Raw genomic sequence first — 52,019 nt, 5'->3', positions numbered from 1 at the left:
ACACAAAAAGTAACATGGAGAGACACAAACTTCTTTTACATTGGTGGGTGCAGCCTAGCTAACATTTACAGCACATGGAGGTGGTGTGTGGGCCACAAGATAACAGTGGGAGGGCTAGGCGCTCAGGTGAGAGGTTGTGCCCTGAGGGATCTGGGAAAGGAGATTAATTACTCAGACATTCCAGAGACCGTTCATCATAGATGCCACAGGGCTTTGGCGCTCTCCAGGAATTGTAACCAGATTGACTTTGTTTGCTATCTGTTTTGATGTATTGATAGTTGTGGCTTTTCACCCTGTATCTTTTGAGGATAGAACCAACCCCCCCCCCCCCCCCAGAGTTATGGGAATCGTCAAGAGAACATATAGGGCTCTTTCCAGCTGGGTTCTTTCTTGAAATTCCTTTTCATAGGCCTGTAATCCTGCCTGGGCTGCAAAGGAATCTAGGACTTAAGTGAGTACTTGATAAGATAGTGACAGACAAGTAAGAACGCTTCCTGGGTTGACATTAGTGGAATACCAGCTAGAAAGTGATGTTGAGGTGGCCTGGATTCTAGCACCTGGTGGATTGTACAACTGCAGCATTCGCTTTCATCCTGATTCTTGGGGAGGCTTCAGGTCACTTAAGCTGGCTTGTTACAAGTTTTATTTGGTTTTGCTTGGCGCACAGTTTTTTATTCTAGCTCACCAGCACTTTGGAGGTTGGAAGGAATGTGTGATTTGTAATATATACACATGTTGAAAAAATTGTTCCATAAAATGAGAACCTTAGTCGGAGTTTAGATATGAGTTTCTCTTTTCCTGGTGAAGAATGCCGTTTGGAGGCGGGTAGAGGAGAAAGGGGTTCTCCTGTAGTAGCATCTGCCTTCCAGTAGGGGTCACTTTAGACTACCCGAAGAATAAACCTTAACAACTTGGACCCAGCGGATAGCTCCTAATGCTTGGATCATCTCTTATTGGGTGCTTCCCGCATTACTAGTGGCAGAAGAAATGCAGAGCATGCAATGAAGAACTAATAAACTGGGGAGCCCAGGGGCATGCCTCGCATTTTTTATTCTATCACGCTCCTTCCTCCAATTGTGTGCTAAGATGCCAGATCTGATGGGCAGAGGAAGCAAGGAGCGACCTGTGCACCGCCGGCTGTCCATCTCGGTGGAAGCTATAAATTCAGAACAGGGTAGCAACCTGCTAGTAAACAGGCAACCTTTTCTATAGAGGGACCCCGTTTTGTTATTGTTCTTACATTGGGAAGTGACAGGGGTCTAGGGATCGGAACAGGAAGGGCACTTCGAAATATTTACACGGTGGACTGCATTATCTCAAGCATTTTCCTTTATGTACTTCAACTGCTTTGACTTTAATAAATGAAGCTTTCCAAGGCAGGAAGTCATGCTTATAAATCCAATGCACAAAAGTTATAAATGTTAGTGTGGACAAAGCAGCGGCCACATAACTACACCTGGCAAGCTCAGGGTAGGTTGGCACGGTGGTCTTACAAACTAAAGAGACTGAAAGACACCCCATTGGATGGTCTGAACATAAAGATAGACCCCACTCAGATTTCACCAGTTTCGTACACACTCACTTCTGTGCATGTGTGTGTTTCGTGTGATATAGTTTTATCACATGTGCACATCTGTGTGACCACCAGGAATACTTCCATCCCCACAGGGTCCTTCATGCCGCTCTTCTTTCATCTCCAGACCCTTCTCTCCTCTCCCCTGCAATCTACTCATCTGTTCTGAAGTTTTATAATTCTGTAATTACAAGAATGTCATATCGTAGAATCTACACCCTTTTGAGGTTTACATACTTTCAAAAATATGTAACCTTTTGAGATTGGCTTTTTTGTTTTTATTTCTTATAATTCCCTTTAGGGCTATCCAAATTGTTGTGTAGATAACAGTTTGTCCTTTTGTACTTGTGTAGTGTTCCATGAAAGGCATGCACCCGTCTTCTCTTACCATTTGCCCACTGGGCCTTTGGGTTATTTTCAGTTCTGGGCTATAATTTTTTTTAACATATTTTCTTTTACATTTTTAAAAACATTATTCTGAGCCCTGGCCAGGTAGCTCATTTAGTTAGAATGTCATCTCAATACACCATGATTGTGGGTTCAATCCCTAGTCAGGGCATATACAAGAATCAACCAATGAATGCATAGATAAGTGCAGCAACAGATCAATGTTTCTCTCTCTCTCTCTTTCCCCTCTTCCACTCTATTTATTTAATAAACTAAAATATTTATTTATTAAAATATTTAATAAATAAAATAAATTTAAAAATCCATTCTGAGAGGGTGTCCAAGTCTTTGCCACTGCCCAAGGAATCCATTGGTACAAAAAATGTCGTTCTAAAGGAGAGAAATCTCTGTCTCCACACTATTCCCTCTGTCCGCTGGACTGGGGGGGGAGGGGCACAGGCCAGGTCTTCTGTGCTGCTGGGTGAGACCTGAAGCTGATGGTCCGTTCTCATGGCCGCGTCACCGGGCTGATCTTCAGTGTAAGGAGGGGAGTTCCTCTGTGGGGTAGAGAGGCAGAGGCAGAGTGAGAGGGGCCCAGCCAGGCCTGTGGCAACCTGAAATGCAGCCATTGCCCCCAGCCTGAGGAGTATCTGCCCCACTCACAGATGAGACATGTGAGTGGTTTTCAGGAGACAAAGCAGCGTCACAGGGCTGAGTCATACCTGGACCTGCAGGGCCAGGCCAACAGCGGTGGGAGGTGAGCTGGCTGGAGAATTCCAAGGAGCAGATTCTAAGAACTAGAAAGGATCGTTATGATACTTTCAGCCCCTGGGAATTGTGCAAGGCAGTTCGTCCCCAGAGGCAAGCCTAGTTCATTCTGTGTCAAAGGACAATGTGCTCTCAGCTGACACTGAGACCGTTTGTAATTTAGCTGCAGGAGTTGCAGTATGATCACTGAGCATCCCAGCCCCTCAAAACAGCCCCCTAACTGGGAAGGCTCAGGTGGAATTTGTGCTGTCTCTTGTTTGTTATACCTGCACGCATCTGGTACTTGGTGGCCTTGACAGGCGTCTGGCAGCCAAGGGCCAAGAGATGCCAGTAGTTCGGCAGCCAGTCAGGAGGAAGATTCTAGAGCAGGGGTCCCCAAACTTTTTACACAGGGGGCCAGTTCACTGTCCCTCAGACCATTGGAGGGCCGGACTATAAAAACAACTATGAACAAATCCCTATGCACACTGCACAGATCTTATTTTAAAGTAAAAAATCAAAACGGGAACAAATACAATATTTAAAATAAAGAACAAGTAAATTTAAATCAACAAACTGACCAGTATTTCAATGGGAACTATGCTCCTCTCACTGACCACCAATGAAAGAGGTACCCCTTCCGGAAGTGCGGCGGGGGCGGATAAATGGCCTCAGGGGGCCGCATGTGGCCCGCGGGGCCGTAGTTTGGGGACCCCTGTTCTAGAGCAAGGGCAGGGGCGCACAAGGGTCGGCAGGAGGAGACCACACGCCGTAGAGAGTAAGCCAGCCACCATTGTACCAACAGTAAAGAACGAATGGGTCTGGGCACTGACTGTCAATGACCGCTCGCCTCCACACACAGGGCGACCCCAGCCGGTCTGTGCCTCCTGATGGATGAGCAGCGTCACCCGAGAAGCATGGAGCTTAAATCAGACCAAACTCCCAACTGCCAGTTTCCGTGAAAGACACAGGACAGAGAAGCGTGTTAAACAACACCAAGGACGCATTGGGCGCAATCCGGGCTATAGGAGAGCTTTTCTTATAGGACGAACAACCAGTTTCTTCAATACGTAAGTTGTGAGGAAAAGAGAAATGATGGAGGTGGAGATGGAATCTATAGATTTTTAAAGATTTAAAAAAACTAAAGGGACCCACTGCCATCTCAGGTCTCTTTGCCTCGCTAGGGCCCACCAGAGAGAGCTGACGCCAGGTCCTATAATCCCTCCGGGGGACCAACCTTGTACTTCCGAGAGATCCACTCTCCCACCTGGAAACACGCGGGAAACCAAGCCTCCAAAAAAGCGTTGCCTCCTAGCTCCGCGGTGGGATTATCTGGAAGAGACCCCACCGACGGAGGCAGTACCTCTCCCCCTCCGCACCTCCTCCTGCGTCATCCGGCCTGAGGTCCCATCCTCCTCCTCCTCCTCCTCCTCCTCCGAAGTAGTAGAATATACTTCTCCACCCACCTGGAAACAGGCTTTTGAGGGATTGCAGTATGTCTCCGTTTTCTTGGTGCATTAGTAAAATAGGATATCCAGTGAAGACAATGAGGATTATTGACAATGATACCCTGCTCTTACTGTTGTCTTGCACTGGGAAGCTGTGATTTTCAAGGTGTACATCATAGTGAATGGTATTTATTCGCATTCTGTAATGATCCCCTTGTATTCTGATAGAATCAGCACAGTTCCATCTCCTGATTTGGATGACTTCTGGGACGTGACCTGGATCATGGTGATCTCCAAAGCAAATGATGCCTGTGAGATGGCCCTGCAGCAGCCAATCAGTGCTTTCTTTTGGTGACACCCTGTCCCTACTGTATAACTTTGAATTTCTATAAAACCATTAAGGTCACAATAAATGTTGTCGCTCAAAAAAAAAAAAAAGATTTAAAAAAACTAAGTCAATCATTCACAGTGTGTGGACCTGACTTGGATCCTGATTTGAATAGACAAACATAACGAAAAATTTTGTGAGGCTGGTGACTAGATACTGGATGATATGAAGGAATTAGTGTTAACTTCTTTCAGTGTGACCATGGTCAAAATCCTTATCTTTTAAAGGCACATACTCAAATATTTACAGATTACACTACACCAGGGGACCCCAAACTACAGCCTGGGGCCACATGCGGCCCCCTGAGGCCATTTATCCGGCCCCCGCCGCACTTCCGGAAGGGGTACCTCTTTCATTGGTGGTCAGTGAGAGACGCAAAGCATGGCATTGCTCACATACAGTACTACTTCCAGTGACGTGGGATGCACGCCTCACGGCTCCGGAAGCACGTCACATCACTTGTTACATCTAGCAGTGACAAATATGGAACCGGACATTGACCATCTCATTAGCCAAAAGCAGGCCCGTAGTTCCCATTGAAATACTGGTCAGTTTATTGATTTAAATTTACTTGTTCTTTACTTTAAATATTGTATTTGTTCCTGTTTTGTTTTTTTACTTTAAAATAAGATATGTGCAGTGTGCATAGGGATTTGTTCATAGTTTTTTTTATAGTCTGGCCCTCCAATGGTCTGAGAGACAGTGAACTGGCCCCCTGTGTAAAAAGTTTGGGGACCCCTGCACTACACGATGCCTGGTATTTGTTTCAAAGTAATACAGGAAGGAGTAAGTGGAGGGAAGGGTAGGTGAGAAAGACTGGTCACTAGTCGGTAATTGTTGGAGCTGACGGATGGACGCAGGGGACTTCATTATACTATTCTGGCATTTTTTTGCGGGGGGTGGGGAGTGTTTGAAAATTGCCATATGAACAACTTAATAAAATGACAAAACTTATCTGGTGGGGATAGGGAAACATCTGGATGCGGAAGGGAAGTGTAGTCAGCCACTGGCCTGGGGTCGAGGGTAGGAGTGGGAGAGTCGGGCCATCTGGGCCCAGGACAGACACTCGGGGAAGGCCCCCTGGAGGGACAGATGGGCGGAAAGGTGAAGGAGTGGCCAGGCGAAGCTGCCAGTGCTACATTGTTGAGTGGCAGTCAGCACTTCAGTTTCCAAGAATTTGAAAGTGTTAAAAACATGAGTTCGGAGAAATGAAATTGGCGACGGAAAGCTGGTGGCTCCGCCTGTCCATACCTCCACCCACTTCCAGGCTTAGCAGCTGTAAATACTGCCAAAGATTCGCAAACAGCCACAGGAAAACCAATGAGCCACTCGAGCAGTAATTAGGAAAAACTTACTGTGCACACACCAGAAAGACAGTTTGCAAACTGGGAGCATGCAAGCCAAAACACGGATGCAGCTCAGCGGTGTGTTGATCTAAAGCCACTTACATGGCGAGAAAGTCGGGACTTCTGTGTTCTTCACAGCGATTGGTTGTAATACTAGAATTAAAAAAAATATTTTTGATTTATTGATTTGAGAGAGAGGGAGGAAGGTGGAGAGAAGAGAGAAACATGGATGTGTTGTTCCACTTAATTGTGCATTCATTGGTTGATTCTTGTATGTGCCCTGATTGGGGACTGAACTCACAACTTGGGCATATCGTGATAACACTGACCAACTGAGCTACCCCAGTCAAGGTGTAGAATTTTCTTAAATGAGAGGGACTTGATCAGTGGTTACCTCATACCAACCTGGGGAAGATGTTCAAGTTTGGCTCATGTTTTTCAAAAGCATTAGCAAGAAATGACTAAGGTCAAGTCAATCTGAGAAAATAAGCTAAATTAAGCATTGTTTTATAATTAAACTGTTGTTGGCTGCTCATGGAGTTTTCAAGGGCTGATCTTCTTTTTTTGTTATTATTATTTTAACACCCCAGTCTCCAAAGCCCTACACAATGTTGACTCCTTTGCTTGGTCGGTGCCTGAAGGCGTGCGCAGCTGCTGCGGTGTGCGTTCCCCGATGTGGCGCTGGCTGGGCGTCTTGGTTTCCGGTCACTTGCTCCCAGAAGCACAGACAGCAGTCCTGCTGGGCTCGGCTCCAGAGCCAACCACAGGGTGTCAGAACTGGTGCGGCGTGGACATCCTCAAGTGGAACCCCCTATCGCCACTCTGCAGACGAGAAACTGAACCCCAGCAAAGGCCCAGGTAGTGGAGTCCTGAGTACAAAAAGCACTGGGACAAGTCTTTGGAAAGAGTAGGTAAGCTGGGAAGTCTCTGCACGTATTATAGAAGTACCTGTTCACTCAATAGACCTGATGGAGTGTCTACTGCTTGTCAAGTGCGGGCTGGGCTATGCTGTCAGGGTTCCTCCGATGAGTAAGAGATAACTTTTTTCCCTAGAAAAGCTAACTAGGTCTGAGATGGAGGGGCTGGTGAGAAGGAAGGAGCAAAGAATTAAACAGAATATTTGCAGACATGGTAGACACTAGGGTGGTAGAGAGCCCAGGAGGCTCTGATCAACCGTGTTTCTGAGCAAGTGACTTCCAGTCTCTGAGCCTGCGCAACCCTGCTGTTGGGCAAATGAGTTTGTAAAATTTGTATTTTCTGAGTTGCTCACTTTCATTGTTAAAAATGGCTGCCCAGATATGTGATCTGTGAAACTGCTAATTACCTTCCTGCTCGGGAAGGGGTTTTGTTATGCTAATGTGTGCTGGAGCTGGGGTTTCCACCCCAAAAAGTTTTAAGAGGAGAAGAAGGAGGAGGAAGGAGGCCAGGTTTTTGCAGAGTGAGAGCAGGGAGGAAGTGTGCTGAAGAGAAGCAGCCAAGATGGCAGGGTGCTGAAGGAGAAGCCAGTTTGTGCAGAGAGGAGGAGGGAGACGGTGTGCAGATGGGGAACCAGAGGTGAGGCAGACAGGTGGGCGCCTTTGATTCTAGAAAACCCAGATGTGTCAGTAGCTTTGTGAGCGCTGAATGAGTGGGTTTTGGAGCCCTGTGTGTTTGTGTTTACTCGCCGGCCAGGTGCGAGGCTAGAATAAAAAGAATGGCCCACCAGTTTTCGGCTCTGCTGTTTCTTTACCGTCTGTCCGAATCTAATGTGAACCAGCATGTGCCTGGCGGCTGTGATGGCCGCAACTACTGGCCATACACCTGCCTACAGAATAAGAGTAATAACTTCAGGAGGCCTGGCCCATCTGAGAAAACATCTGGAGAATGACTGCGTGAACTTTTACATGTGATACACGGTTGAGGATATTTTGACAAATGAATAAATACATTGACTTCAAACAAATACGTTTGTACCAAGGCAGGGGACTGTTAAGTGGTGAGAGGGTTGCACACCCACGCCCCTCACCCCGCCTTAGCGGAAAGCAGCTCCCTCCCAAGGCCCTGAGCACAAGACCCAGGGCAGATAGATGTACAAGAGGAGAGACAACACATGGTGGGTGGCTGAGGGGGAGGATGCGGAAAGAGGAAATGGAAGAGGTGAGATGAGCACCGTTCCCTTCCTGTCGTGCCGTCAATGGAAGAAGTTGGTCTGAGATTCTGGCACCATATCTAATGGAAGTGAGTCAACATGGGCATTAACAGAACTTTTAAATTGGAAGGCAAGTTTGTGGTTTGGAAGTTACAAGAGAGAAGCAGGTGTTTTGAAAATGTGATACCACTTTTCACTGTCATAGATGTGTCCAACGTGTTTTTAAAAAGCTTGCCAGGGGTGTGTCAGAATAGTAAAGCTTTTAAAGCTTTGCTCTGAAGGTGAAGCAACATTGTATCCTGTGCGTCTTGGCTGCCTGGCCTCCAGGGCGGGGTCCATTCATTTGCGAGGCCAAATAATCCTTGTACTTTCTTTTTTAAAATTTAAAAATGTTTTATCAATTACAGTTGACATTCAATATTATATTAGTTTCAGGTAGTGGTTAGATATTTATATAACTTACAAAGTGATTCCTCCAATAAGTCTAGTTCTCCCCTGACACCATATATAGTTATTACAATATTATTGACTGTATTCCCTGTGCTGTACTTTACAACCCTATGACTATTCTGTAACTGCCAACTGGTATTTCTTAACCCCTTCACCTTTTTCACCCAGCCCCCAGACTCCTCCTACCTGGCAACCATCAGTTCTTTGTATGTATGACTTTTTTTCTGGGTTTTTTTTTTTGTTGTTGTTCATTTATTTTGTTTTTTAGATTCTATATATAAATGAAACCATGTGATATTTGTCTTTCTCTTTCTGATTTATTTAACTTAGCATAATACTCTCTAGGTCTATCTATGATGTTGCAAATGGTAAAATTTTATTCTTTATGGCCAATTAATATTCCATTGTGTGTGTGGAGATATATATATATATATATATATATATATATATATATATATATCACATCTTCTTTATCCAATTGTCTATTGGTGGACTCTTGGGTCTTGTTTTCTTATCCATTCAGCCACCCTATGTATTTTATATGGAGTATTTAATATATTTAATATATTTACATTTAAAGTAATTATTGATAGGTATGCAGTTATTGCCATTTTATTATTCATAATTTTATATTATTTTCCCTTTTCCCCTTTTCCCTCCTCTCTCCTCCCGCCCTCCCATTCTTCCCCTCCTCCTTTTCTTCCTAAAGAAGTCCCTTTAACAATTCTTATAATACTGGTTTGGTGATGATAAAAAAAAGTCCCTTTAACATTTCTTGTAATACTGGTTTGGTGGTGATGAACTCCTTGTGTTAGGTCAGCTGAAGGAGGGACACACAGGCCTAATGAGTTTTATAAGAAGTTTATTTATGCATCTGCAAAACAGATGGGCTGAGACCCGAGTGGCATCAGCGGAGAGCTGCCAGAGGGGTGTTTGATATAGGAGTTCCTGCAGACATTTGCTGGCGTGGGGTTGGCTGCACCTGGGCTTGCTCAGATTAGCCTATCTTGGTTTGTGGCCTTGGTTACAGACTGTCTCCCTTTTCTAACCCTCAGGCCCTTCCCTTTGTCCCAAGGACACTTCCCAGAACCTTCTCAGGGTAGGGGGAGTTGCTTAAGGGGAGGGGAAGGACAGGTGAGGGAGATGATTAATGAAGAAGCTGCCCTTTTCTGAAGTGGACGCTTCCTGCTTTTATTCTCTCTCCCACTCTTTCTCCTCTTTCTAAAAAATCAGTTAATAAAAATTAAAAATAATTGAAGGAAAAATAAAGAGCTTCCTGTTAGGTTTGGGTTCAGGCTCCTTTAAATTCCACGCCTTTTAAACTCCAACTCCCCTCACCCAACCTCCCACTGGGGCAGCTTCTTCATTAACCATCTCCCTCCCCTGTCCTCCCCCTCCCCTTAAGCAACGCCCCCTCCCCTGCGAAGGTTCTGGGAAGCGTCAACTCATGGTAGTCACTTCCTGTATGTGTCTTGACCAGACAAGCCCAGCGTTTTGAACCGGCGACTTCAGTATTCCAGATCGACGCTTTATCCACAGCACCACCACAGGTCAGGCTTTTCCTTCAATTTATATGATAGCTTTGCTGGGTAGAGTAATCTTGGTTGCAGGGTCCCTGCTTTTCGTCACTTTTGATAGTTCATGCCAATGAAGTGGTTTGGTTGAGAAATCAGCTGACAGTCTTTTTGTCTTTTCTTTTTTTGTTCAGACAGGAATGGGGGCAGAAAGGGAGAGAGGGGGAGGGGAAGGAGGGGGCAGAGAGTGAGAAGCATCAGCTTCATAGTTACTTACATTTTAGTTGTGCATTGATTGCTTCTTGTACGTGCCTTGACCAGGGATTGGACCTTGGGCTCAAGCTGAGCCAGTGACCCCTTGCTTAAGGGAAACTTTGGGATCATGTTGCCAATCCTGCACTGAGCTGATGAGCTTGTGCTCAAGCTGATGAGCACGCATTCAAACCAGGGACCTCAGGGTTTCAAACCAGCGAGTTCAACGTTCCGGGTCCATGTTCTATCCACTACGCCACTACTGGTCAGGCAACTGACAGTCTTTTGGGAGCTCCCTTGTAAGTAACTAACTGCTTTTCTCTTGCTGCTTTTAAGATTCTCTCTTCGTCTTTAACTTTTGACATTTTACTTATGATGTGTCTTGGGTGTGGTCCTCTTTGGGCTCATTTTATTTGGGACTGTCAGTGCTTCCTGGACTTGTGTGTCTTTTTTTTTTTTTCACCAGGTTAGGAAATTTTCCAGTCATTGTTTTTTCAATTAGGTTTTCTTTTTTCTTTAATTTTTTTTTTAAATTTTTTATTTATTCATTTTAGAGAAGAGAGAGAGAGGGAGAGAGAGAGAGAGGAGAGAGAGACAGGGGGGAGGAGCTGGAAGCATCAACTCCCATATGTGCCTTGACCAGGCAAGCCCAGGGTTTCGAACCAGCGACCTCAGCATTTCCAGGTCGACACTTTATCCACTGCGCCACCACAGGTCAGGCTAATTTTTATTTATTGACTTTTTAGAGAGAGAGGAAGGGGGAGAGAAAGAGAGAGAGAGAAATATCAATTTGTTGTTCCTTTTATTTGTGCATTCATGGGTTGATTTTTGTATGTGCCCTGACTAGGGATTAAACCTGCAACCTTGACGTATTGGTATGACACTCTAACCAACTGAGTTACTCAGCCAGAGCCTCAAATAGGTTTTCAATTTTTTGCTCTTATTCTCTTCCCTCTGGTACCTCTGTGATGTGAATGTTGATATGTTTAATATTGTTCCAGAGGCTCCTTAAGCTATCTTCATATTTTAAAGAGATAGAGAGAGGAAGAGAGAGAGAGAGAGAGAGAGAGAGAGAGAGAAGCATTCATTTGTTGTTCCACTTAGTTGTGTGTTCATCGGTCACTTCTCAACAGAGACGATGCTCTAACCTCCTGAGCTAACTGGCCAGGGCGTCTCCATGTTATTATTATTATTTTTTATCCTTGTTCTTATTTGTGTTCCGATTGGGTATTTTCTACTACTTTATCTTCCAAATCACTTATTCGATCCTCTACTTCATCTACTCTGCTGTTGATTCCCTCTAACATATTCTTATTCTTTGAGTTGTTGTATTCTTCATTTCCGACTGGTTTTTCTTGTGTTTTCTATCTCCATTTTTGTTTTCTGCTCCTTTGAAGTTCTCACTAAGTTCATCTATTCTCCCAAGTTCATTGAGCGTCCTTATAACCTGTGTTTTGAACACTGTATTTGGTAGATCGCTCTTCTCCATTTCATTTAGTATTTTTTTCTGGAGTTTTGTCCTTTTCTTTCATGTGGGACTTGTTTCTTCTTCTCCTTGGTGGATTTTATTTATTTATTTATTTATTTATTTATTTATTTATTTATTTATTTACTTTTAACATTTGTCTCCTTGTTTTGACTGCCTCCCTTTGTTGTTTCTATGTTTTAGGTAGATCTGTTATGTCTCCCAGTTTTGGCAGGGTGGGCTTTTGTAGTAGGTGGGGCCCAGTGACATAGTCTCCCTGGTCACCTGCACCGGGCTGCCCAGGGGTGTTCCTTGTGTGAGTGCCCTCTAGTGGTACTTGAGCCTTGATTGCTGTTGGCATGCCACTGGGTAGGGTTGACAGTCAGGCTGACTGGCTGTAGGGCCTGCCATGACTACAGCAGATAGCTGTTGTGTGTAGGCTGATTCCGTGGAGTGAGATTCACTGGAGCAGGGCTCTGGTGCCGGTTGAGTTCACCTTTTGGGTGTATTGTTTGTGGACCTAACTGGGTGGTGCTCTGGTGTGGTTGTCTGAAGCCAATCACCAGGTGTGTTGGGTCTGGAGCCCCTTGGGAGGGGCTCTGGTGCCGGCCTAGGGGCACAGGTGGAACCGACAAAGTGATCTGTGGTTGGTAGTTTCCAGTGCTGGGCTTGGAGATACCTGGATGAGGCTCTGCTATGAACCAAGGCCAGCTTTCCCTAGTGGCGGATTGGGGGCTGCTTTAACAAGAGGAACAAGGCACAAGGAGGGGTTTGTGGACCTTTCAGGGATTTTAGCGGAGACCATAGTGTGAGCAGAGGCCTGAAAGAGGTTAGGGTGGGGCAGGTTCTCAGAGAATCACTAGGATTGGCTGAGTAAGATGGTGACTCAGAAGTGTCACCTACATGCACCTGTGACTCTGTGGGGGGAGGACTCAGCAAAGGTACAAAATTGCAGAGACAGCTGCCCCTCCCGTGCTAGCCTTGAAGCCAGACAGTTCAGTTCCTCCTCACATGTCCCTGGCACTTTCTGAGCTGCCACCCAGCACTGGAGCTCAGAGCAAGTGCGTTCCTTAGCAAATAAGTCCGAGTGCAGGCCCTTTAAGAGGATGCCTGGGACTCCATCTCACCTGGACAAAATTCCTGCTAGTTTTTACAGCCAGATGTTGGTGGTCCAGGCTGAGGAGCCCTGTGTGGAGCCCTGTGTGGGGCTAGGACCCCTCACTTCTCAGGGGGAACCTCTATAGCCAAGATACCGCCTGATTCTTAACTGCCACACGTGGGTATGGAACCAGCTTGTCCCCTTAACATCTCTGCCCCTCCTCTCAGTCTCTACCTGGCTTCTTCTTTTTTTCTTTTTTTACACTTTTCTGAAGTGAGAAGCAGGGCAGAGGCAGACAGACAGACTCCTGCACATGCATCCAACTGGGATTCACTGGGCATGCCTACCAGGGGTGATGCTCTGCCCATCTGGGACGTTGCTCTACTGCAATCGGAGCCATTCTAGTGTCTGAGGCAGAGGCCATGGAGCCATCCTCAGCGCCTGGGCCATCTTTGCTCCAATGGAGCTTTGGCTGCGGGAGGGGAAGAGAGAGACAGAGAGGAAGGAGAGGGGGAGGAGTGGAGAAGTAGATGGGCACTTCTCCTGTGTGCCCTGGCCGGGAATCAAACTTGGGACTTCCACACACCAGGCCAATGCTCTACCACTGAGCCAACCGGGCAGGGCTCCTGGCTTCTTTCTTATATCCTTAGTTATAAGTTTTCTGTTCAGCCACTCCTCGGGTGGTTCTCAAGGAAGGTTATTCTGTAAGTTGTGATTTTGATGTGGTCATGGGAGGAGGTGAGCCGTTTACCTATTCTGCCATCTTCCTTGCACGCCTTAAAGACAGCAAAGATCCATCTTCTCGTTTCACACAGGAACAGACAGATGTTCCTGTCTCTCTTTCTCTAAAATCAATCAATAAATAAAAAATTTTTGCCTGACCTGTGGATAAGGCGTCGACCTGGAGTGCCGAGGTCGCCAGTTCAAAACCCTGGGGTTGCCTGGTCACGGCACAGATGGGGGTTGATGCTTCCTCCTCCTCCTCTCTCTCTCTCTCTCTCTCTCTCTCTCTCTCCTCTAAAATGAATAAAAATAATTAAAAAAGAAAGAAGACAGCAAAGCAGGGGAGTTCAGAAGCTTCTCCCTCACTCCCCTTCCCCTCGACGAGTTTCCCTGGTTGCTGTGCGCTGCTCTCTCTCTGCCTTCTTACAGCAAAATTCCAGCTAATAAATGTGGAAGAGTGACAGAAATAGATAATCACCATTTGGCAAATGCCACAGTATTGCCAGAAAGTACCAGGAGCAGATGCTGCCCCGGGGCTGGTGGAGAGCACCTGGCACTGTCCCCTGGGTGGGGAGCACTTCCTGTGCGTGGAAGCCCTTGGACCAGTGCTGCCCAGCTGTCTGCCATCTGGGCTTCTCGGCAGTGCTCGCTGCAGCGGGGCCGGAAAGGAGGAGTGAAGAGGGGGAAATTCAGCGTGTGAGGTTGCCTGGCGCTGCCGCGGTGCCGGGTCAGGAGCGGGGGGCAGGGTCTGTGGAGGGCAGGGGGGCTGACTGGAGAGCCGTGGGGTCACCCGGGCCTACCTGGCCAAGCTCAGCCTTTCCTGGAGCTCCCCGCCCCGGGCGCCTGGCCTGACTTCCCTGCCCAGTTCCTGGGAAGGGCCCAGCCCTCAGTGGTTAGAGCCAAGGTGCCGGGTTTGGGCCCTCACCGGGGCGCAGACAAGAAGCAGCCAGTGGCTCTGTCTGGGGAGCGTGCCAGACCTTCCCCGCCCGCCTCCCTCAGAGCGTCTTCCTCGCCTCTCTCCCGCCTGAGCTCCACGGGCCCTCCTTTCGTCTCTGTGACTTGTTCCCTGAGCCCGTTTCTTCTACGGCTCACTCCTACCTCTGTGACTTTCTAAATAAACCTTCTCTTATACTTTGAAAAGAAAAAACAATCAACCAATGAATGCATAAATAAATGGGGCACCACATCAATCTCTCTCTCTAAATCAATCAATCAATCAATCAGTCACTCAATCAGAAAGCCCAGCCCTAGTCAATCAATCAATCAGTCACTCAATCAAAAGCCCAGCCCTTGCTGGGAAGAGGCCTCAGCGAGCTCCGGGGCAAGCTGGCGGCACAGGTTCGAGTCCCACCTCAGCCTGCCCTGCATACCGGGGAGGACGTGTTCGGGGAGCTGGCCAGCAGATTCAGCTTGACAGGAAACAGACGGGTGGAGGATGCAAAAGAGGATGCAAAAGAGGATGAGACGATCTGAACAGCAAAATGAATAATGATGGTAATGAAACAGAATGAATACTCACGAATCCATGCGGATGCAAATGAATAAATAGGAGGAAGAGTCAGCTTTTTCTTACAGTAAAATTCCAATTAATAAATGTAGCAGGAAGAATGATGGAACTAGATAATCACCATTTGGCAAATGCTGCAGTACTAATTACCAGAAAGTATTATCAGCAGATGCTAAAATTAGTGGGCAAAAGTGTGATAAGGAGCAGGATATTTGCATGGTTTCAGGTTATCTCCTCAGAAGAAGCTCAGTAACGACAAATGAATAAGAGTCATTTCATAGTGGGGAAATCTGGCGGACACCACCTTCCCAACCAACCAAAGTGAACGTGGTCACTCGGAGCTGCACTGAGGTTGTGTACCTCTGCTATGACGGGGACGGCGTCCCGAGAAGGACATGGCATTGCTTCTGTGGTGCTCCCGGCCGAATGTATAACCTCAGTCTAGTTGTGAAGATGCATCAGACCAAAATTTAGGGGCATTCCACTGTTCTCGTCAAAGCTAGACTGAGGCACTGTCGCCGAATGGAGAAGTCACGGAGGTTCAGGAACCAAATGCAGTGTGAGATTCTGCTTTGTTCATTGATTGCCTTCTCATACGAGCCTTGACCGCGGGCCTTCAGCAGATGGAGTAACCCCTTGCTCGAGCCAGCGACCTTGGGCTCAAGCTGGTGAGCTTTTGCTCAAACCAGATGAGCCCGCGCTCAAGCTGGCGACCTCGGGGTCTCGAACCTGGGTCCTCCGCGTCCCAGTCCGACGCTCTATCCACTGCGCCACCGCCCGGTCAGGAGATTCTGCTTTGGATCCTGGACCAGAGAAAGGACATAAGTAGGACAGTTGGTGACATTTAAATAAGGTCTACAGATTCGTTAATAGTGCTGTGTCCATGTTAATTTCCTGGCTCGGAGTATTGCCGTGTGGTTTGTAAGGTCTGAACATTAGGGGAAGCTGGCTGACAGGCATGCGGGAATCCTGTGCGCTACTTCTGCATGTCTAAAAATGATCCTGAAATAAAAACGTTTAAAAAGGAGGGGAGGGGCTGAGGAAAGAGCCCAGGTCCTAGAACTCAGCTGTTCCCCAGGATGGAGCCAGGACTTGGTGGCTTTATTTGGTCAGCTCTCTGGGCCTATTCTTCCTGTTGGTAACCAGCACTGGGAGTAGGGACGGGGAGACCCACCCACTTGGAAGGTCCCCTCCTCCCGTTGGAGTGAGAACCTGTCACAGGTGTGGCCTCCACACTAGGTGACCTGCGGATCCCAGGGCAAAGCAGATGTCTGGGTCCTTGTCCTTCTCTGGGAACATGCCACTTTCCTCATGCCTAAGTAGGGCACCATCGCCTCCACCAATATGGTCTGAAAACCGAGGTCCAGAGAGGGGAAGCCACCGTCTCTAGATCACACAGAAGTTGTACACAGAACCAGATTCAAGCCCCACTCTCTGTGAACCCCACGCCCATGCCTGTGACCACCTGACATTATCCGATTACTGTTCAGTTCAGATAGTGGAAACAGGCACTCAACAAGCACCTGCTGTGTGTCAGGCGGGCAGTGAGGCTAGGAAGGTGGCTGAGACATGGGCCTTGGACTACAGGTGCTGTCCAGGTGGAGTGGTGCCCTCAAACAGCCAACCACCCAGCAGGCAGTGTGTCACACACACCTATTCGTCCCCTCAGGCTCTGATCTTACCCAGCCCTGGGCGCAGGCTGGTGGGTCAGATCCCGTCCCTGCCCTGAAAGCCCCTGTCTCAGTAGGAGAGCTAGGCAGCCAGCTCTACAGAGAGGCATGCTGCCTTGGGGTGGCGGGGTGGAGGAGGGAAGAGGGAAGGTGGTTTAGAAAGGCGAGGAGACGGGCAGCTTGCCGACACGCTGCGGGTGAAGCAGACACTGCGCTGCTGGAGGGGAGTTGCCATCAGAGAAGAAGAGTTAGGGAAGGGTGGGGTCGGATCCCGCTGGGGAGGCGTCCGGGGTCAGTGAAGCTGGAGGTCGGGAAGGCTGCCTAGGTAGGACGTCACCGAGCTCAAGGAGTTCACTGCTCAGGATGTGCTATTCAAAATGAGACGTGGGGCCTGACCTGTGGTGGCGCAGTGGATAAAGCGTGGACCTGGAACGCTGAGGTCACCGGTTTGAAACCCTGCGCTTGTCCGGTCAAGGCACATATGGGAGTTGATGCTTCCTGCTCCTCCCCCTCTTCTCTCTCTCTTTCTCACTCTCTGTCCTCTCTAAAATGAATAAATGAACAGAAAAGAAAAAAAAAAAGAGACATGGTTGTTGCAAACTAGTTTTATTTACTTACGGCAAATAAAGAAGACAGGATTTACATCCACAGCTCTGTCCCAGGGAAGGGATGCTTAGACATTGCTTATACACACTATTTGGTCAATAGTGTGTTGATTTCTTCTTTCCCGTTGACTGTCATCAGGTTGAGTTCCTGTCAAGCTCATGTTTAGAGCTGCATCTACAAAAGAATGTGCCACATTTGAACGTTTAGCAAGAACATATTTAGTAAGAACTGCCCAGATTTTTTTTTTTCCTTTATTTTTTCTGAAGCCAGAAACGGGGAGAGACAGTCAGACAGACTCCCGCATGCGCCCAACCGGGATCCACCCGGCACGCCCACCAGGGGGCGACGCTCTGCCCACCAGGGGGCGATGCTCTGCCCCTCCGGGGCGTCGCTCTGTTGCTACCAGAGCCACTCTAGCGCCTGGGGCAGAGGCCGAGGAGCCATCCTCAGCGCCTGGGCCATCTTTGCTCCAATGGAGCCTTGGCTGCGGGAGGGGAAGAGAGAGACAGAGAGGAAGGAGAGGGGGAGGGGTGGAGAAGCAGATGGGCGCTTCTCCTGTGTGCCCTGGCCGGGAATCGAACCCAGGACTTCTGCACGCCAGGCCGACGCTCTACCACTGAGCCAACCGGCCAGGGCCCAAGAACTGCCCAGATTTTGAGACCCTTGTCCTATCTAACAATTCCCCCCAGATTTTCTACTTCTCGTTCTTGAGGGAACAGGGACGAGGGTCATACTCCTGGACCTGCTTCCTGCTGAACATGGACGGAGTACATCTTTAAGTTAGAGTGAAATTCTCTGGCTTCCTGACTTATCCAAGTCGTGGGGTCCCTAGTTTCTGGCCCTCCTTAGAACAGGAGTGTTTAAGGACAGCACAGCTCTAATGGGAGACACGCACCGTGAGAGGCAAGGCAGAAGTTGGAGGGCATAAAGGAGAGGGAGACCCTGCCACTCAAACTAGCACTCTGGCCTGACCAGGCGGTGGCACAGTGGATAGAGTGTCGGACTGGGATGCGGAAAGACCCAGGTTCGAGACCCCGAGGTCGCCAGTTTGAGCATGGGCTCATCTGGTTTGAGCAAAAGCTCGCCAGCTGGCTCGAGCAAGGAGTCACTCAGTCTGCTAAAGGCCCACAGTCAAGGCACGTATGAGAAAGCAATCAATGAACAACTAAGGTGCTGCAACAAAAAACTGATGATTAATGCTTCTCATCTCTCTCCGTTCCTATCTGTCTGTCCCTATCTATCCCTCTCTCTGTCCCTGTGAAAAAAAAAAAATTACAAAAAAATTTTACAAACTCGCACTCTGATGGGGAATCGAATGAGCAAGATGGACCAGAGTGTCAGCTTCCCTAAAGACAGAGATGCCAGCACAGGAAAGAAGGGGGGAGGTGCTGTCATATTTGACTCTCTTCCCACAGGACGCAGAGCGCCGAGCCTTGATTTTTATTCAGGAATCACATACTGAGGGCTAGGCCTCTCCAGGACTTTGAAGGACAGGTCGGATCTGGGCAGAAAGTGACTGTGCAGAAAGGGTGAGCTCCGGGGATGAAATACAGCAGTCCTAGAGAGGCAGGGGACGCCGGATATGACAGTGTCTATACAGCATCCAGCCGGTGTCCGATGACGCCTTAGGCACAGTGATGCTTGTCCTGCCACGAGGCCGAGTGAAGAGCTTGGCCTGGGGAGGGGGGACAGCTCAGGAGGAAATGCTGACCTGACCTGACCCTCTGCATCCATTCTTTTGGGACAGTACACCTCAGAAAAGCCCCGTCATGGCAAGAGGCACCCTGGGGGACACAAACTGTGTGTGTGTGTGTGTGTGTGTGTGTGTGCGCGTGCGTGTGTGTGTGTGTGTGTGTGTGTGTGTGTACACGCGTGCACACGCACACACACAGGAGGAGAGTGAGGCCACGCTGCTCAGGCCCATGCTGCTCAGGCCCACGCAGCACAGGGACAGACATCCTGTGAGACAGCATCCCCTTCGGAACCAGCCGCAGCTCAGAGCCTGAAGCGCTTCCCAGAGGACCACTAACCGCAGCCCCTTTGTCCCCCAAGCCCACTGCCTCGCAGGCGCGGGGACGAGCCTTGAGATGAATGGCTCAGCTGGGATTTGTGCCCCATCCAGGCCCTGCGCAGCCTCCGAGGTCAGGCGAGATAGGGCGCGTTCGGGGTGGGCTGGCCGCAGACCCACCGGGATTTGTATAACCCGCAGACTCCGTCTTCCACAGACTGCGGCTCCTCCTCCCTTGTCACCAGTTTGGAAACTGCTGTGGGACTTCCAGAGAAGTGTGGCTGGAGATTCATGTTTTCCAAAATAATTAGACGCCTTTGGGGGAGTGGATGTTCCTTGTGTGTGTGTGTGGGGGGGGGGGGGGTGAAGGGGTCAAGTCATTTGAGCTTGACTCATTTTCTTCTTTTCTGAAAGTAATAATCCACAAGCGTCCATAGACCGGTCTCTGTTCTAGGGTTCTGCACTGATGAGTGGTGAAGCGATACCGTGAGGGCTCTTCCAGGGCATTGAATGTGGTTGAAACCAGTGAGAGGGTCAGACAAGCTCCCATTTCATAGATTTAATTTTTTCCCCTTAAGTTTCCTTGATGCACAGTTGAGAAAACATCACTCTAGCTTGCAACAAAATGACCACGCTATTCATTACAAGTCAATTCTAATAAATTGTGTATATTAAGAAAAAAACAGCACTTAGGCCTAAACAGGAACATATCAAACTATGATTTGAACTAAATGGCCTCAGTTGGTGCTATAAATAGAACAATAGATTACGAGAGGAAAATACTGCCTACAATCAATATTAAGTCATTTTATGGGTAGATGAACTCAAAGTAATAGGTATCTTGTGTGCTTCACTCTTACCTCAAACAAAAATAACATTGTTAGAAAATGTTCTAATGATGTTGATCTAGTTGGCTTTCTGCCATTTAAGAAAAAAAATGAAAAACCAGCTAAGAGGCTAGTCTCTAGCTGGCTTTTAAAAAGCTGCTAAAACTGTTATTTTGGTGTGACTCATTTTCAAAGAGTGAAAGTGTGTGGTGGTGCGGCCGGCGAGGTGGGGCTGGGCGGGCGCAGCCGGTGCTTCTTGGCTTTAAAGCGGGATGCGGAGAGGATGTTGTCCAGAGCTCAGGGAGGAGAGTCACCCCCTGCACTTCCCTCAGGAAGAAGGACCCGGCGCTGCCGCTGTGCTCTGCCCTGGGTGTCCGTCCCCCGGCCAGTGGGTCTGGCTCCGGTGCGGTGCGTATGACGGCTTTCAGAGTGGGGCGGGCTGGGCCGGGGACTCCAGGGAAGGCGGGGTCCCGTGGGGCAGAGTGTGGGGAGAGGGGTCACTGTGGAGCTTTCTGTCTGGGGCAGCCGCTCCAAGCCCCGGGGAGGGAGGTGGTCAGCTGGCCCCTTCCCTGCTTGACTCCGGCCTCTGAGGACCCGCTCTGTGGATTCTGAAGACCCCTCAGAGTTGGTGTCAGACATGGCTGGGTGGCCTCAGGTATTTCCTTTCTTCTCTGGGCCTCCGTGTCCCCAGATGTCCTCGGATGGGGATGGATAAGATAGTCTTTAAGGGTCCCCACGTTCCAGGATTGAGGTTCCCCGGCTCTGTGGACTTTTGCACACATCTACACTCCTTGTGCTCCCCATTTTCTCATTACCACCCCCCCAAATCCTCAGCCCCTCCTTCTGCCCCAGACAGCCCCAGGACTCCCCCTTATTCATTCATCCATCCCAGACTGAGCCAAGTGTCACTTTAGGACCTGGAAGGGAACCAACAGTTACAGGCCATACACTCTGTAATTATTATAAATACTCCCTGAAGGAGGCATTTTAGAGATGAGAAAACTAAGGCTCAGAGACGTTAAGTAATTTTCCCAGGGTTACTCAGCCATTAAGAAGTGGACCAGCCTATGGTGTCTGTGCTTCCATGCTGTGCCATGCTCGGGACAGCACCCTCCCTGAGGGCGTTGGCTCTGTTTTATTTTGAACGAACATAATGCTGGAATACAGATGCAGGGAGCTCCTGTGTACAAACTTCAGGCAACAATAACAGGCAAAGAAGAAAAAGAAAAAAAAAAAAGCGAGAACAACTCAGGAAAGATGTGAAAATCTGTTTCCTTTGCTGCAGCAGCTCCTTGAAGGAGTCAAGCTCTAAAACTGCTTAGTTTTTGTGACTAAAATAAGCTTTGGGAGGAGGAGTTGCCTTGTGATTTATCAGTGTCACAAACGTCTCCATCTCCTGATAAGAGGCAGGAAAACCTTGATTAATGCGGGGTCCCAGGGATCAGGAGGCGGCGGCATGTCTGTCAGGAGGCTTCCAGGGGACCCCTGCCCTGCTGGAGACTGGACAAGGCCACCGTCTTCCAGCCAGACTGGGACTCTACAGGTCTGGGGCGGGTTAGTGCAGCAGACGGGGCTCTGGGAATGAAAGCAGAGAAACCCAAATGTTCCCAGGAGTTATTTCGGGATGAGGCGGCAGGAGTGTAGGATTATGAAGTGATTTTTAGCCTCTCTCTCTCTCTCTCTCTCTTCTCTTGTGTTTGCTTACTTTACATTGAGCATATATTACTATTATAATCAGGAAAAAAAATACACATTAAAAAAATAAAGAGAGTGTGTTCAGTGGTCCAGGACTGAGTGAACGGTCAGAGCTCTCAAGTCAGCTCTGCTTAGCTTGTGGTGTGGCCCCGGGCTTCTTGTAAAACCAGGGAGGTGACACCTGCTGCCACTTCACAAGGGAGCCAGAAGGACTTTCGAGGACTGGAATATTAAAAGAGCATCAGGAAGTCCAGAGCCCCATGTAAATGTCAGGACAGGTTACTGTTGTTGACGTGGTGTTGGTTTATTGGGTTTTTTTGCATCATATTGAATCCAAATGCCACAATTTCCAGCTGGACCATGCAGAAGGTCGCTGTCTTTCTGTGGGTCTGAGGAAAGGGCTCAGCTCCCAGGCTGTGGTTCAGGACTCGGGCTCTGGAGTCGACTACAGAGACTTGATTTCCAGTCTTGAAGTCCATTTGCTGTGTTTCCTTGGGCACATTACTCCCCTTCTCTGAGCCTCATTTCCTCATTGGTAAAATAGGAATAGTAATAATGCTTGTCCCATAAGGCTGTTGTGAGCAGTGAGTGCCTTAATGCGTTTAGAGTTTGGCAGAGGGGACCACGGCTGGCTTGTTATTCTCTTTGAGAGGTACTGTAACTTTGTGTTTAAGAGCATGGACTCTGGTTTTCAGTTTCTGGCTCTACTACTCACTTGGTCTGTGACATTGGGCCAGTTCCTTAACCTCTCTGTGCCTGTGGCCCGAGCTGTAAAACAGGGCTAATAATAGTATCTAACTTCCACAAGGCAAACAAGAGGATAAATAAGTTAATATATGTAAAGCCCCTTGCCACAGAGTCTAATACACTGTCAGGGTTCCATGGTGTTCACCGATATAATAATTGTATCAGATTTAATCCTCACAAAATCCTTGGCTGTATTTATTTTATGGAAGAGAAAATAGGCTCGCAGAAGTCGAGGGCTCCAGGATGCCAGTCGGTCACAGGAGGCAAGGGGATCTTTAAAAGGTGCCTCTGCTTCCAGCAGTGGATACCATGGAGCAGAGGTCCCCAAACTACGGCCCGCGGGCCGCATGTGGCCCCCTGAGGCCATTTATCCGGCCCCCGCCGCACTTCCGGAAGGGGCACCTCTTTCATTGGTGGTCAGTGAGAGGAGCATAGTTCCCATTGAAATACTGGTCAGTTTGTTGATTTAAATTTACTTGTTCTTTATTTTAAATATTGTATTTGTTCCCATTTTGTTTTTCTACTTTAAAATAAGATATGTGCAGTGTGCATAGGGATTTGTTCATAGGTTTTTTATAGTCCGGCCCTCCAATGGTCTGAGGGACAGTGAACTGGCCCCCTGTGTAAAAAGTTTGGGGACCCCTGCCATGGAGGCTGACAACTGACCTTCTGTGAGTGCTTGCAGGCGCAGGGGCAGGGGCCGCAGCCCTGGCCCGGACAGGCTTCTGGGACGGGAGGGTTGAGGTTACATTTTAAGGATACAATTTTTAAGTTGTAAGTAAGCCAGCAAAAATGTCCACTTGAAGTGATCTCAAATGTTATTTTTGGTTTTATATTTTGAAAGCTGGTGTGACCTCTTGGCGTCGCGTTCGATATTGTTTATTTGTTCACTGGTCTTAGTGGACATATTTGTGCACCGAGGCTGGCACACTCAGCACGGGTGTGCTGTGGACACCTGAGAGGGGACGTCCACGTGACCCTGTCCTCAAGAGCTCTTGGCTCAGGATAGGGCCACTGTGGGATCGATGGGGAAGGTGGAAGGTGGGGGGAGACAGACAGGGAGACAGTCAGGGCTTGGTCGACTCCACAGGGTCCTCGTAAAGGTTATGCTGGTAAAGGTTTAACGGCCAGGGAGCCCACACAGGAGAGAGGAGAAGCTCTAATCTGTAGCATTGGCCACGGTGTAAACATTCTCCCCGTGACCAGTTTCAAGCTGCCAGCTTCACATCACCGGCTGTCGAGCTGGTTAATTCTGTGGTTGTTTGCTGAATGGCATCCGGAGGTTGCATAACTGGCTCTCACAAGCACGCAGGAGCTGGCTCCTGGTCAGGACTGACTTTGAATCTTCCAGGCCGCTTGCTGCTGAGGCCAGAAGTCCCCTTCCCACCGGAGGCTTATCCTTCAAATCCAAGTTTGGTCCGTGTTGGAAAGGGGAGTTTTGGGGAAAGGGTCAAGCAGGTCTACCTTGTGTTGTTCGGGCCATCCCGTCCTGGATCCATCATCTGCTGATGCAAAGCTGTGGACAGTTGGGCTTCACCTTTCCAAGCCTCAAGTGTTCTCATCTGGAAAATGGGTATCATAATAGTACTGCTTCCCAGAACTGTGGTGAGGATTTAATGAGAAGTTACATATGAGTGGGCAGCCCACAGGAGAAGCTCAACTAGCATGGCTGCCTTCCTGTCTGGATAGATGTAGCACCATCCTCTCTCTCATCGCCTCAACTGAGATTTCTCTAAGCAGCCTTGAGATTCTCCGGAGGAGGCAGAGACTTGCTAAGTCAAAGCTGGAGCCGGCCCAGGCCAGCAGCCTCAGGAAGTGCCCCTAGAGATAAGCCGCAGCTGGCCTCTGTGCACTTGGCTCCACAGCAGGGGAAGCCCAGCTGACCCCGTCCTTGCCGTCCCTCTTCTCTAAGGCCTCCTTGTCCAGCCTGTGCACAGTGCCCTGGACTCCCCACAGGTTCCACCGCAGAGCGGCATCAGAGTGGCCGCACTACCTGCTCATCCATCCTAGGACGGGCATAACTGACACCCCACGCATTCCTCTTAAGGGGCTGCTGGATAAGCTGAATGAACCCAGGCAATAAGGAAAAGTGAAAACAAAGAATGGAAAGAACAGAACAGGACTAGAGGGACAATTAGGGGCGGGATAGTAGAGACCTGGGGGGGCAGCCAGGAACATGGGGTTCAGGACTCAGTCCCGCCCCTGACGACTCACTGTCCACTTTGCACAAGCTGTGCCCCTTCTCCGAGGCTCAGTGTCAACCTGTGAGTTGAAGAAGGCAGACACGATGCCCTCTTACTCCCTCAGTCTGAGGTCCCGAGGGCACCGGAGGTCGCGAAAGTATCTTACCTATTGCCACTGTATCGAATACCACAAAATCAGTGGCTTAGAACCACACAATGCTATTATCTTAATGTTCTAAAGCAGTGTTTTTCAACCTTGTTACACTTGGGGACTGGTGAAAATAGAATTATTTCAGGGACTGCAAAGGCGGAAATCACCCTGAGCAGAAGCGAATTTGACTAAGATCGTTGGGTCCGTGGTCTTCATTCAGCCTCACGGTGGTTAACGCTTTCACAGCCCAGTATGACATTTCTGACGGACCGGTCTGCAGACTGGTGGATGGAAAACACTGTCCTAGAGGTCCGCGGTGTAAGATGGGTCCGCAGGGCTGCATTCCCCTGGAGCTCAGGGGGAGATCTGGGTTGCGCCGCCTCCAGCCTGCAGTGTGCCTGCAGGCACTGTCTTGTAACTGCGTCCCTGACTTCCGTTCCCATTGCCACATCTTCTCTGATTCAGACGCCCCCGCCTCCTCCTTGCGAGGACCCTTGTGATGACATTGGATAACCCAGGCTACTCTCCCCATCTCAAGATCTGTAACTAAATCACATCTGTGAAATCCCTCTTGATGTATCAAGTCACATAGTCACTGGTTGCGGGATTAGGCTGTGACCATCTTTGAGAGGCCATTGCCTGCTGACCATAGGGAGGCTGCGTTTTGGCAAGGAGGCTCAATAAAGCCTGAGGGGCATTAACGGTGGAGTCTGCGGAGGCTAGACCAGCCAAGACGGCAGTATCCGGGGTAACAAAGACCTCCTGAGCCCCAATCACACCTCTCCCAAGTCGCCCCTTTCAGTAAGCTGGCTAGGTCAGAACACAGACCAAGGATGAGATGGGACCAGAGACAAGGCACTGTCCTGGAGTCTGAACACCCAGGATTCAGATGCAGCTCAGCCAGTGACTTCCTGCTCCTGGGCAAATGGTGGTGACAGTCCCTCCCTGGTTTGCCTTGCCGGACTGCCGCAGGGGGTCTGAGCCACGTGGCCGATTACCATGTGCGTGGGGGGTGCTGGTTGCTGTTCATGAAAGTGATGGGAAGGGCTGGTGGGTTCAGATCAAGAGGACCTGGGAGGGATCCCAGCATGGAAAGGTCAGGAGGCCAGAGGTCCTGAGAGGAAAGGGAACAGCGTGTTCCAGGTGGTGTCCGACCTAGGCCCCGCTGACCGTGACGTTGGGCTTCGATCAAAGCAATCATTAGAGTTGGTTGTTTGTTAAAGCAAAAGTCAGGGACTTTGAGAAACCATATGAGGATCAAGTTCAGGGCCGACAGGCCAGAATCACTGGTGTTTAATTAGTTAGTGACAACTCCTGACTAATAAATCCTCATCAGGCCCAAGTGCAGACGAGCACTTCTCCCAAGCCCAGCAGCGCACGGACTCCCAGCACCAGCCGTGTCTGGGGGTGGGGGGGGTGGGGGGTGTCCTTATGTCTGCCCAGAAAGGGAGGGGCACAGGAACAGAATGGAGGACCAGGGAAGGGAGGGGCACAGGGACAGAATGGAGGACCAGGGAAGGGAGGGGCACAGGGACAGAATGGAGGACCAGGGAAGGGAGGGGCACAGGGACAGAATGGAGGACCAGGGAAGGGAGGCAGAGGGCCAAGTTCCTGAGGCCAGTCAGGAGCAAAGCCGGCCCCGGATGGAGCTGCCCCCTCGGAGCTCCTGGAGCTGCGACAGGGTGTGTGCGTGCGCGTGCGTGTGGGTGTGTGCACGCGCCTGTGTGATTTTCTCCAACATCTGGCCCAGATGCCATGTGACAGGATCCTGCCCAAGGGTGGGACAAGGAGTGGGACTCCAGGGTCCCCCCCCCGGGAGAGGCTGTTTCCATCAGCGATGAGATCACAGCAATGAGATCAAGGAAACTAGAAGGGTCAGCTGAAGGCAAGAGTCAACATTTATTTTCAAATTCTACCTGGAAAAAAAATAACAGACACACTTGTGTCGGGAGGGACTGGGGAAAACGTTCACAACATCTATGTTAAAAGCTAAAATTCTTACTATAGAAAACCTTTTTTATAACACGCGAATCTGACTCATTAAAACAATAAATCAGTCGGTTAGGACGTCATCCTGAAATAGCAAGATTGCAGTGCGAGCCCCAGTGAGGGTACACGCGGGAAGCAACCAAAAAACGCACAACCGAGTAGAACAAATGTTTCTCTTCCCCCTCCCCTCTCTGTCCCTTCCTCTCTCTGCCTCTCTACAAATCACTAATAATTAAGCCCTGGCCGGATAGCTTGGGTGGTGTCCCTCTCTCTCTCTCCCTGCCACTCTTAAAACAAAACAAAACAGAAACAAAAAAAAACCCACAACAATAAATCATCCACAGAAGAAATACAGACTGAACCTAATAAAAGTTCAATTTCATTTGAATCGAAGAATAAAAACTAAAACGCAGAGAAACAAACAGGTCTCTCTCTCTCTCTCTCTCTCTCTCTCTCTCTCTCTCGGTGGCCCGTTACCGCCACCAGCCCCCAGGCCCCACGCGGTGGCTGTGTGTGATTTTGTGCTTAGGCCACGTGTTCTTTCTTTTCGCTCCTTCCTCTCTTCTCCCCTAACCCCCTTCCCCTGTGGGGAACAACCTGCTGTACTGAACACAACATCTTTCTCTTCTGGGGCACAGAACAGGATCGAACATCATCCTCAGCTTCATGTCAGTCTAGCACCGGTTCGTGTGAGGCTCTCTTTTAAAAACTATGTTTAATAATACAGTTAAAACTTGGGAAACCACCACCCCAGAGAGAACCTGACCGGGGACAGTTGAGTGACCTGCCCGATGCCATGCCTCTGGCTTCTCCTGCCCAGGCAGCTGCCATCTTGGCTCCCGTGCCTGTCATTCCCTGGCTTCTCCTTTCAGCTCTGTGAGCTGGTATAAATAGAGTACATTTGTCTTCCTTTTATTAAAAGAATGTGTCTATCTTTTTATGGGACTTGGAGACAGAGGACATACTCAAAGGGCAGTAAGAGGGAGAGACTCGCAGGGTGGCGGCGAGGGGGTGAGGACGGACTCTGGGACGTCTCCCACATGCCAGTCGGAGGTGCCGGAGTAGTTGGTGGTGCCATGTAGCTAGACAGACCACAGGAACGGAGACGAGGCGGGGGGGGGGGGGGTCGGGCAGGTGATGGACTGAGTTCTAGGCAAAGCAGTAATGTAAACTAACATTTACTGCGTGCCTGCTGTGTCCTGGGCACTTTTCATAGGGCTGGCAGTGCTTCTGGTCAATGATCAAATTTAAGCCTCGCAAGAGCGCCATCAGTAGGCACTGCGACCATTATCACTTTAATGATGGGGAAGCGGAGGGATGGAAAAGGTGAGTAGTTTCTGAGTCTGTCAGCACAATGGATCACACCTTTCTGCTACAAACCAAAAAAACACCGGGTAAAATATTTTTAAAGTATCAAATATAAAAGAAAATATTGACATAAAACTTTTCATAAATAACATACTTTAAATAAAAGCAAGGGAATCCTCAGGTGATGATGAAAGTAAAGAAGGCTCAAAGCCAGAATGGACACACTAGACATTTACAGAGAAAACAAGCCCCACTGAGAAGAAGCTCTCATTTATTTATTTATTTATTTATTTATTTATTTATTTATTTGTATTTTTCTGAAGCTGGAAACGGGGAGAGACAGTCAGACAGACTCCCGCATGCGCCCGACCGGGATCCACCCAGCACACCCACCAGGGCGACGCTCTGCCCACCAGGGGGCGATGCTCTGCCCCTCCGGGGCATCGCTCTGCCGCGACCAGAGCCACTCTAGCACCTGGGGCAGAGGCCAAGGAGCCATCCCCAGCGCCCGGGCCATCTTTGCTCCAATGGAGCCTTGGCTGCGGGAGGGGAAGAGAGAGACAGAGAGGAAGGAGGGGGGTGGGGTGGAGAAGCAAATGGGCGCTGAAGAAGCTCTCATTTAAAAAAATATCACAAGCCACACACGAGGAAGAGTGTGGAGACACAATAAATAGGTGAGTTGGTAGCCCTAAATAATAAAGAAACATTGGAAAGACGGTACCGGTCTTTTTTCTTTTCAATAAGGAAGAGAAGCCGTAACGAAATGAGTGAGTTCTATGAGAACACCCTCGGCTCAGTCATCTACCCCAGGTGACGGAACTGCTCAGAGGCCGCCCTGGGCTCCCACCCCTGTGCGTGGACTTGCTAGGCAGCGGGTACTGATGCAGATGTGCAGAGTCTGTTAGACACCGCAGAGCAGTGGAAACTGGGTTTGAAGAGAGGTAGGGGCGCCTGGTGTCATCTGATCTCTCTCTCGCCACTCTCTGGTCTGCAGGGCTCCGGGCCCGGGCGTGCCCCTTCCCGACATGGCCACCACCGCCTCCCCTCAGCTGCTCACCACCAAGGCCACCAGTTCTGAGAACAGCAGCCTGTTCTACGACTACGAGGACTACTCGGACCTGACCGCCTTCATGGTCTGCAGGAAGGACGAGGTGCAGTCCTTTGGCAAAGTCTTCCTGCCCGTCTTCTACAGCCTGGTCTTTGCGCTGGGCCTGGCCGGGAACCTCCTTCTCCTAGTGGTCCTGCTCCGGTACGTTCCCCGCAGGAGGATGACCGAGGCCTATCTGCTGAATCTGGCCATCTCCAACCTCCTGTTCGTGGTGACCCTGCCCTTCTGGGTCGTGTCCGTGGTCTGGCATTGGGTCTTTGGGAGTTTCCTGTGCAAGGTGGTGAGCGCTCTCTACACCATTAACCTCTACAGTGGCATCTTCTTCATTAGCTGCATGAGCCTCGGCAAATACCTGGAGATCGTCCACGCTCGGCCCCACCACAGGCTGCGGACCTGGGCCAGGCGCCGGCTCCTGGCCGCCATGGTGTGGGCTCTGGCCCTCATTGTCTCCGTCCCCGACGTGGTCTTCGTGCAGACGCACGAATACCCCAAGGGCGTGTGGTCCTGCTATCCGGACTTCGGGGGTCAAGGGACCATCTGGAAGCTCTTGCTCCGCTTCCAGCAGAACGTCCTGGGGTTTCTCATCCCACTCCTCGCCATGAGCTTCTTCTACGCCCGCATCGGCGCTGTCCTGGTCAGGCTGAGGCCCCCGGGCAAGGGCCGGGCTCTGAAGATCGCCGTGGCCCTCGTGGTGGCCTTCTTCGTGCTGTGGTTCCCGTACAACCTGACCTTGTTTCTGCACTCGCTGATGGACCTGAGAGTCTTCGGGGACTGCAGGGCCAGCCACTACCTGGATTACGCGCTGCAGGTGACGGAGAGCTTCGCCTTCCTTCACTGCTGCGTCTCCCCCGTGCTCTACGCCTTCTCCAACCGCTGCTTCGGCCAGTACCTGAAGGCGTTCCTGGCCACGGTGTTTGGACGGCACCGGGCACCTTGCCCTGCCCAGACGCCGGTGTCCAGCAGTTGTGAGAGTAGCAGCCTCACTGACCAAGAAGAAATGGCCAGCATGAATGACCTCGGGGAGAGACCGGCGGAGGACTCCTCCAACAAGGGCGACGCGCCGGGAAATGAGGCCTAAGTGGGCACGCCGCAGTCTGGTGCGAGCGGACGGGGCCGGCTGGGCGGGGCACCCACCCACAGTCTTCTCTGCGAGGACCTCGGCGAGCGAGCTGCTAACCCCGGAGGTCAGCTCTCAGTTCTCAGCCTTCGCTCCTCTTACGTCATCTTGCGCCTTGAACTTAGTTGCCATAGTTGCCCAAATGACCTGTTTCCTCTTGTCACGTTCTCCTATCGTCTAATCTGCACCCAACAGCCAGAATGATCGCAACACCCTCAGCCTTCGCTCCCACGTGTCCCTCCGAGAAGCCCGAGGCCCGCCCCCTACCAGGCTGCTCCGTCCCTCCAGTTCAGCTGGGGGAATATTGTTGCTATTTCGTCTAATATTGCAGTTGGTGGTGGCTCCAGGGCCTGGCAATCAGGAGGTGCTGGAGACGCACCAGCTGGGCACCCACCTGGCGGGGAAGGGCGGGCACGGCTCCGCTGGAGAGCAGGCTGCACACCCTCCACCCTGTGAGGTGGGCCGAGAGCGTTTACGGCAGCCACTGCCCAGGAAAACATCTCTTTTCTGCCCCACGTGCCTGGAATTGCAGACTGACATGTCATCCCTGACTTTGCTTTATCCTCAGAGAACACTCACAGTGGGCTTTTCTCTGAGGGAGAAAACAGTGGGTGCAGAAATAGGGAATCGGGGGAACAGAACTGCCGGGTCAGGACAGGTGGTGACTGGGGGCTCCCCTGGGGGTCTCGTTCTTCCTCCTGCCTCGAGGCCTCTGCCAGGAAAGGAAGGGTGGCCCTCGTAGAGGGTGTCTCCAGCAGGCCCCATGCAGGGACCATAGAGCCACAGGTGCCAGGGCCCCTTCCCTGCCAGCAGATGCCGGCGGTGGGCATTGGCCTCTGTGTGCACACTCTCGCCCTGGGGGCGCACTGCTTGCTGGGAGCCCTGTCGTTATGGTGGACAGCCGTGGCTGTGGGGTGGGACTTCTGTATTCACCTCCCACCGGATCCACCGAGGCTTCCCTCCCTCGGTCCCAGGCATACGCTCAAACAGATCACAGGATCCATGAAGCTTGTTCTCGGTGGAGCCCTCTTGTGGACTCGGGCCCTCAGCTTTCCCCCAGCCTGTCCACAGGCCAGGGTTCTGGTCCGTGTTCCTTTGGGTGTGAGGGAAAGAATAGGATGCAGCACCGGGGGCTAGGGCCGGGCAAGGAGGCGTGTTAAGGCCCCGCCACTCTGCGCCACCCCACACCTGCTCTGGCACAGGGCCTGGCTATGTGGGTGGTTGTTGAAAAGCACCCCTGGGTGGCCCCACCCTCCCAGCCCCCTTCTCCCTCCCGTGTGCTCCCGAGTAACTCCTTCCTCCTTGTGCTCCTGGACGCTTGTGGCAAAGGATGGGATCTCTTGTCGTCTTCTTTTTTTTTTTTTTAACTTTTTAAAAATTTAATTAATTGTGTTTACATAGATTCTAGGGTCACCCTGAATGCATCGCCTCTCCCCCGTATTCCCCTCAGCATCTCCCTTGCCTCCCTCCCATAACGCCCTCCCCCCTTCCCTTCAGGTTTATCCCACCCTATCCTCCCCTTTCCCTCTGTCCTCTTTTCCTCTGGTCCCTTTGATCCCTCCTCTGTCTCCATTCCGTTCCTCAGTTCACATTATTCCTTGGATTCCTCAAATGAGTGAGGTCATATGATATTTTTCTCTCTCTGCCTGGCTTATTTCACTCAACATAATAGTTTCCAGGTCCCTCCATATTGTTGCAAAAGGTAATATTTCCTTCTTTTTCATGGCCCCATAGTATTCCATTGTATATATGTACCACAGCTTTTTAATCCACTCGTCCACTGACGGACACTTGGGCTGTTTCCAGATCTTCGCTATTGTGAACAATGCTGCCATAATCTTGTCGTCTTCTAACAGTCAAAGTTCTATCGGGCTCCAGGCAGATGTCATCATTCTGGGGCAGCTAGACCCAGAGAGAGGCAGACCCTGACCCAGAATCACATATAGCTAGTGGGTACAGACACCTGTCCCCAGCCCAGAACCCTGGCCACTCTAATAGCCTATTATCCTGGCGAAACTCAGGGCAGAACAAGCAACCTCAACAGAAAGAGGCCAGTCAGAGATGCAGGACAGGGGGGAGCAGAGAGAGGCCCTCCCGGGTGGTCCTTGCAGGGTTCCATGCTGCAGGCCTTCCTTCTCAGGACGCTACACCAGCTTCCGCAGTCGCAGCCCCAGCCAGGGCTCTGCCAGCAGCCAGCAGCAGCTGTGACAGCGGCTGCCCCCACCCCCCGGCCCTGGGCCCTGTGCCCGGCAGTGGGGACTGTCTCTGGTTCATAGACCTGGAAGCTGAGGAGAGCAGGAAGGGGAGAGAAATCACTGGCGGACAGGAAGCAGACTGGCTGAGACCGGAAGTTGAGTTTCTCTGATTTAATCTAGGCTGGGGAATCGGAGTCAGAGATGAAGGAGTAAGACACCGAACCCCATGGGCTCGGGGGTGGGGAAGGGGCAGGAGGAGGAAACCGGGACAGAGAGCAAGGACATCACAGGTGTGCTGTGATGCAAAGGGCGCCCCAGGCGCTGGAGGCTGTTTCTGGTGGACGCTGAACCGGCCAGAGGAAGAACCGGCCTGATCTCAGAAGGAGGACAGGCGTTGCTGGCACCGGGGTCGGTAATAAAAACAGGTAACGGCGCTTTAGAGGCCATTCTATTGGGGAAAGCTGGAAAAGTTGAATTGTACTGGATGGAAAACTTGGGGACCCACACTGTGGCAAAACTTAAGTGTCAGGTGTGCGAAGGGGATAGGGAGCCAGAAAATAAAATCGTGACAAGTAGAGGTGCTTTTGGGAAAAGGTTTCTGGCAGCAGAGTGAACAGGGGGGGCCCACAGACCTGGTGTGGAGAGAAATGGTTAAATGACCCCTACATGAAAGGCAGCCTTTGTCTAGCTCTGCTGTTCCGTGTACGGTAGGCCCCGACCACCCGTGGATGTTGAGCACTGGAAGTCGAGGCTGGCCTGAACTAAAGTTGTGGTTGCGAGGGTAAAAGAACATGCCGGATCTTTGAACACACAATACCACATACAGAGGATGTACCCCTGAAACCTACATAATTTTATTAACCGATGTCACCCTGATGAATTCAAAGAAAAAATACCAGATTTTGAAGGCAACACACACACATACACAGAGAAAATGTAAAAGTATTTTTTATATCAATTACATGTTGAAATGCTAATATTTTGGATATATAGAGGTAAGTAAACTATATCATAAAAACGAATTTTACTTGTTTCTTTACTTTAAAAAAATGTGTCAACTGGGAAATTAGAAATGACATGTGTGGCTGGCCTTGTATGGCTATTGGACAACACTGTTCTAGAATGTGAATTCTGGAAGACGTGGAGGAGTACTGAGGAAAAAACAGAGTGTGTGTGTGTGGGGGGGTGGGGGGTGGAAGCTGATGTTTGCAAGATGCTGCCCCTCTGGCAGTAACTAGCTCCTTACTGCGGGGCTTGTCGGGCCTGTGTTAACTCCCCAAGTGAGCTGCTCACAGATATTTCCCTCACCCTGGACTTCCTGTGAGAGATGGTGCGTGTGCGTGTGTGTGTGTGTGTGTGTGTGTGTGTGTGTGTGTGTGAGATTCTGAGAGTATGTTTATTAAAGCTGGGGACAGTGAAACAAGGAAGGGCCTAGAATAGAAGAAGCAGCCGGAGAGAGCCTGGCTTGGGCAGGGCTGGTCTAGCTCCCTGGGAACTCAGAGGAAGGGGGGCCTTGGAGACAGGTTCAGGGGGTGAGCCCGGGACAGCCGCGGCCTGCAGCTCCCCTGGTTGCAAATATAATAGGAATCCTTGGAGTTTAGGAGATGCCCGCCTGCCTGCCCGCCCGCCCGAGAGGGAAGAAAGGCGTGGGCGTGCTCCCGGGAGGGAGAGCGCAGGGAGATGGTGGTGTAAAGAGAGAATGATACGCCTGCCTGTAAGGTGACGAGGACCGCTGGACAGAGGTAGCGGGTTCCCCTGAGCCACAGGGCGCAGTAGCCAGCGGGGGGTCTGGGGCTTCAGAGGGGCGAGCGGAGGCGAAGACCCCGAGGGAGGCCCTCTGGTCAGGCTCGCAGCCCGCCGGGCAGAGCTCACTCGGTAGACCGCAGGCGGTATCGGAAGCGCACGTCGTGGGTGGGCTGCATGCTGCCAAAGCCCCAGCGCTGGGGGTCCACGGGCGGCACAGGTGTGTCAGGGTCCACCAGCTCCAGGTCAAAGTGCGTGATCATGAGCAGGACGAAGAGCTTCATCTCGCTCAGGGCCAAGAACCTCCCAGGGCACATGGAGACACCCCAGCCCCACGGCATGGTGTAGTGGTGGATCTTCTTGCCTGCCTTGTAGAAGTCCACTTTTCGGCTGCCGTCGGGGTTGAGGAAGCGGTCGTACTTGAAGGCGGCGGGCTCGGGGTGGATGTCCGGGTCCATGTGCACTGAGAGGTAAGGGAAGAGGGCCACAGTATCCCCACCGCGGAGGTGGTACTCCTCCCCACTGGCCATCTTCAGGACGTGGTCGCCGTTCACCACCCGGAGGAGGGTGGGCGCCGCCCCCAGCCTCAGTGTCTCCTCCATCACGCTGTCCAGCACCGGGGTGCGCTGCAGGGCGCTGACGTCGAAGTTGAACGACTGCCCGGCCTGCAGCCTGACCTCCCCCATGACCTGGGCAGCCTCTTCTCTCAAAGCCTGCATGGCTTCTGGGTGCTTGAGGAGGAACAAGAGGGCCCAGAACGAGGTGGGCCCCGTGTTCCCCTGGGAGGCCCAGAGCATCATGAAGTTGAACTTGTCCTGCATGGCCGGGGCTACTCCCTGCTCCCTCAGAAACTGAAGCATGAAGGCTATCCAGTTGCTTATGACATCTTTCTCCAGGTTCTGATTCACAGAGAGAGTCTTGTGGAAGAGACGCTGGAGCCGGCCCACTTCTAGCCACTCCCGGGGCCCCAGCAAGGAGTAAACAAACCTGGGGAACAGGCGGTCAAACTTGCGGAACTCTGCAAACAACCCTTCTGCCTGTAGCATGTCCCTCTCCGTGTCCTTCGTGTAGCCGAACAAGCTCAGGTAGCCAGCCTTGAACAAGGCGTTGTAGCAGAAGTGAAAGAGGCCGTCCTCGTGCCAGCTCCTGGCATCCGGACTCGGGCCCGTGGGCCCCAGGATAACCCAGGACAGGCTGTCCCGCATGGTTTTGTTGAGTTCCTCCAAGCCGTTGCCCATGAGGTACTTGGTGCTGGCTGAGTGGATCATCCGGTGGTCTCCTGGCGTGGACTGGTATCCAAATACCTTCAGCACCAGTTTTTTTGCGTATTCCACAAAGTCTAGTTTTCTCTTCACATCCTTGAGGATGGGGCCGAAGGACAGGGGGTCCATGACGAAGGTGAAGTACTGGCCGCCCAGCAGCACCGTGAACACGTCCCCGTGCTTGGCCCTCATGTGCTTCAGGAATTCAAACATGTTCTTCCGGAAAGCCATGGCATGGCCCAGCCAGGGCACGAAGCCCTTGTCCAGAGGGGGCTCCTGGGGCCTGCGCTGCCGCAGCAGCCCCTGCAGACACAGGTACCCCACGGTGGCCACCAGCAGGGCTCCCAGCAGCGGACCCCAGGGCACCATGGCCGTGCTCCTCCAGGTTAAACTCCGGACACAGGGTCCCCTGGGTGCCAGAGAGCTTTTGGGAGGACTTGATAAGTTGAGAACGGAAAGGTCTTTTCACCTGGACCTTGCCCTGTGGCTGCAAGTTATAATAAATAACCCTGGTGAGACAGTCTGTGGGAGTGAAATGAGCACTTGCTAGAACCCGGTCATGTGAGAGGAGGAGGTGGGGCCAGGAAGAAGCTTCTAGCTTAAGGGCACAGCCCCCTTACCAGCTTCAGACTTTGCTTTGATTTTCTTTTCAGACTCAGCTCTACCCACCTTCTCTACAAAGACTTCCTCGACCCCACTCCCACCCCCAGGACTTACTGACGATTCATGCCTTTATTTACTCCTGTGCAGTGAATAAATGAATTATTCATTAATTTGCTCTCTCATTCAGCAGAAATGTACCAGGCACTGTTTCACATCAAACCCTGCCCCATCTTCAGCAGACCCACAGAGCCTCCCAGACTAAGAACCCCACAAGCAGAGGTTCAGATCATATCTGAGCCTAATGTCAGGGACACTGGAGCCGGCCCACTTCTAGCTGCTCCTGGGACCCCAGCAAGGAGAAAACAAACCTGGAGAACAGGCGGTCAAACTCGCGGAACTCTGCAAATATCTCCTCTGCCTGTTGCATGTCCTTCTCCGTTGCCAAATAAGAGGAGGTAGCCAGCCTTGCCACTGACGTCGAAGTTGAAAGACTGCCCGGCTCCAGCCTGGCCTCCCCATTGACCTTGGCAGGCTCTGCTCTCAAAGTTGGCGCGGCTTCTGGGTGCTCCAGGAGAAACAAGAGCGCCCAGAATGAGCTGGGCCCTGCCACCGGCCCAAGTGGTTTGCACACTTCTCTAGAAAGGACAGACTGGCACTCTTTAAATTATGGAATGTCAGAAATGACAGGGAACTTCAACGGCTTTATTTCACAGTAAGATTTTAGGCTCGGTGTCCTGGGGACTTTGACAGCTGCCCTGGGTTGGGCGAGGGAAGTTGAGTGTTCACTTAGGGTGTCTGTGAGATGTCAGGTCAGGTCCCTGCCAGTAGGCCCAAGAAGGAGAAAGCTGGGTCACTGAGTCTCAGGCCTTCGTCAAACAGCCTAGCCCATTGTTATATATAATAGGTGAAGTTCAGACTCAATTCAGCTACTTCTGATAACCCCCAAGTGACTCTTAAGTTCCTAAATGCCCTGTAAACAGTAGGATTTCCACATGCCCTCTTGAGTGAGTTCCTTTGCAGCTCCCCTCCATGGTAGCTGGAAACAGCCATGCTCCGCCTCCATGAAGTCCTCTCTGATTGCTTAGGGCACAGCAAGTACTCAGCACCATCATCTCTCTCCAGCCGTAGAAACCAGTCGGAAACTGTGGGCAAACTCCAATGAGCTGAACTTTTCCCCCCAGTTTGTAATGGGTGGTAACCACCTTACATTCATTCTCTCACTCATTCGTTCATTCACTCACTCACACCGACTTATCCATTCATTCTCTCCTTCCTTGGAACAGCCCCATCTGTCCATTCAACAGATATTTAAGAAAGGCAGAAACTGTGAGCTGAACTGAAAACACGAGGCTAGTGTGTTCCAAAAGGAAAATTTATTTCAAAAATGCCTAGGTGCGGCCCTGGCCGGTTGGCTCAGTGGTAGAGCGTCGGCCTGGCGTGTGGAAGTCTCAGGTTCGATTCCCAGTCAGGGCACACAGAAGAAGAGCACATCTGCTTCTCCACTCTTCCCCCCCTCCTTTCTCCCTGTCTCTCTCTTCCCCTCCTGCAGCCAAGGCTCCATTGGAGCAAAGTTGGCCCCAGGCACTGAGGATGGCTCCATGGCCTCCGCCTCAGGCGCTAGAATGTCTCAGGCCCCAATAGAGCAACGTCCCAGATGGGCAGAGCATCGCCCCCTGGTGGGCATGCTATGTGGATCCTGGTCGGGTGCATGCGGGAGTCTGTCTGCCTCCTTGCTTCTAACTTTGAAAAAAATGCAAAAAAAAAAGAAAAAAAAAGTGCCTGGGTGCAGGTGGGTTGAGACCAGCGAAGGGTGTCAGCCCCCGAGCTGTGGGCTGTGGGACGGAGCATTAGATATGAGGGCTAGGGGTGGATTAGCATATCTTGGTTTATAGCCTTGGTCACTGACTTGATGAGTAGGAGGTGGGGGGGTTCAGCTGCAGAAACACCTCTTCTGCAGAAACACCTCTTCTGCTAGTTCTGATGTAGCAGAGGCCTACTCAGCGTGGTCCTATCTGGTGTCCTTGGTAAATCTTCAAGATAGCTGGGGTCAGGTAATTCCCAGGAACAGCTCAGTCCTGAAGCCTCTGGGAAAGGCTTATTTGTGAAATGTCTCTTACAGACTCTCTGTTTTAGTGGAAGATGAGAATGTTCTGTTTTGAGCCCTTCTTCCTCCTTTGGGCTTGCATGTTCTCAAGATGGCAGCTGAGTAGCCATTTTAATTTAAGGTGACCAATCGTCCTCCTATAAGGAGGACAGTCCTTCTTTTGTAAGTTCAGTCCTCCCTCGAAAAGTGTCCTCTTACATGTCCTCCTTTTTGATATTGGAAGATTAATCTGTAAATGTCCGTATTTGATTGATGCAGAGTCTATGCATTGCGTATGATGTGATGTATTTGTATTTGACATGACAATTCATCAAGGATTAGTACAGTGCGATGAGACGCGATTGTGAGACGCATGCACTCCGCACAGGAGATCTTGAGAGAGCGTAAATGGCTTTGTGTATTTCTTACTGAAACACTACATGGCTCATACGACATTATAGACTTAAACGATTATTTCTTCCTCAGTGAATATTCAATCATAGACAGGTAAGCACAATTCACGTTTTATTAATTCATTATTTAATAATTTCCAAATATGTACAATTTTATTTACAAGTATTTTCTTGAAATTCGAGTTTTAAAATGAAAATCTAACCTCAAACCATATCTATTAATAACACATTTTTATCAATAGTTGCATAAAACACATTTTTAATTAGAAAATGATAAATACACCTAAATATCACTCCAAATTAGTGGTTTTGTTTGATATTTAGTTTTACTAAATGAGTACTTTTTTCTTACAATTATTATTAAAAATCAATAGGCATGTAAGCATAATTACAATATAAAATATTACAAATGTTTTTATTATGCACTTATATTATAGTGTATTACTGTTGCGATGAATGAAATGTTTCTTTGATTTACGATACTGTTTTCTTCAACTTATTTTTGTCCTCTTTTTCATTGTAAAAAAGTTGGTCACCTTACACTTTATCTATCAATTTACTGTCAGAAATTTTGCTACAACCTGAATGAGAGACAGACACAGTCTGGAAGGCTACACTAACCAGGTGGTAATTAGCTGAAGGCCTGGAGGAGGGCACCAAGGCCAAGTCTATGTGTGTTGTGTGTGGTGGTGGTGTCAGAGGCTGAGATTAGGAGTGTGTCTGTGTGTGTGTGTGTGGTGGTGGGGGTGCTGCTCTAAGCATGTGGCAGGGTTGTCCTAACGTACGGGGTGCACACCCACTCTGGGGCCAGTGGGTCTCCAGTGAAGGCAAGAGCCTTCAGTAAAGTGCGGGCTCTCCGCAGACTCAGTGCGGATTCGCACTTGGACCCACCACGCTGTGCTGAACCCTGAGACTAGCCCATCCAGCCACCCCTGGGTCTGGATCCAGCCGCTGAGCGGTGACGGGATGGACCCGCAGAGATGACAGGCTCTTCCGCGGGCGGAGGCTGGCCTGCCCCAGGAAAATTGGTCAGGGTGGCTGCCTTCCCAGCTGTCCTGAGTGGACCCGGGCCACTGATCCAGACCGAGCACGATGAACCCCGGACAAGCCTCTTCCTCCCACCCTTAGGCAGCGCTCGGTCGGGGGTGGGGCGGGGTTATGATGATGAGCTGGAGGGGCTGGAAGGATCAACGACATGCAGAGGCGGCCTCCGACCGTGCTAGAGCGGCAGCAGGTCCGAAGGACAGAAAAGTGGTGAAGCACTTCCGCCCGGCAGCCTGAGCGACCGCGTCTCAGTGTGAGCGCTGCGGCGAACCTCCGAGCGGGGGAGCTCTCATTCCGTGGGTCAGAGGAGACTTGCGCGTTTGCGAGGCGTGTCTGTCAGTTCGTCTGCAAAGTAACCGGTAGGGGACTGGGGTAGGGCCTGGAGAAGGACAGGCGGAGGGAGTGCTAATATGCTAAGGTGACCAACTTGTTTACAATGAAAGGGAGGACAAAAATAAATGGAAGAAAACAATATCGTAAATAAAAGAAACATTTTATTGTAACAATAATGCACTATAATATAACTGCACAATAAAAACATTTGTAGTATTTTATATTGTAATTATGCTTACATGCCTATTAATTTTTAATAATAATTGTAAGAAAAAAGTACTCATTTAGTAAAACTAAATAGCAAACAAAACCACTAATTTGGAGTGATATTTGGGTGTATTTATCATTTTCTAATTGAAAGACATCTGTTTTATGCAACTATTTGATAAAAATGTGTTATTAATAGATATGGTTTGAGGTTAGACTTCCACTTTGAAACTCGAGTTTCAGGAAAATACTTGTAAATAAAATTATACACATTTGGAAATTATTAAATAGATAATGAATTAATAAAACGTGAATTGTGATTACCGGTCTATGATTGAATATTCACTGAGAAAGAAATAATCGTGAGTCTACAATGTCGTATGTGCCGTGTGGTGTTTCAGTAAGAAGGACACAAAGCCATTTGCACGCTCGTTATATCACACGCTCTCCCAATGTCTCCCATGCGGAGCGCATGCGGACTGCATGCGTCTCATTATTGTGTCTCGCTGCACTGTCCTGATCCTTGACAAATCGTTCTGTCAAATACAAATACGTCACATTACACTCAGTGGATCGACACTGCATCAATCGAATACGGACATTTATAGATTAGTCTTCCAATATCAAAAAGGAGGACATGTAGGAGGACACTTTTCCAGGGAGTATGGAACTTACAAAAGAAGGACTGTCCTCCCTAAAGGAGGACGATTGGTCACCTTATATCTCGAGGTTTCTTCCCAGGACCCCTCCCTGGGCCTCTTTAGGGCACCTCTGGCTTAGTCCACCTAGGAGTTATCTCCTCACCTCTGCCTCTTCTCGGAGCCACAGGCTGAGATTGGCCTCTGGGACACTAGTCTCTGTCCTCTTCCCTCTGAGCAGGATCACCCACTTTCAAACCAGCTCTGGTCTCTCAGCTGGAAAAAGGGAAAGAACTGTGCTTGGTGGAGCCACAGGAAGCCCTGAGCAGCAGAGCGGCCCCTGCAGGTGAGTTAAGCAGGGGTCCCTCCCGGGCTGTGTCTCCTCCTTCGCTTTGATTTCATCAGAATGGATGGAAGATGTGTGTTCTTTGTGCCCAGAGTCATGGAGTACACTGGGATCCTTGATCACACTCTGACTGGCCTGTTATTCATTGCTTCCCACCCCTTTACACTGTCGTAAACGCCCGGCCCCAGTGTGTCACACGCTGCGGTGCTTTTATTCTTGGGGACATATGGAAACAGTTTTATAAATATTTTACTGGTTATGTATGATCACTCTTTTCCAGTTTCCACAAGTTTTACAAAATTAATAAACTCATTATAGTATTATCTTGTCTACTAACCAACAGAACAAACAGAAAACTTTATTTTTTGCTTTTCACAATAATTAATATAGTAAGATTTTAAAATCATTTTTTATATTGAATAACTTTGGGGTAGCTTACAGATACTGTGATTGTCTCCCCTTTAGGGTATAACTCCAAAGTAAGATGCACCTGCTTTCCTAAAATAATAGCACAGCTGCCTGACCAGGTGGTGGCGCAGTGGATAGAGCATCACACTGGGATGTGGAGGACCCAGGTTTGAGACTCTGAGGTCGCCAGCTTGAGCGTGGGCTCATCTGGTTTGAGCAAGGCTCACCAGCTTGAGCCCAAGGTCGCTGGCTCAAGCAAGGGGTTCCTCAGTCTGCTGAAGGCCCACGGTCAAGGTACATATGAGAAAGCAATCAATGAACAACTAAGGTGTCACAACGAAAAACTGATAATTAATGCTTCTCATCTCTCTTCGTTCCTGTCTGTCTGTCTGTTCCTATCTATCCCTCTCTCTGACTCTCTGGGTCTGGGAAAGAAAAAATAATAATAATGGCATAGCCAATACAATTAAAAACCTTCAAAGTCATCACTTCTGGGAAGACAGGACAAAGGCTTAATTCTTTACCTTTAAATACCAGTTTTCAAAGTAAGCTGTTGATTTAACAGCTATCTTAAAGGATGTCAAAAATGCATTTTCTTTTTCTGCAGACACATGGATTTCCATAAATACAATGTTTTGAAGTCATTAAAATTATTCATGTTGATATGCTAAGCTTCCTTTCATGTCCTTCCCCTCCTCCCCATTTTTCTTTGGGCGGGAGGAGGAGCAGGAAGCATCCACCTCTGGTAGTTGCTTCTCGCATGTGCCTTGATCCGGCCAGCGCAGGATTTTGAATCTGCAGCCTCAGCATTCCAGGTTGATGCTCTATCCACTGCACCACCATAGGTGAGGCATTTTGATGTCCTTTTTTTAAAAAACAGCTTTACTGAGGTATAACTCACAAACTATGCAGTTCACCCATTTAGGTATACAGTTCAATGGTATTGTAGTGTGTTCACAGAGTTGTGTAAGCATTACCACAATCTACTTTTAGAACATTTTGGTCACCCAGGAAAGAAACTCCGTATCCGTTAGCAGTCGCTCCCCGTCCTGCTTTCCCCTACACTCCGTTTTAGTCAGTCTCTTAATTTACTTTCTGTTTCTATAGATTTGCCTATTGCAGATATTTGATGTTAATGAAATCATAGTCATTTTCAGCTGGCTTTCACTTCATGTGTTTTCAAGGTTCTTCCACTCTGTAACATGTATTATTACTCCATTCCTTTTTATTCGTGAAGAGTTTCCATTAGATGGATGATATCACACTTTGCTTATCCATTCATCAGGTGATGGACATTTGGGTTGTTGCCACTGTTTGGGCTTTATGAATAGTGCTGCTGAGATGGTGTGCAGGGTTTTTTTGTTTTGTTTTGTTTTTTGTATTTTTCTGAAGCTGGAAACGGGGAGAGACAGTCAGACAGACTCCCGCATGTGCCCGACCAGGATCCACCCGGCACGCCCACCAGGGGCAACGCTCTGCCCACCAGGGGGCGATGCTCTGCCCCTCTGGGGCATCGCTCTGCTGCAACCAGAGCCACTCTAGCGCCTGGGGCAGAGGCCAAGGAGCCATCCCCAGCGCCCGGGCCATCTTTGCTCCAATGGAGCCTTGGCTGCGGGAGGGGAAGAGAGAGACAGAGAGGAAGGAGGGGGGGGTGGAGAAGCAAATGGGCACTTCTCCTATGTGCCCTGGCCGGGAATCGAACCCGGGTCCCCCGCACGCCAGGCCGATGCTCTACCGTTGAGCCAACCGGCCAGGGCCTGGTGTGCAGGTTTTAATACAGACATATATTTTTATTTTTCATGGGTCTGTACTCTAGATATGTACATGGTGGGACAAAAGTAGGTTTACAGTTGTAAGTACGCAGAACACAGTTTATTCTTGTATTATTATTTATAAATTATTGCATTATTTTTGTTTGAATAACTGTAAACCTACTTCTACCTCACCCTGTACTTGCTGGGTCATATGGTAATTCTTTGTTTAACATCTTGAAGAATAGTAAAATATTTTCCAAAGTTGCTAAACCATTTTAATATCCCACACAGCAATGGTGGAGGGTTCCAAATGCACCAGGTGCTTACCAGCATTTATTATTGTCTTTTTTCTTATATCCCTTCTAGCCATTCTAGTGAGTATGTAGTAATATCTCACTGTGGTTTTGATTTGCATTTCCCTGATGACTAATGATATTGAGCATATTTTCATGTGCTTATTGGCCATTTGTGTATCTTTAGAGAAATGTCTATTCAGATCCTTTTGTATATTTTAAAATTGGGTTATTCATCTTTTTATCTTTGAGCTATAAGAGCCTACCCTACCTTAAATGTGCTCTTATTAAACTATTAATTCTAATATTTTATATGTTAATTTCTTCACATTTATATCATCTACAAATAATCACAGTTTTATTTCTGTCTTTCTAATCCTTATACTTTTATTTTTCTTGACTTATTACACTAGCCAGAACCTCGGATACCACCAGTAGTGGTGATGATAGTGGCCGTTGTTGCCTCATTCCCATCCTCAATAATTTAAACATTAGTATGATCTTTACTCTAAAATTTTAGTCTTTATAAGATGAAGGGAGATTCTTTTGTTTCTGATTTTAGGGATGTTTTCCTCTTAATTCATAATTAAGAATAGGGAAGTTGAATTATATCAAATGCTCTTTCTAAGTCCATTGAGATGATCATCATTTTTCTCCTTTGCATCTGTTAATGTGGCTGATTACATTGGGTGATTTGTTATGTTAAATCAACCATGTGTTTTTGAGATAAACTTGAAATTTTTGTCATGATTTAGTAGCCTCCCTTCCCCTTTTTACACATCACTATATTTGATGTACTGATATTTTATATTGAATTTTGGCATCCACGGTTATGAATGAAATTGCAAATTTTTTTCTTTTATACTGCCCTCGTCAGATTTTTCTATCAAGGTTGTGATGGCCTTATACAATGAGTTGAAATATGCCTTTTCCTTCCATTCTCTAGAAGACTATATAAAATTGACAGTTTGTTTCATTTGGTTATACCCTTATTTGAAGACATCTGGGGTTGGAGCTTTCTTTGTAGGAAGATTGTAATTACAGATTCAGCCTATTGAATAGAAATATTTCTGATTTTCTTTTTTCTTGTTTTCATTTTGATAAGTTGAATTTTTCTGGAAAATTTCCCTTTTCCTGTTAAAATTTCAAATTTACTGGCATAAAGTTACTCATAATATCTTTATTTTCTTTTTAATGATTACATAATCTGTACTGATATCTTTTTCATTTATGATATGTGTTATTTATAACTTCTCATTTTTCTTGATCAGTCTCATTAGAAGTTTAACAATTTTATTAGTTTCTTGAAAGGACCAGCTTTTTGCTCTGATCTTATATGTTTGTTTCCTGTTTTATTAATTTCTACTTTCATTTTTACTATTTTATTCCTTCTACACTTTGTTATTTCTCTTCTTTTTAGGGGACTACTGGTTGAGCTAGTGCTTAACTCATTAGGTTTCTATCCATTTAATTTTTAATACCTGAATTTGTAAGTTTCCCAGTATGCCCTGCTCTTTGTATCTTCAGATTTTATTATCTTCATCATTATTCAGTTCAAAATACTTTCTAATTTATATAGTGATATATTAATTTTTTTTACCCATGAATTACTTAAAAGTATATTCCTTAATTTTCAAACACATGAGGATTTCCTAGTTATCTTCTGTGACTGATTTCTAGCTTGGTTGAATAGTTATCAAAAAATATACTCTATTGAAATATGTTGAGATTGCACAATGGATGCTCAATTTTTGGAAAAGCTTCCTTAATTAAAGAACATATATTTTGTAATTGCTGGATGCAGTAATCTTCATAGATCCAATATACCATAATATCCAATGTACCAGCTTTGTTTTTGTATTCTTTAAATACTTTGACTAATTTGTCTGTTTATCTGGTTATCAAGAGGTATGTTTTAAAATCTCATACTGTACTTCTGGATTTGTCTATTCTAAATTGTTTGCTTAGTAAACTTTGAGGCTGTATTTCCAGATGTTGTACAGGGGCCTGGTGGGCCTGGGCAGGCATGACCAATGTGTGGGGTGTGGGTGGGCCGACCCCACGCCACTGTCTGTGGTTCTGAAATATTGTACTCCACGTCCTTGGGTTTTTTTCCTGTCGTTTAACCTGAGGCAATAATACTTCCTGTTGACTTTGGCAGGGATTCTGGGAATAGGACAGGAAGGCTACAAGTGGAGGAGAAAGCAGAGAGAGGAGAGAGACAGAGGGAGAGGTCAGGAAGGCACAGCCGCCCAGGGATTGCCAGAGAGAACAAAAAGAGGCTGTTGTACTGACCGCGTTTCAAATTCTGCCAGTTGCCAAGAAAGACATTATTTGGAGGGCGAGCTTTAAGGGCTTTTTTCTATCACTTTCTGCCACGCCTCCAATTGCTAACCTTATGCGGGTGGACCTTCTGTGTCCTTCAAACCCAACAGAGCCTGACCTGTGGTGGCACAGTGGATAAAGCGTTGACCTGGAAATGCTGAGGTTGCCGGTTTGAAACCCTGGGCTTGCCTGGTCAAGGCACATATGGGAGTTGATGCTTCCAGCTCCTCCCCCCTTCTCTCTCTCTGTCTCTCCCTCTCCTGTCTAAAAATGAATAAAGAAAAAATAAAGAAAAAAAAAACCCAACAGAAAGCATAGCTTCCTGTTCTGCAAAGTCCAGGGGTGACCCTGATCTAATTCCACGCACATCATTCTGTTCCCTTTGACCAGAATGCCTTTCGTTTTTCCACTGCTCACTGGAACTCCTCATCACCCTGAGCACTCAGCTGGCTCAGGAGTCCTGGAAGCTGTAGCTCACCTACTCGAGCAGGTTTAATTCTTCTTCCTCCAGGTGTCAAGAGCAGCCTGCTCCCTCCTTTCTGATAGCTGTAGTTGTATTACTCACTTCCACACTTTCTCTTCCCTGGAGATCCTTGTGTGCAGAGGACTGGGTTCTAGTCATCTTTGTCACCCTAACCCCTTACATAGTTCTTGGCATATAAGAGATACTTAATAAATGTTGAATCAAGAGGTGAGTGAATGACATGATTTATGCAATCAGTAGGTACAAATATATCGGACAGTTCAATCACTTTAATGGTAGTTCACTCAGCATGTATTTTTTTTTATATATATTTTTTTAATTTTTTTATTTATTCATTTTTAGAGAGGAGAGAGAGACAGAGAGGAGAGAGAGACAGAGAGAGAGAAGGGGGGAGGAGCTGGAAGCATCAACTCCCATATGTGCCTTGACCAGGCAAGCCCAGGGTTTCGAACCGGCGACCTCAGCATTTCCAGGTCGACGCTTTATCCACTGCGCCACCACAGGTCAGGCCTCAGCATGTATTTTTTAAGTTTGTTTTCTGTGTCAAGTATTGTGATAGGTGCCAAGATTACATCTGTGAATAAGTTAGTCATGGCATCTGTCCTCATATTGCTCAGAAATACCTACAAGATAGGCAGCCATATATAGTAGAAAGCAAGGACTCTAGCGAGAAATACAGTTTCGTGAATCCCACCCACGAGGAAAAGCCAGCTGGCAGTAAATAGAATGGGGTGGGACATTGCTCCAGGTTAAGGTCTATATAAAATGCCTATGGCAAGAGATTGTTGAATTTAGAGCCTGTTACGAAGTTAGGAGGCCCAAAAGGCACAGTGAATGCCTAGCCACAGATCTTCCTGCTGAGGAACGGGCTGTGGGATCAACCATACTTCTTGCCCTGAATGCGTCCTTAGTCCTGTCTCCACCCTTGTGAAGCCAGGACACTATACAGTAGCCGGGAAAAACCCATCTGAATCAGGCATAGAACAGCTTCCATATGGAATGCTGGCCACACGGTGGTGCTATTTCCTTCTTCAAATCCTCATTATTTAAAACCTTTCTCTCTTGGACCCTTGATTCTGGGACCGCCTGGATGTGTCAGATCCTGTCGGCCAGCTTGGAAGCTCAGTGCCATTTCCTCCTCTGTATTCCTTCCGAGGAGGGCACTGCCCACGACTGTGAGAGCCATTATTCCGGACACACATCACCTAGGTTCTCAGAGTTCATCTCCACGCAATCAGCTGGCCAGTCTGCTGACCTTGAGAAGAAGTGGCGTTGGGAAGCATGTTGAGCTGCCGCCGCCCTTCATTCATCCTCTGGACTGCAGCCTGGGTGCAGGAACAGGGAAAGGGAGTCGTCATGGCTGTATCCAGGGCCCTGTGAGCAAGGCCTCGGTGAGGGTGGAAGAGAAGAGCTCTCATTGTTGAGCGCCTCTGAGGTGTTAAACTCCTGACATTCATTGCCTATTTAAAAGTTTCTAACAGAATACACAAGGTGGGCGTTATTCCCATTTTATAGATGAGGAAACTGAGGCTGAATAGGTATGTTATTTGTCTAAAGTTACACAGCCAAAAGTGGTGAGATTCTGTTGTAAACCCAGGTTTAACTATCTCCCCAGCTCCCAAGCTCTCTTTCTTCATGTGATTTGTAAGACAGAGCCCCACCCTTGCAGCATTGGTAACTAATTTAAGGAGACAAGATTCCTAAAAGAATTTTTAATTTAAGAAGGTGATAGCAACTTAAAATTGATGCAAGAGAGCTACTTTTATTGACCCAGAAGTGGTCATAATACATTGCCAAGTGCGAAAAAGCAAGCTTGAGAACAGTAGACTGGTCTTCAGTGGAGGCAGACAGTGGAGGCAGGGGTACTGTGCCCACCACCCAGATACGACAGCACAGGAGGCCTCCCGTTTCCTACAAGTCAACCTCTTTTCAAGGGTTAACCACTTCCATCGCGTACGCTCGATCAGTGTTATCTGTTGCCTACAAAGGAAATCGTGTAGTAGGTGTACTTCTATGTTTAAATGCTGTCACCACATTTTGTCTGTGAGGTTTATCCATGTTGTCCCATGTAGCAGAGGCCTTTTAAAATTGTGGATTGCTGTTCCATTGACTGAATATACTACTAGTTGATGGACATTTGGTTGATTTCAGATTTGGGGCTATTGTGAAAAGTTACTATGAACATCCTTTCACATGTCTTTTGGCTGACATATTCAGTCCTATCTCTTGTCTGTCTATCTATCTATCTATCATCTGTCTACCTATTTATATCTATTATTTACCTATAGTTTTATAGACATTTATATCAACTTCTATTAATTACTATTTGAGTGGCATTGTGGCATCGTTGGTTAGGCATACGTTTAGCTTTTATAGATGCTGCCAAAAGTTTTACAAAATAATTGTCATGATTTATACTGCTCCCAGCAATATGTGAGACTCCTAGTTGCTCCACATTCTCCTCCTTAGTTTTTTAAAGAGCAGCCCTTCTGGCGGCAGAATAGAGGTGGCTTACTGGGATTTTAATGTGTATGTCCCTAATGACGAATGATATTGAACGTATCTTCATACGCTTGCTGTCCGTTTGGATATTTTGGTGTAGGGAGTAGGGTTGGGCTGAGGGTTCCTGAGCACGTGCAGGAGCTTGCGTGGTTTGACCTTCCCCCTGGCACCCCAGAGAGGAGCCCACAGGGTTTCTTCTAGGCCTGTCCAGGGATGGGGCAAGGAGAAGAGGGACGGATGGGCCTGAACGCTGTGAGCAATCAGACCTCAGGAATGGACTTACACTCTTCAGTGCCTTGTCTTCACAGTCTGTAGTGCCGAAGAGATCCTCGGAACAGACACTGAAATAGTCGGTCCTCACCTGGTGGCCTGCACGTGGAACACAAGATAAGTAAGTATAAATAAAATACTGCTGGTCTTAACTCTTCGGGCGAGGAAATTAGCCGGTAGTAAAGAAAGGGACATCGCTTTTTCTAGGCAGGGTGCTATGAGGGCAGGTGAGTCGTTGGATCTGGGGGGGTGTCCTCAGCCTGGTGGGTCCAGAACTCAGTTTCATCTGTTCACCCTGCTGCGGTCATTCCTGGAGCCCTGGCCACTCACGTTCCATCTGGGTTATAAAAGTGGCAGCTGTTCATTCACGAATGAAGCTCCTACACTCACCCTCTGGGTGCCTCCTTAGCCGGGCGGAGTGTCAGGCGAGCAGAATGGTGCTGAGCGTGGCATCTGGCTTCAGAATGTGGAGTGTTGACGGTGTTCTCATGTGACACTTCATGTGGCTGGGCCAGGTCCCGCAGCAGCTTTGCCCAGGTGCGTTTCAGGAGTCCTCAGAGCCGAGTCCTCTGAAAGCCCCACGTCCGGTGAACCCGGGCAGGTCCTCAGAGCCGATTCCTCTGAAAGCCCCGCGTCCGGTGAACCCGGGCAGGTCCTCAGAGCCGATTCCTCTGAAAGCCCCGCGTCCGGTGAACCCCGGGCAGGCCCGGCATCGCCTCCCATCCGGAGCCTGGGTGCATGTTAGCATCGAAGGTCTGACGCGTCCCACTGCCCCACCACCTGTTTCTGCTCGGTGTTCTGTCACCCTCGACCAACGGAAGCCCTGCCTTCCGAATTCTTTTCATATGTAACAGACACACCCTGCAGAACACCGCAAAACCCCTTTGAAAAGATTAAAGGAATATCTCTGTGTCACTTTTTAATACAGCGCTTTTCAAACTGAACCTCGTGGATAATAGTGAAATCAAGTTAGTGATTTGAGACCACCATTAAAAATAATTAAAATGGAATAGGAGAGAGAAAAAATCAGAGAGTACCACGTGTAATAATGTTTTATAAAACGTTGCTTTAGTTACATTTATACATATGTTTGTGTGAGGTGTCACGGCATAGAGTGTGTGTCTTCTGTGGGTCACAGTCAGAAAGGGGACCTTGTGCCTCCAGACGTCTGAACAGAGGACTGAGGAGTGTGCACTGTCCCAGAGGCTCTGCGCCCCGTCCCCGTCCAGGGCTGGACTCTGCGCCCTCTCCGGCCCCCGTGCCTCGACAAGCCGCGGCTCCCAGCACTGCGTCCCGCTCCCGGTCCCTACCAGCCCGTCCTGTCCTCTCTCACTCTGCCAAACAGACTGCGGTTTGCTGAGCTACTTACTGGCTCTCCTCCCTTGGGAAAGGCGTGGCAACCACCTAACCTTCGGTTTCAGCATTTTTGTAAAATGGTGATAGTGAATTTTCCCTCTTAGGATTGTTTGTGGTGATGCAATGAAATAATCTACAAAAGCATCTGAAATGCAGGAAGGACTGAAAATACTTTTTCTTTTGGATCTGTTCTCCTCCGCCTCCCCCTCCTGCCCCCCCCCAACACACGATTTAAGGAGACCATCTAAGTCAGGGGTCCCCAAACTTTTTACACAAGGGGCCAGTTTACTGTCCCTCAGACTGTTGGAGGGCCGGACTATAAAAAAACTATGAAAAAATCCCTACGCACACTGCACATATCTTATTTTAAAGTAAAAAAACCAAAATGGGAACAAATACAATATTTAAAATAAAGAACAAGTGAATTTAAATCAACAAACTGACCAGTATTTCAATGGGAACTATGAGCCTGCTTTTGGCTAATGAGATGGTCAATGTGCTCCTCTCACTGACCACCAATGAAAGAGGTGCCCATTCCGGAAGTGCAGTGGGGGCCGGATAAATGGCCTCAGGGGGCCGCATGCGGCCCGAGGGCCGTAGTTTGGGGACCCCTGGTCTAAGTCTTTGTGCTGCTTAAAAAGCACGGTTTTCAGTGACAGTCTCGGCATCCTGCAGCAGCCGGGGACTCCTGGGAAGGTGCCCGTCTCTGCCCATCTAGCAATGATTCTTGTTGGCTTCAATCTTGGAGGGTAACAGTTCAGCCGGGTTCCCACGTTCTCTCGGGAGCCTGACTGCTGGGCTCTTCAGAACCCTGAGCTCCGAAGCGGGGCTGCTTAGGGACACGGGTCTCAAAGAGGTCCAGGCACTGGACGAAGGTCACTCAGCTGTTAACAGAGGTACCAGCCCCCAACTCCAGGGCTATGGACTCCAGGCCCTGCCCTCTCTCCAACAAGGAGCGGGCAGGGACTGTGCCACAGGGGACACAAGGCACTGTCTATGCCTCCCGATAACAGAGGGCTTGCGACCAGTCCTTTACTCCAGCGACGTCAACACTGATTAGTTCTCAAGGAGAAAAACCTCATGTGGGCAGCGGATTTTCCTTCTGTAATATTTCTTCCGAGCTGCCTCGGGGACTGAACCCTAGTGGGGCCATGAGATGCCAGTGAAAAGCGCTTGTCTCCCTGAGGGTTTGCAGGAGAGCATGATGGTTTCGGAGACTCTCAGCGGGTCCCCTGGATTGCGGTGGGCTCCAAGAGCATCCCAACGCCTTGGAGGTGTGATGGGTGCGATGCGCCCAGGCCCCGCGCCTGGCCCCTTCTGCCTC

General features: G+C 49.0%; 2 protein-coding genes across 2 annotated transcripts; one reads left to right on the top strand and one right to left on the bottom strand.

The window, feature by feature from the left end:
• The first annotated feature begins 20,414 nt into the window (after positions 1 to 20,414).
• ACKR2 (atypical chemokine receptor 2) lies at positions 20,415 to 34,360 on the top strand. Its single transcript, XM_066351906.1, has 2 exons — positions 20,415 to 20,546; positions 29,206 to 34,360. The coding sequence occupies exons 1-2, from the start codon at positions 20,422 to 20,424 to the stop codon at positions 30,395 to 30,397; spliced, it is 1,317 nt and encodes a 438-aa protein (XP_066208003.1). The 5' UTR covers positions 20,415 to 20,421; the 3' UTR covers positions 30,398 to 34,360.
• CYP8B1 (cytochrome P450 family 8 subfamily B member 1) lies at positions 34,356 to 36,704 on the bottom strand. Its single transcript, XM_066351905.1, has 2 exons — positions 36,608 to 36,704; positions 34,356 to 36,123 (listed from the first exon to the last, which is right to left on the bottom strand). The coding sequence occupies exon 2, from the start codon at positions 36,003 to 36,005 to the stop codon at positions 34,500 to 34,502; it is 1,506 nt and encodes a 501-aa protein (XP_066208002.1). The 5' UTR covers positions 36,006 to 36,123; positions 36,608 to 36,704; the 3' UTR covers positions 34,356 to 34,499.
• Positions 36,705 to 52,019: the final 15,315 nt, after the last annotated feature.

This window comes from Saccopteryx leptura, chromosome 10 (assembly GCF_036850995.1).
Source record: "Saccopteryx leptura isolate mSacLep1 chromosome 10, mSacLep1_pri_phased_curated, whole genome shotgun sequence".
Classification (NCBI taxonomy): Eukaryota; Metazoa; Chordata; class Mammalia; order Chiroptera; family Emballonuridae; genus Saccopteryx; species Saccopteryx leptura.
The sequence above is the reverse complement of the archived record's forward strand: the minus strand, read 5'-3'. Positions and strand labels throughout refer to the sequence as shown.

Bases quoted from the DNA above. Each gene is read 5' to 3' on its own strand.
- ACKR2 (XM_066351906.1), top strand. From the start codon at position 20,422: ATGTTGTCCAGAGCTCAGGGAGGAGAGTCACCCCCTGCACTTCCCTCA. The intron at 20,547-29,205 runs GTGCGTATGACG...TCTGGTCTGCAG, and splicing joins GTGGGTCTGGCTCCGGTGCG to GGCTCCGGGCCCGGGCGTGC.
- CYP8B1 (XM_066351905.1), bottom strand. From the start codon at position 36,005: ATGGTGCCCTGGGGTCCGCTGCTGGGAGCCCTGCTGGTGGCCACCGTG.